Source organism: Gopherus evgoodei, chromosome 1 (genome assembly GCF_007399415.2).
Source record: "Gopherus evgoodei ecotype Sinaloan lineage chromosome 1, rGopEvg1_v1.p, whole genome shotgun sequence".
NCBI classification, from domain to species: domain Eukaryota; kingdom Metazoa; phylum Chordata; order Testudines; family Testudinidae; genus Gopherus; species Gopherus evgoodei.
The window spans coordinates 210,071,469-210,143,316 of NC_044322.1; the positions used below are offsets into that span (position 1 = coordinate 210,071,469).

The window sequence follows — 71,848 nt, forward strand, 5'->3', positions numbered from 1 at the left end:
GAGTGGCAGGAAATGGAAGTAGCAGTAGATATCCATACTCCTCCATGCTGCTGAAGTGCTCTCCACAACCATCCCTTTAGACTGGAGTGCAAGATCTCACAAAGGCCTATTGGAGAGACCAGAGTCACTCCAGATTTAGGGTGAGGCAGTGAGTTTATGATTTGGGTAAGGGTGAGACCATGGGTTAGTGGATCCCTCACCCTATTCTGACCAGCTTACTCTAAAAAGGCCCCTTGCCCCCACAAACACACTCTTCAAAACTCACTGATTTTTGTAACAAATCAAAAAACTGGAAAAGCCTGATATTAGTGGACATACAGTTTTTTGGCTTTTGCATTCTTCACCTAATAGGTTTTTTTCCCCCACAAAAATTAATACGGTTTTGACCAGAGTGCACATGGGGACAAAGGCGGAGGGAAGCAAAAGGCCTGAGCATTACAGAGTGAGGGCCTGGTTGAGTGTCCACATTGGCAACATAAGCTGCTAAGTGGAAGCTGCTGTTGCTAGCACAGGAAAAAGTGTCATGGAATAACAAACACCAAAACCTTGGTATCCTCATGTTCTTGGAGTTTTCTTGTGAAGATTAGGTGAAAATATACTGTAATAAATTCATGGCCTCTGACAGTTTGTGGTTTTCTTGATGTTGCACACTATGCAGAGAACATCCTTAACTTCGGGGCAACACTGGGGATACAACTCAGGTCCTCCAGCTACAAAAGTTGGATTTGTCTCACTACTTGAGCTAAGCAAATACTTAAACCCGATGCACTGGTAATTCTGTTGCCAGGGCTGTGGGATATGAAACTCTTGCCTGGTCATTACAGAATCCCAGCACGGTGCTTTTGGGCTAAGAGTTTCTCTGTGGTCTGCAGACAAAGCTGATTTTTTTTTTCTGGAAGCCTAGGTGCAGAGCTAGTCCAGCAGTTCAGAGTAACTCCTGCATAGACACCCCCGCAATCCAGGCACGCAGCCTTTGGCGCTAGCTGCCAGGCACTTCGCGTGCACAGCGCAACACTCCCAGCACCAATCCTCCTCCGGACGTTCAACGCCCCCAATGCGCGGAGCCGACTGCACCCGCCCTTCACTGCCCTTCGAAGCGCTCGCGCCTGCGCAAACACTCCCACTCCCCCTACCCTGCCCCGCCCACCTCTACTCTCGCTCCGCCCTTGTACCCCTCAAGCCCCGCCCCTTCCTTCAGCCGTAATGGTGCGTGGCCGTAGTCCATGAGCGGCCGCAGTGCGCATGCACAGCTAGTTCCTCACTCGTATGTTGCCTCTGCGTCACCAGTTTCTGCGTCACACCCCCCGCGCGCCAGAGCACGCATGCGCAGGGTGTCTCCTGGCATAGGGGCGCCGTGTCTGTTGCCCGGTCAGAGCCGCTGGCTGTTTCCCGCCCGGCGGGGATGCGCTGCCCGCGGTCCTGGGGCAGGGGCTGGCCGGGCCCGGCCCGGCATGGAGGTGGAGGAGGCCTTCGCGCTGGTGGGGCAGATGGGGCCCTACCAGGTGTATCTGTGCGCGCTGCTGGCCGTGCTGCTGCAGGTGGGGCCCGGTCGGGGCCTGGTGAGGGGCTCTGGGGGTGTGAGAGGAGGTGTTGGGGGGGCTGTGCTCTGGGGCGGGCGAGTGAGGGTGAGCGGGCCCTAGGGAGGGTCTGTGCCTGGGGTGGGCGAGTGAGAGGATGTTTGTGTGGGAGGGCGGGTGAGAAGATGGGGCGGGGGGGAAGGAGGCAGATCAAGGACTTGTGCATTGAGGTGCATGTTTTTACGTTTGCACATTTTTGTAATTCAGTGAAATTTGGAGAATTTAGTCTCTGATCTCTTTTTCTTTTTTCTCCCCTTAAAATGAACACGACTTCTGTAACAAACTCACTGCACTATTATGGTTACAATTTTATATACTCAAAATTGATGATTTCTTCCTTTGCTATAGCCGGGCTGTATTGCACAGCTGGAATATTCTGTATTACTAGTCATGTTTTTTAGTCTAACTTTAATATACAGTGATTTCACTTCTGTCTCTGTGTAGGTATGGACAACTCAGGTAGATTTTTATGGAAATTGCACAGCTCTGTCTGTGTATATATATCAGAGGGGTAGCCGTGTTAGTCTGGATCTGTAAAAGCAGCAAAGAGTCCTGTGGCACCTTATAGACTAACAGACGTTTTGGAGCATGAGCTTATAGTGTGGCCCAGTGACAGTGGTTATAGAAATTATAATCTGACTTTGAATGTTTAAAATTCTTTGCCACATCAATGTATGTCTTTATATCTATATTTAATGTCTTTTACATTATCTCTTAAAAAAATCTTTAAAATAGTTATCTTTAAATTCAGGTGTTATGAGATATCAGAGCTGAAAACATGATGTACCTGTACATAGGAAAAGCTGGACTCCAGTTTCTTTTTCTACTGATTTAAAAGATATTGAAACTTTAAGGTACCTTTGGCTGCAGAACTGACTGGATGTGTGGGTCAGTATCCCCCAGGTAGAGCAAGAGTCTGGATCAAATCTGCATTGAGAAGGAGGGATAGCAGGGGAATTGTCATTTCTGTGATATTTAAATTTTTTTAAGGCAGTTAGTGGAAAGGTACTAGTCCTGACTCAGAGGGAATAATGAGCGAAGTGCAAGGAAGTGGGTGAAAAGTACTTGATATATGCAGTTTATTTTATAGTTGAAGAGAGTTTGTTAAAATATATCTAATATGTACATACTAAGGGGGTTACGACTGTTTTTATTAACCCTCTTCTTTCTCTCACACATGCACGTTTTCAGAATATAAATTCCTTCAAGTCACAAGCCACTGCATGAGATAATTTTGGTATAAAGCTTCATCTTTTCCCTTCTTCACAGCCATTCCAAATTTTTTATACAACCAAATGAAACAAGCATCTGTTTTTTTAGAATCAACTCATAAGGTCAGCCTTAAATGCTAGAAGCTATTGATGCTTTTCAGGGAAAGGAAGATGGAGCATGCTTTGTTGTTGTTCAACATCTTCATTTTCCAAATCTCAGATACCTTTAGTCTTAAATCTACAGTGTTACCTTTTCTTCTGCCTCTGGGCGATTTATTCTGTGAAAGACTGTTTAGCACTGTAATACACAATTATTCCTCTTGGGAAATGTGAGCATCTTTCATCACCCCCTGGCCATTGAGTCCTACTGTAACAATGCTATTTTTTTAGATCTTGCTAAATTCATCTTTCTCCAAGGTGCAGATTTAATCTTTTTGTACTAGAAGGGTCAAAGTTTAGTGACTTACTTTGTTTGGCTGTACATATTTCACCTGGTATTTGCTGAGAACAACTATGCTTGTTGTGAATTGTTGGTAAGGCAATTGAAATGGCAGCAAAGCAGTGTTGAAGGTGTTCTTGTTTTCTCTCTATTTAAAGACAGTTGGACTGGATCTCTTGGCTACAGTAATCAAATGTATGAGACATTCAAATCTAATGTAAATTCATCAATACTTCATCATAAGGGCTGATTACAGTATTTTTAATTAATGAAATGCAACTACAGTAAAAAGTGCTGATGGGTGGAATGGTAGGAGTCATGGATGTAAAAGCATCCAGGATGAAACACTTTATAGAAATAATTATGGTTTTAGGGGTATTGTGTGGGTCATTTGCTGTTTGCCATTACAACTTTCTGAGCTTCCTTTGCATTTCAGAGGAGCTGCACAAAAGGGAGCTAATGGATAGGCCACCTTTCAAGACTCTGTGGTTCAAGGCAGGGCTTTGGAGCTGTGCTCCAGCTCCATGCAAAAACCTTCAGCTCCACTGCTCCGAAGTTGCTTCAGCTCCAGGCTTCACTCCAAAGCCCTGGTTCAAGGCTTTCCTAGGACCAGGGATTTATCATATGTGAAGGGCAGGCGCTGAGGGAGGAAAAGGGGCACAGAGAATGTTTATCAGTTTGATTTGTTTGGGTGACATGTACTGCCTGGAAATTGTTGCCTAAGACACATGCTTTTTGAGATTAACTAGGGGTGAACCTGAGGCTTCTGCGAGAAGGAGTTGCATGTGTTGCAGTTTGTCTGTCTGCATTATAAAGGTTTGCTGGTATAGCTATATTGACAAGTCTCCTAGTGTAGATGCAGCTTATAACAGCAAAAGAGTTCTTTTGCCAACATAATATATACCAGGTCCTCAAACAAAGTAAGAAGTTAACAAAAGGACTTTTTTGCTGATATAACTAAAGGTACAACTTACACGACGAAGTTAACTTAATGTAAGTCGACATCCAGCTGTCACAGTAGTTTAGTCGGTCATGCATGTCCTCACCATGCTCGTGTTGGTGGAATGCATCCTCACTAGCAGCGCTTGTATTGATGCACAGAGCAGTTGCACCATGGGTATCTATCCCACGGTGCAATTAGCCACAGGGGGCTTGGGGAAGGGTTTTTAGTGCCTCATGGGACCAAAACGTTATTGCAGTGGGTAATGGGAACATGGCTTTGGCCTCCCATGATGCAGTTTCGTCCCTCCCTCCCTACCCTGATATCAACGGCAAACAACTTTCTTGCGCCTTCTTTCGAAAGCCTGGTTAAGCCATGCTTATGCTGTAGCCCGAGAAGCATGGACCCTGCTCAGCTGTGCACTCTTATTGTGAGCATTGCAAACACCTTGCTCCTTATCCTGCATTATTTCCAGAGCCAAGACAGGAGCTGCTGTATGTAACATTGTGATGTCATTCAAGCAGCCTTGCTGCAAGCCATAGAACTAAACAGTTCGTGGTTGCTGCTGAAGAGTCATGCTGCAGCTGAACATGGTGGAGCGCTGTTTCTGGTAGGGAGAAATAAACACTGACAGGTGAGAGAAGAGAAGAAGCAATGGCCTTAAATTGCAGCAAGGGAGGTGTAGGTTGGATATTAGGAAAAACCTTCTAACTGTCAGGGTGGTTAAGCACTGGAATAAATTGCCTAGGGAGGTTTGTGGAATCTCCATCACTGGAGATTTTTAAAAAACAGGTTAGACAAACAACCTGTCAAGGATGGTCTAGATCAGTGGTTCTCAAACTAGGGCCGCCGCTTGTTCAGGGAAAGCCCCTGATGGGCCAGACTGGTTTGTTTACCTGCTGTGTCCACAGGTTCGCTGCTCCAGGCCAATGGGGGCTGCAGGAAGCAGTGTGGGCTGAGGGACGTGCTGGCTGCACTTCCTGCAGCCCGTATTGGCCTGGAGCAGTGAACCCCGGCTAGTGAGGGCCACGATCAGCCGAAGCTGCAGATGCAGGTAAACAAACCAGCCTGGCCTGCCAGGGGCTTTCCCTGAACAAGTGACAGCCCTAGTTTGAGAACCACTGGTCTAGATAATACCTAGCCCTGCCTTGAGTGCAGGGGACTGGACTAGATGACCTCTCAAGGTCCCTTCTAGTCCTATTCTGTGATTCCTGTGTAGTCCAGGCTGGAGTGCATTTGGGGCATTGGGTTGCCATGATCAGCTGGGCTGGCAAGCTCTCCATGCTGATCACACAGGAAATGGGAATTCAGAAGTTCCTGGAGCTTCAACCCTGCGTACCTGGCTGCTGTACAGCAGAGTAGAAAATGATCTCCAGAGCAGTCACAATGGAGCATTGTGGGACACCTCCTGGAAGCCACAATACTGCTTCTACACTGCCTCTCTGTCGACCCATCAACATCTAATTAAGTGCTATGCCTCATGTGGAGGTGGGGTAATTAACTTGCCTGTAATGTTGATTTAAGTCAACAGAAATGACCTGATAGTATAGATGCAGACATTATTAGGTAGCTTCCGTCAACCTAAGTTTGTATTGTAGACCTGACCTAAGTCTACACTGGGGCTTATGGGGCGTGGGGTGGGGGTGGAATGAAACCCTACCCAACATAGCTATGTTAGCAAAGGTTTAAATGTAGACCAGGCCTAAGAAAATACCTGACTTCATATAGGTTTTTTTTCCAAACTGGAAACTGACCAATAAGACAATGAAATCTGCTTCCACCCAGTAAAGGGGTCACAGTGCTTGAAAAATTTACCAGGTGCCATGCCAGCATGGAAGTTGGAGGCTTCCCAGGCCATCCAGGAGCAATATTTGGAGAAGCTCTTTCTCCTTCATCCCCAAGGTACTAAGAATGAGGATGAGTAGATAGAGGGTGCTGCTGCTGTACCCTATGGTGAGGGCCCCAATTCTAATAATTTGGTTTAAAAAAACAAACAAACCAAAAACCACAATTTAAAGGTGACCACGAGAGGACTTGTTAAAACAAACCAAAAATACTGTGCTTGTTTCTTTTTTACTACTTTATTATAAAAAAGGTGTAATTTTTTTTCTTAAAAGTTTTTTTTTTTTGCTGAGTGTTCACTTTTACAACAGTAATATTAGAAATGCCAACTCTAGTCTTTCTTGGTTTTACTGGAGGATATCCAGGTTGTCCTGGAGTTTGTTTATGATGAGAACAGACACCTTGGTATCGGGAGCAGAGGTAATGAAATTTTTGTTAGTTATTGGCTTAAATTCCAAAATATTAATTTGTTAACTTCAAAATTTTGTTAGCAAAATAGTTTTAAACAGTCTGATTAAAAATCCATTCCCCTCTGTAACGCTGCCTGAAGTGGCTCAAGAGTGAGAATATCAACCTCAGAGCAGACTGTTAGGAACCAGGGCACAAACCCAAAATTTGTTGTGAATTCTATAGTTAGATTTTACCAACCAGTTATCAAGTGTAAATGCCTCAGGTTTTGTAACAGCTTTACCATGGAGTCAGAGAGGCCCTTTGCATACTCTAATCTATGTTGCCACCCAGGTGAGCATACCTTTGTGATGGTCCCTTATACCAAAAATCACAGCAATATTGAGGTCACTCCCAGTCTTAAAGGACCTGTCACTTTACGTCATGTCAGTTGCACTTAGATCTGACACCAGAGACAATGCTTGTAGTCAGTCCTATAATAAATTATATAAAGATTTATTATGAAGGAAATGCATCTTGGCGTTATTTACAAGGTTTAAGCAGGTACGTGTAGATAAGATTGTAATTTATTTGTATAGGTTTCAAAAGCTAATAAAATCTTTTATAATCAGCAAACTCTGTGTGACTTTTAGGGCTAACCCTAAGCAAGTGGGTATCTCTTGCTTATGCCTAGACATACGTTGCCCTCCCCCCCCCCCAATTCAAATAGCATAGAGATAACTAATTCCTTTTATACGGGGTTTTAATCACCCTGCTGATATGTGCTCTCAGCTGCCAAGAGGAATCTTGCATGGCTCATCTTCACAGGCAGGGAAGGTGGATGGAGACAGCAGAAAAATAAATGTCTTTTTGTCCTCTTTAAGATCCTACAATAGTCCATCTGATGTCAGTGGACCTTTCCTGTTGGGAAAGACATAATGTCTTCTGTTGAAGATCAGCCTTTCACACTAATTAATGTCTCTTTGTGACTGTAAATCAGCAGACATGAGAGGCTCACAATGCAATGGCTCAAATATTACCTTACAATATGGGATACAGATGTTATAAATGAAACTTGCATACAGCAACTCCCAAGCATTCAATAAAGCCTAAATGCTGAACAGTCTTATAATTCTAATACCTATTTTAATAATACTAACACACAAGTGAGCCAGATTGATTCCAACTGTGCATTTGTCAGAGTTCAATTGAGACATTGGGACTTGGGCATGAGCTGGCACCTGATCTCCCAGGGTCACATCCTCTCAATTGGTCAGCTTGCACTTTTTTGGCTCTTATGGTGATGTCATTTCACAGGTTTGCTAGTCATCAGTTTTCTGAGCTAGACAGGATCTGAATTTCTAGTGTGCTTAACACTTAAAAACAACATCTTTGAGGCTTACCTCATCCATAATAAAGAAGAAAAGAAGGCTATGGCTATTTTCCCTTTTTATGGTCGCCTATTAAATAAATCAATGTTTTCTGTGGGGAAACAATAGCATCAATGTGTGGAGCAAATTCAAATGTTATAGGACCATAAGGCAGAATGTAAACTAAATGGCAGAGTTTTGACTTATTTTATTGTATAGGGAGAATACCAAATTGAAAATAAAAGGCCTGGTTCCCTACTACCTTGCACAATCATTTACCTATTGCAAAATTAATGTAAAACATTAGTGTTCTGATTGTGTAACATCACATCCCAAGCATTCATAATTAAAGTGAAGTCCCCCCCAAATCATGATAGAACATAAGAACGGCCGTACCGGGTCAGACCAAAGGCCCATCTAGCCCAGTATCTTGTCTACCGACAGTGGCCAATGCCAGGTGCCCCAGAGGGAGTGAACCTAACAGACAATAGTCAAGTGATCTTTCTCCCGACATCCATCTCCATCTTCTGACGAACAGAGGCTAGGGACACCGTTCTTTATCCATCCTGGCTAATAGCCATTTATGGACTTAAACACCATGAATTTATCTATTTCTCTTTAAAACACTGTTATAGTCCTAGCCTTCACAACCTCCTCAGGTAAGGAGTTCCACAAGTTGACTGTGCGCTGCGTGAAGAAGAACTTTATTTTATTTGTTTTAAACCTGCTGCCTATTAATTTCATTTGGTGACCTCTAGTTCTTGTATTATGGGAATAAGTAAATAACTTTTCCTTATCCACTTTCTCCGCATCACTCATGATTTTATATACCTCTATCATATCCCCCCTTAGTCTCCTCTTTTCCAAGCTGAAGAGTCCTAGCCTCTTTAATCTTTCTTCATATGGGACCCTCTGCAACCCTTTAATCATTTTAGTTGCCCTTTTCTCAACCTTTTCTAGTGCCAGTATAGACAAATAAAAGCCAAAGGGCAACTAAAATGATTAAGGGGTTGGAACGGGTCCCATATGAAGAAAGATTAAAGAGGCTAGGCTCTTCAGCTTGGAAAAGAGGAGACTAAGGGGGGATATGATAGAGGTATATAAAATCATGAGTGATGCGGAGAAAGTGGATAAGGAAAAGTTATTTACTTATTCCCATAATACAAGAACTAGGGGCCACCAAATGAAATTAATAGGCAGCAGGTTTAAAACAAATAAAAGGAAGTTCTTCTTCACACAGCGCAGTCAACCTGTGGAACTCCTTATCTGAGGAGATTGTGAAGGCTAGGGCTATAACAGTGTTTGAAAGGGAATTGGATAAATGCATGTGATCAAGTCCATAAATGGCTATTGGCCAGGATGCGTAAGGAATGGTGTCCCTAGCCTCTGTTTGTCTGAGGATGGAGATGGATGTCAGGAGAGAGATCACTTGATTATTGCCTGTTAGGTTCACTCCCTCTGGGATACCTGGCATTGGCCACTGCCGGTAGACAGGATACTGGGCTAAATGGACCTTTGGTCTGACCTGGTACAGCTGTTCTTATGTTCTGGATTTTTTTACCTGTAGTGTTGATCTGGGTCATATTTTCAAGCTTTTCTCTACAATTATGAGGGCCAGGAACTGTTTTTAAATGGAAGGTGAGAATCTCACTTAATTTCAGAAGCTAAAGCTTTGAGAAAACACTAAATGTCTCCAGGCTCATGACAAAATTGAGTTGGCAACATTGCTGTTGGCAACAAAGCTCTGAGGAGCTTTGGGTTAAATCAGTCTTATAACAGCGAGTCCAATAAGCTGTAATACAGAAATATGTTCTGTCTTGAATAGCAGCAAGATATGTCCCCAATAGTTCATGTACTTTTTAATTTAAAGGACCTATTCAAGGGACCTATTTTTAAAAATAGGCTTTTAAAAATTGTTCTCCGTGTATACTGTTATCCATACAAAGCTTGCAGCTGAAATCTTTCTGTACCAAAATATCTATCTATTTTTGGATTGATTGCTCTGTGAAGTAGATTCCTTTTAAAGGAAAAATGAGTATTGTGCTTCCGTTCCCCAAACAAATGCATCAAAATATTTTACTAATTTAAAGGTGCTGGCTGTTAACGTTGTAATAAATGTATTTTGGCTTATAAGAAACCTTGAATTCTCAAGTGTTATTTAGACCAGGATAGCATTATTTGGTGTTCGTTTAAATAAGATCACACAATCCAGCAGGCCTAGGAGATATATCTGGTAATGCCACAAACAACTTTTTAAAATCTTCCCTTATTTTTTCTGATTTCCTGTCGGGGGATTTCTATTTGTACAGAAATCTTAGAACAGTAGTTTTCAGCTTGGAGTCTGGACACCCTGAATTTGTTGACTGGTGGTCTGTGGATCTTCTGTCAATGGGGAAACAACTCAGGCTGTGTACACACTCCAGCTTACATCGGTATAAGTTATGTCTTTCAGGGGTGTGACTAGCCACCCCCCTGAGCAACGCAAGTTACACCAACCTACGCACCGGTGTGAACCGTGCTGTGTCAGCAGGAGGGCTTCTCTCACTGACATAGCTACCACCACTCGCGGGGCTGGACGAATTAAGTTGATGGGAGAACTCTGTCCCGTCAGCTTGGAGTGTATGCACTAGCAGCTCTACACTGGTGCAGCTGCCCCACTGCAAGCTCTGTAGCATAGCCATAGCCTCAGTCTTCAAGCAGCGATGTTCCTTGCTGTAGGCCAGACTAGGACACTCTGGATTTTCAGTGGGCTTTTTGACTAACTAAATAAAAAGCATCTGTCCGATCCCTGACTCATGTCTTTGTCAGGTTGCATGAGTGTGTGAGTGTGTGTATTAATAGAAATCAATTGATCAGGTTTGTAGAAGACTCCAGTGCTGGGAATGCAGCAAACAGAAGGACGCAATCAAACTGCAATGAGATCTGGAGAGATTTGATTGGTGATGGGGGGTGTCTGCTGTAGGCTGTGGGGGGGATATGTAGTTCAAATAGTAAAATGTGCCACCCAAGGGGACAAAGTGAACAGTACAGGCATAAAATCATGAGATGGAAAAGAATGTAATCTAGTTCCATTAAAATGCATTTTCATTTTGTTTTCTTGATACTCTTCTAAGTACTCTTTCATGTATTCAAGCCCTGTATTTGCCATAATTGTCACTGGGATCTTAAGGTTTCGGGGAACTGAGGTATCCACAAAGAGGGTTTCTCAGTAAGTGATCTGCGCTCTAAAAGCATGCGAACCACTCATCTGGAATCCTGATACTTGAATTTGTGATGTTAGATATTGGGGAGTAGTCAAAGCATCTTGTAGTCATAAGCGAATCTAAAAAGACAGGAAGGGCATTTTAATATTGACGAGAAATCTCTGTGGATTAAATGTTGCTTTTTTGGCGTGTGTTTAGCATCTTTGATTGTTGTCGTTTTGTTTCAGCTCTATGTAGCCACTGAAGCTATCCTCATCGCACTAGTAGGGGCGACACCTCCCTACCACTGGGACCTTGAAGAGCTCTCAGCCAATCAAAGCCATAGCAACCAGTCAACTAATGAAGAAAGAGCCTTTGGGGAATGGCTTCTGACAGCCAATGGGAGTGAAGTTCATAAGCATGTGCACTTCAGCAGCAGCTTCACATCAATAGCTTCTGAGGTAATAAATAATGAAATGGATTTCTCAGCCCACTATGAGATTAATACATCTCATGGAGGGAAAGTAGGAGAAGTAGAGGAGCTGGATGTGCAATTTTCTTGTCTTGGTTTCCAAACCAATGAGTGTTCTGATTAGCAAAGAAGTAGGTGCTGTAGTCCAACTGGAGAACAAGTTGTCTGTTCAAATGTATGCATGGAAACAACAAATCAGCCTTGTTCTGCTATATAGACCTTGCTCATTTGGGTCTCCTCCAAAACTTTAATAACTTTCCCATATGGGAGTTGTACATTACACTGTTGCATGTTTCTGTAAGTGGATTGGAACTGAGAAAAAGAGTCAGTGGCATTAGTGTTCAAAATTCTGCGTGATGGCTGTGGTGTTCTTACGTAATTTTTGTCATTCTCATAGTGAGGCTTAATTCATAAAGAGTGCTATGGTTAAATGTACCCCAAGCAGCCTGCATGCAGCATGAGAACCCGTGAGGAGGTTGCTCTGCAGCTTCTGAGGTATTCCAGGGTGAGGTTTAGGGTTTATAGGTTTAGAACTATAAGTTCTTGCAAGTAACCCTCCCATGATTCCCATGTAATTTGCCATATAAACTACTCCAGTCTGTACAGGGGTGGAGATTTAGACAGTTCTAGGCCTTAGATACACATTAACGCTAAATTAGCATATGTAGTTGCCCATTCTGAGTGCTTTTACTATAAATATAAGACCTGATTTTAGACCTGTGCAGTTTAGTCAACTTTTAGTCCTTATAAATGTATGGTCAATGTCCAGAGGTATTAATGTAGCTTGGAAATACATGTTTTAAAAAAACTCAGACTTCATTGGTTATGAGTAAGGCTACATTTTAGTCATGGGTATTTTTAATAAAAGTCATGTACAGATCATGGACAGTAAACAAAAATTCATGGCCAGTGACCTGTCCATGACTTGTACTATGTACCCCTGACTAAATCTTGGGTGCTGTGGGGAGTGGGAGATGCCACAGGTTCTTGCGGGGGAGGGAGGAGCGCAAGGCCCCATGGGTACTTTGGGGGTTGTGGCCCAGGACCCCACTAGTGTGGGGTTTGGGAGGGCTGGCAGATTCCCTACCTGGCTCTGCACAGCTCCCTGGAAGCGGCGACGTGTCCCTCAGCTCATAGGCAGAGGTGCAGCCAGGGGTCTCTGCGCGCTGTGGGACTGGCACCTGCATGCAGAGGCAGCGCACAGAGCTGCCTGGTCACCCCTCAGCCTAGGAGCCAAGGGAGGGATATGTCACCGCTTCTTGGGAGCCCCCACAAGGTAAGCACTGCCCGGAGCCCTCACCCCCCACCCCCGCACCTCAACCCCCTTCCCCAGCCCTGAGCCCAAACTCCTGCTGCTGCTGGGGGGGAGGGGCACGGTGGCCCGAGACTGCCCCAGCTGCAGCTGGCCCAGGTGCTGCCCAAGCTGCTCAGACGACCACGAGCCAGCCACATCAGCTGCTGCAGAAGTCATGGAATCCGTGACAGTCTCTCAGCCTTAGTTACGAGCATGTTAATACAAACTGCCAGTTTTAGCACACTCCCAACTGACTGTTTAGTGAGACTTTCTATGCTGCCCCATCCTGTAGTATAGAGCAAAAAGAATGAAGAGTAAAAAAGAATATAATCTTAACTCTAAATTTAAAATGTGATTGTGTATAATAACTTTAGTAAATAACTTAAGAAAATTTAAATTGGCTATAACATTTTAAAATATTCTGTAGACACAACTTTTTCTTCAAATGTAACACCTCTTCTTAAGGTTAAAAACAAGGGTGAAGAATTCAAGTACATTTGTATATGTGGCACCAACCAATGTCTTTCGGGACTTAGATTCTCTATAGAGTCTTTCACATGGCTTCATTCTGTAAATAAGAGATGTAAGCAAAGAACAAATAAAAAAATAATTAGGGAAGTAGCTACACAAAAAGTTTGTATCTGAACACACTCGTATTTTGGAAAGGTTCATAATTGAGTCTGAACTTTGCAGCACAGATTCATCTTTTTAAAAATTCTGCATCCGACTAAGATCAATTTAAACTACAGCATGTTTCGGGTCTGCTAGAGACGTAGTGTGTATTTGGCGGAAGAGCACCTCACGTGGTATTCTAAAGGTTTTAGCTTAGATTTTTCAAAAGTGATGCAATTTTGTTGTGTGCCTAACTTGCAGTCTCTTAAAGGAGCCTGATTTATAAAGATGAACAACCACACTGTGACAGTCATCCTTCTTTAGTCATGTCATAATGAGCATTGAAAATATCACTTCTGAAAATCTAGACCCTTGTTGACAAGTTCTGAATGATTGTGTTTCTCGTGAGACATTGGACACCATGCCATACTAGAAACTGGAGCTTTAAACTATTGGAATGGGGAGATTCTCAGCCTTCAATGTGGGATGCAGTACTTGTCCTATTGCATTGAAGGTTCTGTTGTAGTAGGCTTTAAAGTTATGTGGTAGCTAAAAGGTATTAGTTATAATTTTCCTTTTTGAGTTCTGTTTAATTGAACTCCTAATAACTGTGGTACCTGGCTTTATGGGTGGAAAGAATAGTCCTATTAAAATACTGTCAAATGTACAAAAACTTCCTAAAAAAAATTTCTGTAAAATATGTTTTAATAATTCATGGAGTGGTCTAAAGACATTACCTGCATTTATTTGGGATGATCAGCACAATTGTTGTCTTTACAACTCATGAGTAACTTTAGTGTGGCCGTCACAAATTCGTGCTGGAACAAATCGAATAACTCACAGACTAAGTATTATTTCGTGAACTGATGTGATGTAATGGGCCTTAGTCCTTTTTTCCCTGTATAAGTCTTGACTACATTAAAATGAAGTTCTTCTAACGATTTGGGTGAATTTAGAGAGCAAATTGCTGTCTGTTGTACCTGAGATATTCCCTGAACTGTGACTGATTCAGAAAGCATCAAGTATCACTCAGACACATGATTATCGGGCTTAATTAACATTTATATCAAGAATTACAGTATGATTCTTGTGATATTGCAGAAAAAAACCTGATTAGATAATTGAAAATTAATGTGTATATGTTATCGGAGCCCTGTTCTCTAGACATTTCTACATACTGTGGAAAAAACATTTTGAAAAATGCATCGCAATAATTAACTTTCAAAGCTAATTTTCTCAAGCATCTGGATTCCTTAAGGCCATGTTACTAACTATAACAGCATGCACATATCACCCATTAAATCATAATTCAGAATGACACATACAGTAAGACGAATCAAATTATTTTCATGGTGTTCCTGAAATATTCTGTAGGCTTTGCTTACATGTTTTTGCTGCTTTTGATGAGGCTGTTCATTACTGGCTTCAAACCAGTTTTTTAAGCTCTGCTAGAAAAACCATACATAACAATGTTTGGAGCATCTGGGTAGTAGAAGAGGGAAGAGAATTCAGAAGGTCAGTGCATGGATGTTTCAAGAGTGGGAAAAATGGCACAATTGTGTCACGGAAAGGATCTGGATGTTGTTATTGGGAAATGAACACAGTAACAATGAACAGGGAAAGGTAAGCAAGATAGTAGGTTGTAGTGGAGAGAACACAAGAAAACATAGCATCATTGAACAGTATGGAATGCTTACTAGGTTCATTCTGGAATTCCTCTGTGTTGGAGGTTATTGCCTTGTAGAGGCTGCAGTATTATAGACCTGCTACAAAAATGAAACTGGACCTGATTTATAGGGCTGGGTTTGTTCCTGGAATTGAAGAGACTTGGATGTTATCTAGTAGAAATGTTCATAATAACCAAATGAATTGTAAAGTTGACTGAGGTAATTTTTAAACTCTGATGAAGGATTCAGAAACTAGGGGACCTATGAGGTGAATATGGGCAGAACAGTTTCTTGCTAAGGTTAATAAAACTTCTCATCTTTACTTTAAAGGCATTGTACAGCTCTCCCCCAGTGTTTCCCTTCTTGGCTGTCAGTGTCAGCCTTGATGCCACATGTTTCCGTCTCCCAGTTCTTCTTTAATGCCTCTTTCCATGCTGCATCCTGTTCTTGGAATAAACTCCCAATGTTACCTAATGCTCTAGGTCCCCACCTTCTTATTCAAATCCTTTCTGGAGTCTCACTGCTTGTATTGCTAACCCCAAGAGCTCAATCATGAGTTAGCCTCCCCAAAAATCGTGAGATTTTTGTTTTTGTTACATGGTTTCTGAATGTTTAGGGTGCACCTGGGTCTTGTTTGGGGGTGGGGGGCATATGGACCTTGACTATGCCTTGACCAAGAAATTTCAACCTTCACAAAAAATAATTCACTGCTCCTTGCCTAGATTAACAGCTCTGGAGACTCATGTTATTCACAATACAGGTACAATAGAGACAATGCTAGGGTAAGTTTCCCTGTGAGCCCACCCCACATTGCCTGCTCTTCTGTTTTAAAAAAAAAAAAAAAAAGCCAGTGCTTACACAGGCAGAAAAGTAGAAACCAACCAAATGGATCTCACTTACAAGGTAGGTCATGATGAGAAGAGCTAGGGTCATCTTTGGACCCAAATTGTGACCCTTAACTCTGTGTATGTTGCCTACAATGGTCATGTACGTACAAGTACATAGATGAAAGGTACATAGGTACAAAAACAACAAAGCCAACAAAAAATAATGTTCCCTTGAGGAACCTAACCCTCTTCTCAGATGTGAAAGGCATTACTGTTTTGGAGGAGGGGAGGAATTGTACAGTGGGTCAAAGTCTTTAGAGTGTTTGCGGTGATATTTTGATGACTAAAGTGAAAGTTGTGCTGGAGTTTTGTTTTTAAAAGATTTTTTCCTCCCCGAGCTGTTCACTTCTTGGACTTTGACTAAAGCTTTTTTTCTTCTCTCTAGTGGTTTTTAATTGGGAACACATCATACAAAGTCAGTGTTGCCAGTTCATTTTTCTTCAGTGGTGTCTTTGTTGGAGTGATCTCTTTTGGCCAGCTCTCAGATCGCTTTGGGAGGAAAAAAGTCTATCTCACAGGTAACCCACTGCAGCCCAAACAAAATAACTGGAGAGAACTGTCATTGTCTTGTTGGTGCTGCAGTGTCTGTCTCAGAAGACACAGTAGCAGTTATCCAAGCTTTGTGGAAAGCCGAGGCATAGAGATGAATTTTGCATCTTCCACTACACACAAGGAGCCCAAGTTAGGGGCAAATAATCTATATTTGTGTGCTCAGATCAGCACTGAAATGCCTGAAGTGTTTTAAGCAACCACTTGTGATGTTGGGACCCCCAACATATGCTTAAACTTAAAAGTTGGGCCCACATTGTTTGCCATGATGTTTATGATCCCTGAATGTTCCACAAAATGAAACTAAAATTTCAGTGTCAGAAATTATTTATTAACCTCTCTCTTAATCGTCAAAGCTCCTAAAAGTTCTAGATGAGTTTGTCATCACTTCTTGAATCATGCATGCTGGATATTTGTGAACTTAGCAGAGTTTTAAAATCCATGGACCTTATGTACCATTTTCATACCATACATTTGTTCGGGGGATTTCATGTACAAGACATATATTAAAATTTAACTTTCTTTTTAAAAAGCATGACATTTTTAAGTCTTTAGTTTATTCAGTGCTGATAAAAAGTGTCTGCCCCAGAACACTGAAACCCTCTAGTCAGAGAACAGATACAGGGAAGATTACAGCAGTGCAAACTTCCTCCACACTGTTTTCTAACAACAAGGAGGAGTTATGACACAGAGAGAGAACTTCTAGGGGTCAGAAGAAAAATCTGTTCATGGCCTGTTTAGTCCTGGGCTTCTCTGTTGAAACTGCTAACAAGATATCCTTGTTACTGTCAAATGTGATGGTGGTTTTTCTGAAGAGAAAAACTGCTCTCTATGAACTGGTGTGGGGTACTAGTGCAGTAAATCCTGTGAAGACCACCACCTTTCTTAGGCAATCTCCTTTAAGAGATTGCCCCAGTGTGCTTACTACACTTCTGCCTCACCGTCTACATTAAGCAACAAACTCTTGTAGGTCTTGAATATGATTTGACTAGAACAGGTTTCACTGAATGTCAAGCAATGCTCATGCTAAATGTTGTTGTCTTTCTCATTCAGGTATTTTTCTGAAATTAAATCTTTTGCTTTGTCTTCCAGGTTTTGCCCTTGACATCCTGTTTGCCATTGCAAATGGCTTCTCCCCCTCATACGAGTTCTTTGCAGTCTCTCGCTTCTTGGTGGGGGTGATGAATGGAGGGATGTCTCTGGTGGCCTTTGTTCTACTGAATGAATGTGTGGGCACTGCCTATTGGGCATTAGCAGGTACAGCTTCAGTTGCAACATTTTTATAGAAAACGGTTAAGCTCTAGAGATCTCAGTTTGAGCACTTATGTCAAAAAATGCCAAATTTAAAATTGCAAACTCTGTTCCCTTGTGAATATGCATGATCATGCAGTCTCTGAGCCTTGCCACATTCAATGTACACCTTAGATGAACACAGTAAATGATTTCAGACCACTTCAGATATCTGCACAACTAAGACGCACGTTAGTTGAGGCACTCTCTCCTCTGCACACTACGCAGCTGAACAAGCCTCACACGTATGCATGACATTGCATTCCTTCACGTAGAGCTTTGGACCCAGGAATGCACTTCTCAAAGGGAGCTGTTTGACTGCCAAATTTCAATTCCTTCCTTTTCATGCAGTTTTGGTGCAGCAGGACTCAAAAAAGCCCACAAGATTGTTTTTTAATAAAGCAAACAAAAGATCTCTTCCACCTCCCCCCCCCCCCCCCGGTATTCTCCTTATACTCAAAAGTGACCGGACCACTTTTACTTAAACTACCGCCTTCCCCCCAAAAAATCATCCTGTGGTAAAAATCAGCCTAAAAACTTAAAATAGAAGAGAGGCAAGGTGGATGAGGTAATATCTTCTTTGACCAACATCTCTTGGTGGACGAGACAAGTTTTTGAGCTTCTCAGAGGTCTTCAGGTCTGGAAAAGGTAACAGAAATTGGCCCTACAAAAGATATTAACTCACTCATCCACTTTGTCTCTCTCAGATCCGGGGACCAACGTGGCTGCAACAACACTGCAAAGAACATATAATAGAAACATTTAGACACCTTTAACTGTCGTCGTTATTGCATGACAGCTTGCATGCTAACATAGTGCCTGCAAATTACACTGCTCCAAGGTCTGGAACTTGACACGTTTACTCTTTGCCTAATGCCAGGGAAGTGCTTGGCTGAGGGATCAGTGACCATTTTAAAACTTAATATCTCATGAACCGTGAAGATCATAAACTCATGTTTTATGTTGTTGGAAATGTCATCTTTCCAATAATTAGTAGTAGTTATTTTCGAGTGTGGGAGGTTGCAACAAGCCACGGGGGGGGTTATAAGATCTAATTGTTTTATAATGTTTTCAAATTGATGGGTGAAAAGTGCTGTAGGAAGGCCAAATAATTATTTTTTGTAGCATTTTTCTTTTGTCCTGTTGTTTACCTGTTTGTTAATCTTAACAGTTCTTCCCCGTTAAGGATCTGTTTTCTGTGATTTTAAGTCAAGTAGCCTTTTTGTGCATACTTCCTGCCTTCCTAGTAAAGTGCTGGTCTCTCTGAGCAGACATAATGGGGATGAGCAGTGTTGTGAAATGGTTTGTAACATTTTTTTCCCTGTATGTTTCCAATGTGTTAGGATCGATTGGTGGCCTGTTCTTTGCAGTGGGAATTGCCCAGTATGCTATGTTAGGGTACTTCATTCGCTCCTGGAGGACTCTGGCAGTTGTGGTTAACCTGGAGGGAACAATAGTCTTTCTCCTCTCTCTGTAAGTTGTTGTTTTTTAAATTGTTTCATTGGCCTTCATCAAAAGAGTAGGAATTGAGAAAGTAGGTCAAAGAGATATGCCATATTTTTATTACTCTGAATTTTATTCTTACTCTCTAGTATGATGATGAAGACAGCTTATTCTGCACTTTTCACATACCTGAATATGCCGGATTTACATATTTACTACAAGTTACTCCATATATGTAACTACATGATCACATGCTGTTTCTCAGTTTCAAGGGCAGTATTATAATGCATTAACACAAGGACAGTATTGAGGTTGTGCATACAATCTTAAAGGTGACTTGCAAAAGGGAAAAATTTAGTTTGGTGCCATCTTTTTTTATTACATAATGGGTAAAGAGGCCTAAAAGGTTTTTATTAAAAGCACTATTTTTTTCTGTTTATCTTTTATGTTTTGGATCTTGTAACTAGTTGTCCATTCGTCATAGCCTTCCAGCCAAGATATCACAAGCAAAAATTTAGCATTTGAAAGTGACATTTTAAATAAAAGAAACCTTTATTAGAGATTCAACACATTCAGCCCTTCAGTTGTGTCACAATAAAATTTCAGTGAGAACTTTGCTCTTCCCTTAATGAAGAGTCTTTAGTTCAGGGGTCGGCAACCTTTCAGAAGTGGTGTGCCGAGTCTTCATTTATTCACTCTAATTTTAGGTTTCATGTGCCGGTCATGCATTTTAATGTTTTTTAGAAGTTCTTTCTCTACAAGTCTATATATTATATAACTAAACTAGTGTTTTATTGTAAAATAAACAAGGTTTTCAAAATGTTTAAGAAGCTTAATTTAAAATTAAATTAAAATGTTGATCTTACGCCACCGACCCACTCAGCCCCCTGTTGGTCTGGGGTTCTGTTCACCTAGGCCAGCAGTGGGCTGAGTGAGGCCTGCGGCTGGGACCCCAGCTGGGACGGGTCTGGCAGCCAGAACTCCAGAGTGGCAGCGGGCTGTACGGGGCCAGCAGCCGGGACCCTAGACCGGCAGTGGGCTGAGCGGCTCAGCTCACTGCCACTCAGGGGTTCCATTCTCCGGCTTCTGCCAGCTGGGATCCTGGCTGCTGGACCCGCTCAGCCTGGTGCTGGTCTGGGGTCCCAGCCCTGCCCACATACAGTGGGTACCTACCTTCTCCCTGGTTCTGGTTCTGGCCCATTCTCTTCCTCTCTCTGCACTGAGCTGAGAGTGGGACTGGACTGAGCACAGGGCTAGGGGTGAAGGGTCTGACCAGGAGCTAGAATGAAGGAGGGAGCTCAGGGTTGGGGTAGGAGGTTTCGTTGTGGGGGCACTCACCTGGGCAGCTCCCATTTGGTGTGAGGGGTGCAGGTGGGAATGTGAGTGGTGGTGCAAAGGCTCCTGTTTGGTGCTCAGGGTGGGGATGGGGATGGGGATGTGTGCGGTGCATGGGATGTGGGGAGTGCAAGAGTCAGGGCAGAGGGCTGGGGGCATGTGAGAGGGGTGCAGGTGTCAGGGTAGGGGGGCTGGGTATGTGTGGGGGTGCCAGTCAGGGCTGGGGTCATGGGGGAGGTGACAGGACCCCCCAGAATTCCCAACTCATCCAACCCCTCTGCCCCCTGACTGCCCCCTCCAGAGACCCCCACCCCAACCACCCCCTGGGATCCCACCCACCCTGCTCCCTGTCCCTTGACTGCCCCAACCGCGCTCCCGCCGACCCCGGACCTGGCCCCCTTACCATGAGGCTCCCTGCTCATCCAGAGCCCTGCCGCCGCCGCCCCCCCGTGTGTGTAGCCGTGCCCTGCCCCTCAGAGCGCTGTGCGCGCTGCAGCAGGGCTCCGGATGAGCGGGGAGCGTCTTTCCCTCTCCACAGCGCCAAACGCTACCCCGCGGGAGCGCCTAGCCTCAGCCCCCAGAGTGCTGTATGCTTGGCGGCAGGGCTCTAGGGGAAGGCGAGGGGGAGCTGGGAGGTGGAGGCTTGCTGCGCTCGGGCCAGCACTCCGGCCCAGGACCACGGACCCCGCAGCTTGATGCATCGGCAGGATTTTTAATGGCACGCGGGGTCCCAGCAGGCAGCCACGTGCCATTAAAAATTGGCTCATGTGCTATCGGTTGCCGACCCCTGCTTTAGTTAAAAACACCCTAACCTTTCAGCTTGTCTTTCTGAAGCAAAATAAATTTAAAAAAAAGAATGCTTTAATCTCAGGACTTCAAAGCTCTGCTCAAGAGTACCTCTCTACAGTAAGTGCAATTTCTGTACCAAATCTCAGTCCTCCAGCTGTTTGACCCTAGAGCTGTTCAGAAAAGATTGCAAGGATGTTCTGTGTTAGGAAAGGAACATTTTCTGCTATCTAACTTTTTATGCAAAGGTGGCTGGATCACTTTTGCTCACATTAGATATGTGTTTTAAAAATCAACTTTGGGTAGAGATCACAACCTGGAAAGGTGAAAGTTTCAGGGAGTTATAAGCTACTGAAAGCAAGGGGCACAGGAGGATTTTTATAGGCAGGAATATCGGCTGTACGAATCAGATTCTGCCAATAGGGAGGGATAGAGCTGTTTGGCAGTGACTATTCTGATGCCAGCAGGAGAGAGTTTTGTGCAGTGTTGGGGAGAAGATAGGTATATCTTCAATTCTTACTTATCTCCTAGAGCTGGACGGGACCTTGAAAGGTCATTGAGTCCAGCCCCCTGCCTTCACTAGCAGGACCGAATACTGACTTTTGCCCCAGATCCGTAGGTGGCCCCCTCAAGGGCTGAACTCACAACCTTGGGTTTAGCAGGCCAGTGCTCAAACCATTGAGCTATCCTTCTGTGAGACAGCTAAATCAGTTTAGTTTTTCATAACCATCAGCTCCTTCTGTACTGTAACTGCTTAATCCATACGTCCTTAATTCTGTATTTCTCTAATGCAGATTCCTAACATTTGAGTGGAATTTTAATATACAAAGTAAAATTGTTGCATGTTACATACCCAGAAAATTGTGAAATAAAGGCGCTCTTATTCGCCCCACTTTTTATTAAATTTGTAGTTTACTGGCAACTATAGATGACTTCTAAACCTGTGGGTGAATTCTAAACCTAAGGTGAAATGTTTGGAAATACATGCTATTACATTGAAATGTCCTTCAGTTTTATTCCAAACAGGCAAATCCAATCATCTATAAGAGTAGTGCCCTAAAGCCTCAATGAAATCTCTGTTTCAGATTCATTCCTGAATCCCCTCGCTGGTTATACTCACAAGGTCGGCTGAGAGAAGCAGAAAGTGCCCTCTCTCTCATTGCAAAGAGGAACTGCAAGCAGAAATGCACTTTTTCACTAAAGCTTCCAGCTGACAGGAGTCACCGAGAGACCGGCAGTTTCTTGGACCTGTTCCGATACAAGATCCTGTTAGGGCGCACTTTGATCATGATGTTCATCTGGTACTTGCAGTTCTTTTTAAGTTCAGCTCTTTTTAAAGTATTTGAAAAACGTGTTGGGGATGTTGAGAGACAGCTTGTCATGCTTTCTGTCTCGTTATTACTAATGGCATTGTGCATGGAACAGAATCTTTGTTTGAGTTCCTTAACTCTTGGTGCTTATTCTTCACCTGATGTCATTTTAATAATCTAGGCCTGAGGTACTTCATCGTGACACTTTTATGATGCTTTTCATCCAAGAATCTTAAAAGTAGTTAAGAATTTTGTCTTTTCCTGCAGCCCTTCAAAATTGCTGAGATTGGTCATGTACTAGTTCTTTGGCCCAAGGTTGTGGGGTTTTTAGTCTGATTCCTTTTTAGTGCCCAAATTATTTGGTTCCTTTGGATAGTAAGGCAGTTTTATTGTAGTATTCAAGATACTGACCTGTTCAGAGAGCTGCTTTAAAAAAATTAATATCTAGTACTTTTCATAAAAGAATCTTAAAATTCCTTACAAAATCTCTGGTACTGCAAAGATTTACACTCTTAATGTTAAACATATGTATGCATCCTTTGCAGGATCTGGCTTAAAGTTGGGTAAGATCAGATTTTCAAATGGAAAAGCTGTGGTGTGGTGGATGTTACGACATAATGACATTTTCAGGAATAAAATTGAGGTCTCCAATTCTCAGTCCCGTGTACAAACCACTAGCTAACACTTTTTTTTCTGTTTTTAAAATCTTCCTTTTGTAATACTGCCATGACAGCAACCAGTTGTGGTGTCTGTCTTCTCTGTCTTAGAGGTTTATACTACTGCCCACCACCATGGTATCAGAGTACCTTCCATGTAATATTAAGTGGACTTCATGGAGTCTTTTGCACTACCCCCTTTTCAGGGTAGTAATTCTGATTGGAATAGGGTCTTGGTTTTGATTTCTTAGATTTCATTAGTCTTTTTTAGGTTGACTTTTTTGTTAAAGTAGATTTTTATTGGTTGGGGTTTCTTGGGGTTGGGTTTCTAACTTCAGGTGAGGAATAATCAGCAAAAGGAGACATCATCTTTATATTTAAGATGCTTTAATGCAATATTCTGTGATAAATAAGGGAAGAAAAGTAAAGTAAGTTATTAAATAGTTTTCTGAAACTTACATATAATAATACAGTGTCATCTGCTCTGTTAGAGATCTGGGGAGCCACTAGCTAATATAGTTTGTAAGGCCAATTTGTTCTGTAAGCAGAAAAGGGAAAAAAACTGATTTATGAATGTGATGATGGGTGCTTTAAAAATTCAGGTAGAACTGTTTCAAACATTATCAAACAGTATGTGTTTTAAGCATGGACAGTCTGATAAAATAGATTCCTAAGAATAAATTATTTCCCTTGCTTCCCCAGTAATGATAGGTGCACTTTCTGGTAGCATTTAATGTTCCTGCAATCCAGCAGTGTCTTGAATTAACTGCTGGTGAAATGATTCCCCTTTTGCCTGGCAGATACACTGCAGTGTACAGCTGACCACAGTGAGGATGGCATTGGCATCCAGAGAGTTCTGAAGGCAGCCCTATCTTGACTTCTACCAGCCAAATGACCTTTCCACGGTCATCCTACAGTTGCCTAGTGTGTAACTGAAGTTTTCTTTTGCAAGGCCCTCTGAAGTAGCCATGGCAGGAGGGGGTACATGGGGTCCCCTAGATTAACAGTGGGGACAGTGACTCAATATATAACAATGTCATTTGGAGGGAAAGATGTCCCTGCTTGTCTGTGAAGGTACAGGTATGATTTCTCAAAAACCCTGGCATGTATCTTGCCAGTACATCCCACATTGGTGTCCATGGACCTGCCTCAGTAGTCCAGCTGCATAACAATGCAAATTTGCAGTTGATATACTCATTTGCTCCTTGTGGAAGACAAATTATGGACATGTGAGTCCTATTGATAGCCCTGGAGCAGTTTGAAAAGCCCATTCTCTCAAAACAGGCTATTATTTCAGAAACGCTATTTATGCCAGCCATCTTTGAGTAAATGTGCCTGATTGCCTTACAAACTTACATAACCACAGCCCCCACAGTTGACTTGCCAACACCAAACTGGTTGACCACAGGCCCATAGGGGTCTGGAGTAAACAGTTGGCTATAATGACTTACTTTTGGACTGGTATGGCTTCTGTCATGTGTGTGTTCCGGTGCTGGAATATCTGTCCAAGCTGTTTACACAGGTCTAGGAACATGTGCTTCATGCGGAAGTTCTGGAGTCACTGCTGGTCATCCCAAGTCTGCATGGTGTTGAGATCCCACCAGGCTGTGCTTGTCATTCTGCTCCAGAAATGTTGCCTACATACAGGGAATCTGCGGCAGCAGGTGTAAGCTACATCAACAGGGTTGCGGGTGACATGGCTGTGCCCCTCTCTGAGAGCTGCCTTCTATAGGACAGATACTGCTGCTGAATTGTCCACTAGCATTTTATAGCTGCTCTGCCTGAATCCTGAAATAGCAGTGAAACCCCAAGCAGGCAAAGGCTTTCCACCGGTGCTGGGTCCATGGCCTGACTCATAGCAGGGAGGGCTCAGACTTGAAATGGCTCAGCTGAATGTGTTTGTGGGCCAAGAACACTTCTGATGGACTGACAAGTTGTCCCACACTACATCAGGAACCAAGCTCTAAAGTGGCTAAGTTTGCAAGAATGTCAGGTAACCTGAGATACACCCCCAGAAGACAATCTCTCACTCATGTCTGCATATCAGTGTGAATACACCGACACAGATATGAGGCATGCATAACAATGCAGAGTGGAGGTTCAAAGGCAAACTTGGAAAAAATGGGTTTGCAAGTGCACGTCAAGCAGACCCAGGTGTACAATGCAGTGTATGTACCCTAAAGGAATAATTAGTGTCACTGGCGGGCGGGGGAAATGAAATGAAACGTGGGATATTCCAGGGTACAGTCCAGACCAGTAGGGGGCTGTCACCCCTGCCCTGTGACATTGTGTAACTTACAAAGCCTTGCTGAAGTAGCTCCCACCTTGGCCACTCACAAACAGCCTTTCAGCATGAAAGCCACACCCTGAGTGTCTGTGTTTTAACTGCAGTCTGCCAGCCACACCTGGATTATGCTCTGGCTCTTGGCAGCCTGGGTTATGCTGCAGGATGATCCCAACGTCCCCCCAGTCCCACATTTCCCCCCAGAAGTTTGTCCTGTACTGCTCAGCCTCTTCTCTACAGTTCAAATATTTTAAGTTTGTTGTTCCTTAAGAAGCTAGCATATTATTCTTCTTCGAGTGCTTGCTCATATCCATTCCATTTAGGTGTGGGCGTGCTGCGTGCACGTTCGTCGGAAGATTTTTACCCTAGCAACCCCCGGTGGGTCGGCTGGGTCGCCCCCTGGAGTGGCGCTGCCATGGCGCCGGATATATACCCCTGCTGACCCAACCGCTCCTCAGTTCCTTCTTACCGTCTGTGTTGGTCGTTGGAACAGTGGAGCGCGGCTTAGCTGTCCTCCACTTCCCTAGCTACTCCTTGTTTCTTCGTTGTCTTGTTGTATGTAGTTATAGTTTGATAGTTCTTAGATAGTTAGTGTATATAGTTAAGCGGGGTTTGGGCATTAGCCCTTTCCCCGCACCTGATCCCGGGGCCCATGCTCGGTTCACTGGGGTTTAAATCGTGCTCGGCCTGTCATAAGCCGATGCCCTCAAGCGATCCCCATGACACGTGTCTCAAGTGCCTTGGGGAATCGCACAATGCAGATAAGTGCCGTATTTGCAAGGCATTTAAACCGAGGACAAAGAAAGACAGACTTTCGCTTAAAGACTCTCCTCATGGAGGCCACTTTGAACCCTCCGTCCTTGGCACCGAGCGCGGAGCATAGCAGCACTCCTCCGGCAGTGGACCGTCCCGGTACCGCGAAGACACCGTGGCACCGGCCTTCTCCGGCACAGGGACCTGCTCGGCACCGATCTCTCTCGCCGAAGCAGAAGAGGTTGAAGTCCCCCGCTGCCTCTGTCCCCTGAGCTCCACAGATGCAGCCTTGGTCGGACTGCCCGGCACTTGCACTTGCTGCGGCACCGACTACTGCAGTACCGTCAACTCCGGTCCCGTGAGGGCCGTCGAGTCCGGTCCCTGAGAGCTCCCCGCCGAGGCCTGTGGTTGAGCTTACGGTCCCCTCTATGCCAGAGACGTTCTCTGTGGCCAGGGACCTTATTGCCATGACGGAGTCTGTCCTGCCTCGTACCCGCACCGGCGGTGCTGGTGGTTTACACTCTAGAGGCAAGCCAGCTATAATGTAACTTCCTTCAGTTGGCCCAGCTGACCGGCACCGATCACGATCCAGGTCCCGGCGCTGTTCGCAATCTTATAGATGATCACGATCTTGACACCGCTCACAGTTCCAGCACACTCGCCTATCCGGTACTGGTCGTACTCACAGCACAGATAAACGTCTCGGCCTCCACGGTACTCTCGGTACCGCTCCAGCTCCCGGCACCACTCCCAGTACCGTGACTCTCGCAGCCGTTCACGTCATAGGTCTTCGAGATCCAGGTCGACCTCCTGGCACCGCGCCAGTCGCAGGTCCCGGTCTCGTTCTCGGCACCGGTATGATTCCAGGTACCGATCCTCTGTGCCAAGGAGATCACTGATGGTGAGACAGATGGACCCTTACCACGGCCTCTCAGCTCCTCTCTAGATGTCCTGGCACCCCTCCGTGTCTTCCCAGGTGGACAGTGCGTATGCCCAAGACAGGGACACAGATGTGCCCACCGCACTATTCCACGAGCCCCAGGCTCAGGATCACGGACCTCAACAGTGGGCATTTTGAACACCCTGGGCATATCATTGGGCATTTTGAACACCCTGGGCATATCATCAGGCCCAAGGTATACATCCAGGCCCATCGCGTTCTGCCACATCAGAACTCCGGATGCCGGAAGGCACTATTAGCCGCCCTCCTCCTTCTGTTTCGGAGGAAGTGTCGGTCCAGCCACAGGACCCCCAGATCCCTAGGGAGACAGAGGCTGTCCAGCATGAGGAGCCCTTGACTGACCCACTTGTCCTGCGTCTCTCCTCATCCTCCTCCCCTAACAAGGTGGTGGCCGGAATGTCGGCGGTAGGCCCTCCACCAATCGACCTGAGGGCCCACCAGGATCTCCTCTGGCGTGTTGCACAGAACATGAACTTGCCAGTCGAGGAGGTCCCGGAGGTAGAGGACCCAGTGGTGGACATCCTAACATCGGATGCCCCCACGAGAATGGCCCTCCCCTTTATATGGACGATGCAGGCCAATGCCAACACAATCTGGCAGTCTCCGGCCTCTGTTCCACCTGCTGCCCAGGGAGTGGAATGTAAATATATGGTGCCCTCCAGGGACTACGAATATTTGTACGTCCATCCCCCTTCTTGCTCCCTAGTTGTCCAGTCGGTCAACAAGAGGGAACGCCATGGCCAACAGGCCCCAGCCCCAAAATCAAAAGACGCAAGGCGCATGAACTTACTGGGGCGCAAAGTCTATTCCACAGGGGAGCTCCAACTTGCGTGGCTAATCAACAAGCCCTCCTTAGCTGCTATAATTATAATACCTGGGCAGCGGCGGACAAATTCAAGGAGTTGCTCCCGCAGGACTCCCAACAGGAATTTGCAGCCATCCTGGACGAGGGAAAAAAGGTGGCTAGAACGTCCCTCCAGGCTTCCCTGGATGCCACAGACTCAGCGGCCAGGACCCTAGCCTCTGGGGTGACTATGAGGCGTATCTCATGGCTGCAAGTCTCAGGCCTTCCTCCGGAGCTCCAACATACAATCCAGGACCTTCCCTTTGAGGGGCATGGCCTGTTTTCAGATAAGACAGACCCTAGGCTCCAAAGCCTAAAAGACAACAGGGTGATTATGCGCTCGCTGGGCATGTTTACGCCAGTGACTCAGCGCAGGCCGTTCTGCCCCCAGCCACACCGCTCTTACCCTTAGCCCAGACAGAGACAGGACTTTGCTAGAAGGCGGGGTAGAACCGGTTGCCGGAGGCAGTCAGGCAACCAAGGGGGCCAGAACCAAGGTCCCCCCAAACCTTCCACAGGGCCGAAACCCTCCTTTTGAAGGTGCACCCGGGGGCGTCATACCAGTGTCGTCAAACGATCCGTTCCCTCCTTTCTCCAACCACCTCTCCCTTTTCCTCCCTGCGTGGTCCTGGCTAACGTCAGATCGCTGGGTCTTATGCACGCTGGAATTTGGGTATTGCCTCCAATTTATTTTAAACCCCCCCTTCCACCGCGCTTCCTCGTCCCTCTTCAGGGACCCCTCTCACGAGCAGCTCCTCCTCCAGGAGGTGCAGACGCTCCTCGCCAAAGGAGCCATAGAGGAGGTACCGGAACACGAATGGGGCATGGGGTTTTACTCCCAATACTTCCTAATCCCCAAGGCAAAAGGGGGTCTTCGACCTATCCTGGACCTGCGGGAACTCAACAAATACATGATAAAGTTGAAGTTCCATATGGTATCCCTGGATCCTGGAGACTGGTATGCTGCCCTCGACATGAAAGATGCGTATTTTCACATAGCCATCTACCCACCTCACAGGAGGTTCCTCCGATTCGTAGTCAACCGCCAACATTTTCAGTTCGCGGTCCTACCGTTCGGCCTCTCTACGGCCCCAAGAGTATTCACGAAATGCATGGCTGTAGTCGCCACTCACCTGAGCCACCATCGGGTACGTGTTTTTCCATATCTAGATGACTGGCTCATCCGAGGAACCTCTGAGGCACAGGTGATCCATCATGTTGGCATTGTCAAGGACCTTTTCCTACATGTAGGCCTAATGATCAATGCAGAAAAATCCACTCTGATTCCCACTCAGAGGATAGACTTCATTGGTGCCACCCTGGACTCCAACCTCAGCAGGGCCTGCTTACCGCTGCCCTGGTTGCAGGCAATGGTGGTGATCATCCAGAGTCTGCAAGCCACCCCGTTGACTTCAGTTCACACTTGCCTCTGTCTCCTGAGTCACATGGCAGCCTGCACGTTTGTGACGAAATACACCAGACTGCGCCTCCGTCCCCTCCAGTCGTGGCTGAACTCAGTGTACCGACCAGGCAGGGATGCCACAGACATGATCGTCACTATTCCCCTGAGCATCCTAGGCTCCCTTGAATGGTGGCTGAACCCCTCCCTGGTGTGTGCAGGGCTGCCGTTCCATCCGCCCCAGCCCTCTATGTCCCTCATGACGGACACGTCATCTCTTGGCTGGGGTGCTCACCTCGGACATCTACGCACGCAAGGCCTGTGGTCATCTCAGGAACTGGCCTTGCACATCGATGTCTGGGAGCTAAGAGCAGTCCGCCTTGCTTGCCAGGAGTTCCAACAGCACTTGCAAAGCTGTTGTGTTTCCTTATTCACCGACAACACGACAGCCATGTACTATATAAACAAACAGGGCGGGACAAGGTCCTCGACCCTTTGCCACAAGGCCTTACGACTCTGGGACTTTTGCATAGCCCACTCTATAGACCTCATAGCGTCCTTTCTCCCGGGGGTTCGGAACACTCTGGCAGATCGCCTCAGCAGATCCTTCCTTTCCCACGAGTGGTCGCTTCGCCCAGACGTTATTCTTTCGATCTTCCGGAATTGGGGATTTCCCCGTGTAGACCCCTTCGCGTCCCGCGAGAACAGGAAATGCCAGATGTTCTGTTCCTTTCAAGGCCTCTCACAGGGTTCGATAGCGGACACTTTCCTCATACCGTGGACGACTCACTTGCTATACGCCTTTCCACCATTCCTGCTTGTCCACAGGGTCCTACTGAAAGTACGCAGCGACAGAGCTCGCTTGATCATGATCGCTCCAGCGTGGCCCAGGCAGCATTGGTACACCAGTTGGGGGCTGAGCTACAAAGGAAGGTTTGAAAGCTAGAAGTCTCTGGTAATTGGCTGAGCCTTAACCAGTGGGCGGGGCATTCACTCAGGCCAGGGCTTTATAAAGCTGTGCACAAGCGACCAGGGAGCTTTGCGAACAGGGGCTGCTAACAGGGAGTTTCGCAAGGGAGTTTGGAAGGGGAGTAGGAATGGAGCGGGGGTCCCTTGTCGGTCCTATCCGTGACCCATTAGTCCCTTGAAAACCTATAAACCAAACTACATCCAAAACCTTTCTCTTTAAAGCAGAGCAGAGCGGACAGGGAGCTGCAGACAGGGGAGTTTGAGAGGGAGTTTGACAGAGGGAGGCTTACGATGGTTAGGAAGACCCGCAACACCTGTGGCAGCACTGCTTCTGTTTCCTCCACCTGCGCCTGTAGCCAGACAGAGCACCAGAGCATGCATGCTTCTACCCAGATCCTGGTGTGGTTTTGCAAAGACTGTAACTTGCAATTTCCACTTCCTGATATCCAAGCTGGAGGGGGCATCCAATGTGAAAGGTGCCTACTGGTGGAATCTCTCAGGCAGCAGGTGGGAGAGCCACAGGAGGAGGTGGCTAGGTTGAGGAGCATCCGTATCCACGAGCAATTCCTGGACAGTGTCCATGTGGAGACAGCTGAGGTAGCTGTCCCAGTTCACAGGACTGCTGACACACCACTGTGGAGGAGGAGATGGCTTAGAGTGGACACTGGCAGCTGGTTACTTCTGGCAGCGGGCAGTGCTCTACCCCTGCTGCAAACCCTCCCGCCGTGGTAATAGGTAACCGTTATGCTCTTCTTGATACAAGAGAGAAGGAATCAGTAAAGGACGAAAAGCCTCGTACCCCTAAGGCTGGGAGGTCTGCTGCCACACTGAAAATAGGAAATGTAGGGTAGTGGTGGTCGGAGACTCTCTGCTGAGGGGGACAGAGGCGCCCATCTGTCGCCCTGACATTTCATCTCGGGAGGTATGCTGCCTGCCGGAGGCCCGTATCCGAAATGTTAGAGGCATTGTCGAGGATTATCCGGCCTTCTGACTACTACCCCATGCAACTCATCCACGTGGGCACAAATGATACTGCGAGGTGTGACGCTGAGCGGATCAAGAGTGACTACAGGGGTCTGGGAGTACGGGTGAAGGAGTTTGGAGCGCAGGTGGTATTCTCTTTGATTTTTCCTGTCAAAGGTAGGGGCCCAGGCAGTGACAGATGCATCATGAAGGTGAATGCCTGGCTGCGAAGATGGTGTCGCCAGGAGGGCTTTGGCTTCCTCGACCACGGGATGCTATTCGAGGAAGGACTGCTAGGCAGAGATGGCATTCACCTTTCGAGGAAGGGAAAGACCCTATTTGCACACAGACTGGCTAACCTAGTGAGGAGGGCTTTAAACTAGGTTCGACGGGGACAGGTGAGCAAAGCCCACAGGTAAGTGGGGAACATGAATACCTGGGAGATGGGTTGGAAACAAGAGGGAGCGTGAGCTATAATGGCAGAGAGAAAGGAGGGTCAGGGCAAAATTGAGAGACAAGATCAAACCAGTATCTTAGATGCCTATATACAAATGCGAGAAGTATGGGTAATAAGCAGGAAGAACTGGAAGTGCTAATAAATAAATACAACTATGACATTGTTGGCATCACTGAAACTTGGTGGGATAATACACGTGATTGGAATGTTGGTGTGGATGGGTATAGTTTGCTCAGGAGGGATAGACAGGGGAAAAAGGGAGGAGGTGTTGCCTTATATATTAAAAATGTACACACTTGGACTGAGGCGGAGATGGACATAGGAGACAAAAGTGTTGAGAGTCTCTGGGTTAGGATAAAAGGGGTAAAAAACAACGGTGGTGTCGTGCTAGGAGTCTACTACAGGCCACCTAACCAGGTGGATGAGGCTTTTTTTAAACAACTAACAAAATCATCCAAAGCCCAAGATTTGGTGGTGATGGGGGACTTCAACTATCCAGATATATGTTGGGAAAATAACACCGCGGGGCACAGACTATCCAATAAGTTCCTGGACTGCATTGCAGACAAATTTTTATTTCAGAAGGTTGAAAAAGCTAATGGGGGGAAGCTGTTCTAGACTTGATTTTTAACAAATAGGGAGGAACTCATTGAGAATTTGAAAGTAGAAGGAAGCTTGGGTGAAAGTGATCATGAACTCATAGAGTTTGCAATTCTAAGGAAGAGTAGAAGGGAGTACAGCAAAATAGAGACACTGGATTTCAGGAAGGCGGATTTTGGTAAGCTCAGAGAGCTGATTGGTAAGGTCCCATGAGAATCAAGACTGAGAAGAAAAACAACTGAGGAGAGTTGGCAGTTTTTCAAAGGGACACTATTAAGGGCCCAAAAGCAAGCTATTCCGATGGGTAGGAAAGATAGAAAATGTGGCAAAAGACCACCTTGGCTTAGCCACGAGATCTTGCATGACCTACAAAATAAAAAGGAGTCATATAAAAAATGGAAACTAGGTCAGATTACAAAGGATGAAAATAGGCAAATAACACAGGAATGCAGGGGCAAGATTAGAAAGGCAAAGGCACAAAATTAGCTCAAACTAGCTATGGGAATAAAGGGAAACAAGACAACTTTTTATCAATATGTTAGAAGCAAGAGGAAGACCAAGGACAGGGTAGGCCCACTGCTCAGTGAGGAGGGAGAAACAGTAACAGGAAACTTGGAAATGGCAGAGATGCTTGATGACTTCTTTGTTTCTGTCTTCACTGAGAAGTCTGAAGGAATGTCTAACATAGTGAATGCTTATGGAAAGAGGGTAGGTTTTAGAAGATAAAATTAAAGAAGAGCAAGTTAGATGCCTGCAAGTCACCAGGACCTGATGAAATGCATCCTAGAATACTCAAGGAGTTAATAGAGGAGGTATCTGAGCCTCTAGCTATTATCTTTGGAAAGTCATGGGAGACGGGAGAGATTCCAGAAGACTGGAAAAGGGCAAATATAGTGCCCATCTATAAAAAGGGAAATAAAAACAACCCAGGAAACTACAGACCAGTTAGTTTAACTTCTGTGCCAGGGAAGATAATGGAGCAAGTAATTAAAGAAATCATCTGCAAACACTTGGAAGGTGGTAAGGTGATAGGGAATAGCCAGCATGGATTTGTAAAGAACAAATCGTGTCAAACCAATCTGATAGCTTTCTTTGATAGGATAACGAGCCTTGTGGATAAGGGAGAAGCGGTGGATGTGGTATACCTAGACTTTAGTAAGGCATTTGATGCGGTCTCGCATGATATCCTTATCGATAAACTAGGCAAATACAGTTTAGATGGGGCTACTATAAGGTGGATGCATAACTGGCTGGATAACCGTACTCAGAGAGTAGTTATTAATGGCTCCCAATCCTGCTGGAAAGGTGTAACAAGTGGGGTTCCGCAGGGGTCTGTTTTGGGACCGGCTCTGTTCAATATCTTCATCAACGACTTAGTTGTTGGCATAGAAAGCACGCTTATTAAGTTTGCGGACCATACCAAACTGGGAGGGATTGCAACTGCTTTGGAAGATAGGGTCAAAATTCAAAATGATCTGGACAAATTGGAGAAATGGTCTGAGGTAAACCGGATAAAGTTCAATAAAGACAAATGCAAAGTGCTCCACTTAGGAAGGAACAATCAGTTTCACACATACAGAATGGGAAGAGACTGTCTAGGAAGGAGTATGGCAGAAAGAGATCTAGGAGTCATAGTAGACCACAAGCTTAATATGAGTCAACAGTGTGATACCGTTGCAAAAAAAGCAAACGTGATTCTGGGATGCATTAATAGGTGTGTTGTAAACAAGACACGAGAAGTCATTCTTGTGCTCTGCTCTGCGCTGGTTAGGCCTCAACTGGAGTATTGTGTCCAGTTCTGGGCAGCGCATTTCAAGAAAGATGTGGAGAAATTGGAGAGGGTCCAGAGAAGAGCAACAAGAATGATTAAAGGTCTTGAGAATATGAATTATGAAGGAAGGCTGAAAGAATTGGGTTTATTTAGTTTGGAAAAGAGAAGACTAAGAGGGGACATGATAGCAGTTTTCAGGTATCTAAAAGGGTATCATCAGGAGGAGAGAGAAAACTTGTTCACCTTAGCCTCTAAGGATAGAACAAGAAGCAATGGGCTTAAACTGCGGCAAGGGAGATTTAGATTGGACATTAGGAAAAAGTTCCTAACTGTCAGGGTAGTTAACCACTGGAATAAATTGCCCAGGGAAGTTGTGGAATCTCCATCTCTGGAGATATTTAAGAGTAGGTTAGATAAATGTCTATCAGGGATGGTCTAGACAGTATTTGGTCCTGCCATGAGGGCAGGAGACTGGACTCGATGACCTCTCGAGGTCCCTTCCAGTCCTAGAGTCTATGAATCTAACCATGTTGCTAGACCTGTCAATAGCGGACCCTATCCCACTACCTCTGCACCTGGACCTGATAACTCAGGACTACGGCAAACTGCGTCACCCAGACCTACAGGCCCTCCATCTCACGGCATGGCTCCTGAGTGGTTGACCCAGTCTGAGTTGCGTTGCTCTACCCCAGTGCAACAAGTACTCCTGGGTAGCAGAAAACCTTCCACTAGAGCAACGTATCTGGCCAAGTGGAAGCGTTTCACATGCTGGTGTGCAGAGCACAACGTCCTTCCCATTGAGATCCCCATTCCCACCATCTTGGACTACCTCTGGTCCCTTAAACAACAGGGCCTAGCAGTATCTTCTTTGAGGGTGCACTCGGCAGCCATCTCTACCTTCCACCCAGGGGAGGATGGCTGGTCCGTGTTTTCACATCCAATGATATCTCTATTCCTCAAGGGCTTGGAGCGCCTATACCCCCAGGTACGCTGCCCCACCCAATCTGGGACCTCAATCTGGTTCTTACCAGACTTACGTCGGCTCCGTTCGAGCCATTAGCAACTTGCTCCCTTCTCTACCTCTCCTGGAAAACCGCTTTCCTTGTAGCCATCACATCGGCTAGACAAGTTTCTGAGCTCCGGGCTCTCTTAGCGGACCCTCCATATACTGTCTTCCACACCCGGCCTTTCTCCCCAAAGTGGTATCAGCCTTCCATGTTAACCAGGAGATCTTCCTTCCAGTCTTCTTCCCGAAGCCACATTCATCGCACAGGGAGCAATAGCTGCACTCCCTTGACGTCCGTAGAGCGCTCGCTTTTTATATCGAGCAGACAAAGCCCTTCCGCAGAACCCCCCAACTCTTCGTCGCGGTAACAGAGCGTATGAAAGGCCTTCCCGTTTCCTCACAGAGTATTTCATCCTGGGTAACATCATGCATCCGGACCTGTTACGACTTGGCTCACGTTCCGTCGAGCCACCTCACTGCACACTCTACCAGGGCTCAAGCCTCATCTGCTGCTTTCCTGGCTCACGTGCCCATCCACGAGATATGTTGCGCAGCTACCTGGTCCTCGGTCCATACCTTTGCCTCTCACTATGCCCTGGTTCAGCAGTCCAGAGATGACGCAGCCTTTGGCTCCGCAGTGTTACACTCTGCGACATCTCACTCCAACCCCACCGCCTAGGTAAGGCTTGGGAATCACCTAACTGGAATGGATATGAACAAGCACTCGAAGAAGAAAAGACGGTTACTCACCTTTGTAACTGTTCTTCGAGATGTGTTGCTAATATCCATTCCAAACCCGCCCTCCTTCCCCACTGTCGGAGTAACCAGCAAGAAGGAACTGAGGAGCAGTCGGGTCGGCCGGGGTGTATATCCGGTACCATGGCGGTGCCACTCCAGGGGACGACCCAGCCGACCCACCAGGGGTTGCTAGGGTAAAAATCTTCCGACGAACGTGCACGCAGCACGCGCACACCTAACTGGAATGGATATGAGCAACACATCTCGAAGAACAACAGTTACAAAGGTGAGTAACCATCTTTTCCCTTTAAGTTGAATAGTCTGAATAACTATTTGAGATAAACACATTGGATTAAATAAAACAGTAAAACAAGTTTATTAACTACAAAGAGAGATAAGTGATTACAAGAAATGAGGCATAAACATCAGAACTAGTTACACGGAAAATAAAGAGAAAATGTTTACTGTCCGTGACTTTTACTAAAAATATCTGTGATTGTAAAGAATTAGTTCCAGGAATGGGTAAAAGTGGGAACCATATCTATACCTTTATCAAGTCATAATGTATTTGTTTCATATTCATAATGTGGTTGGATTTTAAAAGTTCTAGATCTTTTTTTTTTTTATACACAACATTCTTAATTTCATTCTTAAAGTAAAATGTCAGGGGCTTTATCTCTGCAGAAAGGAATAATTCCCCTCTGTCTAAAGCATTGCTCAGGCAACTGTATTTGAAGAGCTTTTTCCTTCCTTTGAAATAACTAGTAGTGACTGTGCTGGAGGAAGGAGATTGGAGTAGAGGCACTAGTTGCACCAATCTGGCCTAGAAAAATCTTAGTCTTTTTATACTTGGTTTTTCTTTCTCATCTTCTCTCTCCCCCCTCCCCACCCCCACCCCGCAGGTTTGTGTGCAGCTTGGTATACTATGGTCTGACTCTCAATGCAGGTGACTTAGGTGGAAGTATTTATGCCAACTTGGCTCTCTCTGGGCTGATAGAGATACCTGCCTACCCAATCTGTATCTACTTGATTAACCAAAAATGGTGAGTATTGAATAGAATGAAGCTCAATATCTAAATTTTTTCCAGAGGTAATTTTCTGGGCTCCAGTTTGCCCTTTGTTAATACTTCCTGTAACAGGACTAAATTGAGAATAAACTATCTCAACTTACTCTGTCCTCCTGGGGGAATGAATTACATTAAAAAAAAATTAATGAGAGAGAGAAATTAATCTTTGCTAACCATTTCCAATCAGTAAAGAATACTCTAGTTCTGGCACACAGATTAAACTGAATCTCTCAAGGAGAATTCTGTAGAGTCTAGCTCCTCTGACTCTAACAACACACAGGATGTCATTCTTCAGACTTTTGATCTTGTGACATCACAGTAAAGAATCCCATAATACTTTCTATGCCACTCTAAGATGAATTCTTTTGGAACTAGAGTGCTGTCTTGGGAGCAGCTCCTGCCTTGGGGTATTTGCATTGTGCCTTACAGGGCTGACCGCTAGGATTGCCAGTTTTGATTAGTCATATTCCTGGAGGTTTTATCACATGACCTCTTTAATTAAAGATTGCCAACCGTACTGAACATTGGGCCATCTAGCCTGTGTTTTGATCTGCAGTGCTCCATTCTTTCTCTCTTTCAGTAGAGGTCATCTCAGAACTTTGTTAATAGGTGGCTTTTCTCCCTCTTCTTTATGTGTTTGAGGAACAGCTCCTCCTGCATGTACCCACTTCCCTGTCCCCCCCCCCGCCCTCCCAATGTGAGACCAATTAAAAAGCTAGGAATAGTCAGCCCGTCTACTTGGAGATTTTCGTGATTTATCTTTTTTGGGGACCCCATTAGGTTTGGCCGAAAACGGACACTGGCAGCATTCCTGTTCCTGGGAGGACTGGCCTGTTTTATTATCATGTTTCTTCCGGAAAAGAAAGGTAAATGTCTTCCCCCCCCCACCCCCAAAGGAGTTTATAGTGGTATTGTGCATGTATATAACACCCTCTGACCCAGAATCTAAGGATTTCACAAACGTTAGGTTCATAACATTGATATGATGTAGGTAATGGTTATCTTCATTGTACAACTAGGGAAACTGAGGCATAAGGGGGAAATGGTTTTCTGAAGGTTTTGGGAAGAGTTAGGGAAAGAGTTTGGGATGGAACCCATTTCCAGGCTACCAGTCCTATACTGTTAATCACAATACCAACATATTGCTGCCTCTGCTTTATATGAGACATTTCTTAGGAATTGGGGAAATGTACCTTAGCCAAGGGTGGGCAAACTTTTTGGCCCGAGGGCCACATCTGGGTATAGAAATTATATGGCAGGCCATGAATGCTCACAAAATTGGGGTTGGGGTGTGGGAGAGGGTGAAGACTCTGGCTGGGGGTGTGGGCTCTGGGGTGGAGCCAGAGATGAGGCGTTTGGGATGCAGGAGGGGGCTCTGGTCTGGAACCAAGGTGTTCAGAGGGCAGAAGGGGGTCAGAGCTGAGGTGGGGTGGGGGATGAGGGCTCCGGCTGTGAGTGTAGGCTCTGGGGTGGGGCTGGGGATGATAGGTTTAGGATGCAGGAGGGGGCTCTGGGCTGGGACCGAGGGGTTCAGAATGCAGGAGGGGGCTATGGGGTGCAGACTTGGGTGGCGCTTACCTCAAGCATCTCGCAGAAGCAATGCCATGTCTCCTCTCTGGCTCCTGTGCAGAGGCCCGGCCCGGTGGCTCTGCTGCATGCTGTCCCATCCACAAGCGCTGCCCCTGCAGCACTCATTGGCCGCGGTTCTCTGCCTGCGGGGGCGGCGCTTGGGGTGGGGGTAGCATGTGTAGCAGAGCCCCCTGGCTGCCCCTGAACGTCGGAGCCAGAGAGGGCACATACCGCTGCTTCTGGGAGCTGCTTTAAGTAAGTACCACCCTGAGCCTGCTCCCCCGCTGGAGTGCAGATATTTTTTGTACATAACTCTACATTTGTGAGTTACACTTTCATGATAAAGAGATTACACGACAGTACTTGTCTGAAGTGAATTGAAAAATACTATTTCTTTTATCATTTTTACAGTGCAAATATTTATAATAAAAATAATAAAGTGAGCACTGTATACTTCGTTCTGTGTTGTAACAGAAATCAATATATTTGAAAATGTAGAAAAAATCCAAAAATTATTTAATAAATTTCAATTGGTATTCTGTTGTTCAACAGTGCGATTAATCGTGATTAATTTTTTTGAGTTAACTGCAATTAATCGACAGCCCTGAATTTTAATTTATTTCGGGAAACCATATAAAGGTCCGATGCTAGCTTGTTTTTCAACTGTTGTACACAGATATAGAAACAGAAAATATTAGTAAGAGAAAAGACTTCTTCCTTTCAAAGCAAGGCACATAAAATTAATGATACTTCATACTTGTACTTATATAGTACTAGTTATGAGAGGGCCTCAAAAGGCTTTAGACCATTGAACCTAGCAGGATTTTTTAAGGATTAAACATTTATATCAGGGGTCGGCAACCTTTCAGAAGTGCTGTGCCGAGGCTTCATTTATTCACTCCAATTTAAGGTTTCGCGTGCCGGTCATTTTAACATTTTTAGAAGGTCTCTTTCTATAAGTCTATATTATGTAACTAAACTACTATTGTATGTAAAGTAAACAAGGTTTTCAAAATGTTTAAGAAGCATCATTTAGAATTAAATTAAAATGTTGATCTTACACACCAGCCTGCTCAGCTCGCTGCCAGCCTGGGGTTCTGTTCACCTAGGCCAGCAGCGGGCTGAGCAGGGCCTGCGGCCGGGACCCCAGACCGGGGGGGGGAGGGTCAGGGCAGAGGGCTGGGGTGTGGGGGGGTGTAGGGCAGAAGGCTGGGTATGAGGGGGCTTTGGGGGTGCAGGGCAAAGGGCTCAGTGCGTGTTGGGGTGGGGAGGTGCAGGGCAGAGGCTAGACGGTGTGGGTGCAGGGGTCAGGGCAGAGAGCAGGGGGGTATGGGGGTGCAGGGCAGAATGCTGAGTATGTGTGGGGGGATCAGGGCAGAGGGCTGGGAGTATGAGGGGTGCAGGGCAGAATACTGAGTTGGGGGGGGGGTCAGGGCAGAGGGCTGGGGTGCTCTGCTCATGGGGGTGCTCCCTGCCCTGAGCGGCTCATGGCAGGGGGCTGGAAGGGATATGCTTTGTTCCACTCCCTTCCCCAAGGCCCCATCTCTACCTCTCACTGTCTCCTCTACAGAACTGTGTGCACTCTGCCATGCTTCCCCCTCCTCCTTTCTGGGGCCATCAGCTGATTGGCGCAGGGACGGAGAGGGGGCAGGGCATGAAAGCACCACACTGGGGGAGAAGCGGGGGAGAGAGAAGCTTGGCTGCCACAGAATCAAGCGTCTGCCTCCTGCCCCTGCAGGGGAGAGTGGTGGGCGGGGGGGCTGAGTGGGGCTGGGGGCCGGGACTATGGCAGGCCGCTGTGTGCCTCTCAAAATCGGCTCGCGTGCCATGTTTGGCACATGTGCCGTAGGTTGCCAACCCCTGATTTATATGGATTAACACCTACGGTTCACTAGACAGTGGTGAATATAATGGTTTGTTTTAAAGGGGTAGAACTCAAATTTCAGGATATATGTCAATCACTAACTGCCTGGGCTGAAATAGAAACAGGTTATTTTTTGTCATTATCCTTTATATAGGATTTTAACACTTTCCTCTGAAGCATCTGGTACTGGCCACTGTCAAACAGTATCCTGGGCTAGGTGGACCACTGGTCTGATCCTATATGGCAGTTCCCATCTTTTTTCCTAATGAGGCAATTTTAGATCACCAAAGTCTCACTGAAAGTCACCTAGATACTAAGGATACGTCTACACTACAGGATTATTCAGATTTTACATAAACCGGTTTTGTAAAACAGATTGTATAAAGTCGAGTGCACGCGGCCACACTAAGCACATTAATTCGGCGGTGTGCGTCCATGGTCCAAGGCTAGCGTCGATTTCTGGAGCGTTGCACTGTGGGTAGCTATTCCATAGCTATCCCATAGTTCTCAGTCTCCCTCGCCCCTTGGAATTCTGGGTTGAGACCCCAATGCATTATGGTGCAAAAATCATTGTCGCGGGTGGTTCTGGGTAAATGTCGTCACTCATTCCTTCCTCCGTGAAAGCAACGGCAGACAATCATTTCGTGCCCTTTTTCCCTGGATTGCCCTGGCAGACACCATAGCACAGCAACCATGGAGCCCGTTCAGCTTTTTTTCTTCTGTCGCCGTATGTGTACTGGATGCCGCTGACAGAGGCGATACTGCAGCGCTACACAGCAGCATTCATTTGCCTTTGCATGACAGCAGAGACGGTTATCAGTCGTTCTGTACCGTTTGCTGCGCCATTGTAAATTGGCAGTGAGATGACGGTTATCTGTTGTTCTGTACTGTCTGCTGCTGTCATGGGCGCCCCTGGCTGAGGTCGGCCGGGGGCGCTAAGACAAAAATGGGAATGACCCCCCGGGTCATTCCCTCCTTTATGGTATCTAAAAATAGTCAGTCCTGCCTAGAATATAGGGCAAGTGTACTAGAGAACCAGCGTATCAGAGAACCAGAGGGCACAGCCGCTCCATGTCAGATCCCGCAGAAATGATGAGGTGCATGGCATTCTAGGGGGTGTCTCTGCAGCAACCCCACCCGTTGCTTCCCTCCTCCCCAAACCTTTCTGGGCTGCCGTTGCAGTGTCCCCCATCCATTTGTGTGATGAAGTAATAAAGAATGCAGGAATAAGAAACACTGACTTGTTACTGAGATAAAATGGGGAGGCAGCCTCCAGCTGCTATGATAGTCCGGGCAGGATATTAAGCGGTGCAGGAGTGAGGAGCCTAGCATCCAGCTGCTATGATAGTCCAGGCAGTACAGAATCTTTTCATTACACATGAAAGGGAGGGGAGCTGATGGAGCTCAGCCCCCAGTTGCTATGATGAGGATGGTTACCAGCCGTTCTGTACTATCTACCAGGAATGACTAGGAATGATTCCTATTTTTACCCAGGTGCCCCCGGCCAGCCTCACCTGAGGCCAGCCAGGAGCACTCACGGGCTGATGATGATGGAGAGCAGTCATATTGTACCGTCTGCCACTGGGGAGGGGAGGGGAGCGGATACTGCTCTTCACTGCCGCAGCATCACGTCTACCAGCAGCATTCAGTAGACATAGGGTGACATTAAAAAAAAGTCAAGAAACGATTTTTTTCCCTTTTCTTTCACGGGGGGAGGAGGGGATACATTGACGAGCTATACCCTGAACCACCCCGGACAATGTGTTTGACCCTACAGGCATTGGGAGCTCAGCTAAGAATGCAAATACGTTTTGGAGACTGCTGGGGACTATGGGATAGCTGGAGTCCTCAGTACCCCCTCCCTTCGTCCATGAGCGTCCATTTGATTCTTTGGCTTTCCGTTACGCTTGTCACACAGCACTATGCTGTGAACTCTGTATCATAGCCTGGAGATTTTTTTCAAATGTTTTGTCATTTCGTCTTCTATAACAGAGCTCAGATAGAACAGATTTGTCTCCCCATACAGCGATCAGATCCAGTATCTCCCGTACGGTCCACACTGGAGCTCTTTTTGGATTTGGGACTGCATGGCCACCTGTGCTGATCAGAGCTCCATGCTGGGCAAACAGGAAATGAAATTCAAAAGTTCACGGGGCTTTTCCTGTTTACCTGGCCAGTGCATCCGAGTTCGGATTGCTGTCCAGAGCGGTCACAATGGTGCACTGCGGGATACCACCCGGAGGCCAATACCGTCGATTTGCGGCCACACTAACCCTAATCCGATATGGTAATACCGACTTTAGCGCTACTCCTCTCGTTGGGGAGGAGTACAGAAACCGATTTAAAGAGCCCTTTATATCGATATAAAGGGCCTCGTTGTGTGGACGGGTACGGCGTTAAATCGGTTTAACACTGCTAAAATTGGTTTAAACGCGTAGTGTAGACCAGGCCTAAGTCACTTAAGCACTCTTGAAAAATGTTCTGTTGTCCTTTCCACCAGCTTACCAATAGTACAAATGCTACTCTTCAGCATTTATGTTGCTGTTACCAACAGTACTCCCAGAAAACATTTAGAAATAGTCATAAAAATTTTCAAATCAGTCACCTTATCTTTTTACATCTAATGCCTATTATAACAATTTAAAAACAGAATAAGTAAAAAATTGAACTTCACTGTTTTTCATAATTTGGGCAATGAGACAAACTGACTTCTTTGCTTTTTCTGGATCTCATGCTGTGGTGCTGGGGACTGTAGTCATTTAAACAAGCTATTTCTACTGGATTTCTTAATTTAATGGAAATACCTGAACTGACATTAGATGTTAAATTATTTTCCCTCCTCCTCCCCCCTTCCAACCAAAAATTTGTAGGCCAGATTTGAAAGTCTCTTTTCAATGTAAAACTTAATTCTAAACTGCATTTCACAGGGTGTTCAAACGAAGAAGTTCTTCCTCTTTATACAATCTGACTGTACAGCTAAAGAAAATAGGTGCATTTTCCCTCCACATCTTACAAAATCAAGTGACTTTTTTGCCACTGCTGGCTGAAGGATGGATTTCTTGAATTCTCTTGAGCTTTGAGAGCTCTGCTGAAGCTGCATGTAATCAGTGTATGCACCTCTGAAAGATATGGTCAGCGTAACAAACTCTTCATCAGATTCCCTTTCATTCCATTTGTAACTGAAATGATTACTAAAGGACATTTCTGTATGCTATGGATCCTTACAAGGGTCACATTTTCTTTATCAGCCACAGGAGTGTTTGCAGTTGTGAACAGCCGTTCTTTGTCTTTACTGGGGAAACTGACAATCAGTGCAGCATTTAACATTGTTTATATCTACACATCAGAGCTTTATCCTACAGTGATCAGGTAATCTAAATTCACTTTGTGGTGGAGGTTTCTCTTGCCCATCTCTCTAATCCTTATTACTTCCACTTTTATTTTTGTCCTATTACCAGCACCTTCTCATAGAGACTTTCCTTTAATTAAAGGAAAACTTGTGTGATTAGTCATAGGGCCTTATGGCAGTAGCACCCGAAATCCTCTAGCTGCTATGTAAACATAAGACAGCTCCATTAAGTATTCATGCTAGTATAGCCAGTGATGTTGGGGCTTATACCTTCAGGAGGCTGCAATTGTTTAGAGCAACTTGGTCATTCACAAACATATTTGAGCAGCTCTGATGTTTGATCTACTAGGGAGTAGTGGAGCCACATACTCTTTGTAGGAGAGTGGACAGATGAATGTAGCATATAGATGCACTTTGTACTGGCGGTTCCCCCAGGTACAGCCGTTGGCAGCCAGCCAGCCAGCCAGTGTAGCTAGTACCAGCACACCGTGGTGTGATTTGGATTAGTGCTATTTATCCCCAATTTCAAGAAAGGTTAATGTGCACTAGTCCAAATCACAGCTTACAGTGGTTTTGTCTCTACTGTGGCAGCTACACTAATGCCTGAAATTCTGTTTGTGAACAGGGTCTCTGTTCTTCAGCACTGTGTACAGTTCCACTACTGGAATGCTTTTAGCAGCATTCCAATACCTCCCTTGCCAATAAACTTTGTCATAGGCATAGTACAATGACCAAGAATTTTCTTATTGCTGACATCTTTCTAAAAATACCTTAATTCATCTCCTGCAAATACCATTGATTAATACCTGTATTTTTCTTTAGGAATGTTGGAATGGGTTCCTGCTCCATGTTTTCCCGGGTTGGTGGGATTATTGCTCCCTTCATCCCTTCACTGGTTTGTCTGCACTTACATTTTTATTTCTGTCTTGCTTAGCTCTGATGTATCAGGTGTTTGCAGGGATGGGGGAAATAGGATAAACTGTGCATGATTCAAGATCTGTAAAATATAATCAACATGGAGGAGATGTTAATATAGTATCATGCTTCTCCATACATGGTGAAGGACAGCAGGATGTAGCCCTTGTGTAGGCAAAACTCCCACCATTTGTTTCAGTCTGTGTTTTATCCGTGTAAGGATTTCATGAACTGGCCTATACACTTCAACAGCCTGACCACTTTCAGATGCTCAGATACTATGGTGGTGAGCCTCTCCTAAAACCCTGGCAGGCAAAGTTAAAACCTAAGCTGGTGTCTAGGATTTACCATATCAGATGAGATTGTTGTACTCTCTTTAGTAGTTGTTATTCCCACTCTGTCTGTGGCTGATGCTAGAGATGAATCCCTTCACATAAATTTCCTCAACAAACGTGTAGTTCTGGAAATGGATAGGGGAAAGGGAAGGAATGATGTGATCAATTTATTCCTTGAAATGTGAAGTTTGCGGTTTAACATTAATATCTTAATGGACAAGAGAGAGGCAGCCTCAACTGGCTTCACTCTCACTAGATACATGCAAATTAAAATTCATAGCTAAGTATCATGTCTCTAGACGTGGATATTCATGTAGAGAGACCTGAGATACTTAAAATCACTGAGCCTGACTCTCGCAGTAGGCCCTGAACAGAATGAGAAATCAGGGTCTGGGGAAATACATATATTATGTGTGGTACTCCATATAAAAATAAATGGCCAGATTTTCTCATGGCAGAAAGGAACTGGAAACTGCCAACTCTGTCCAAGTGAAAATTCCCTTTGTGGGGTGGAGCTTTCTTGCTTCTGCATCCCCTCCCACCTGACTCAGGCAAAGGGGTCTATCAGGAAGGCATGGCACATTGAGGGTATTCTGACTATCTGGCCTTTGGAAGTCCATTGATAGCTGGTGTAGACTAGCAGCCCCTAGCCTACTCCAGGATAGGCTCAGACCAGTGCAGATCTGCCTGAGGAGGTGTCATAGGCTCCCTCACATGGGTGGTTGTGATCAGGTGAGGATATGGGGAGCACTCCATCCTGTTGTGTCCGACAGAAACTTGGCACTGTAGAGAATCTGTAGAGAATCTGAACAAACTATCTTAAATTTGAGACTTCATCAGACTTAAACACGTGTCAGCTTTCTGTAAATATGGGAACAAATGTTGAATTGGGGGAAAAACTTGCTTGTTTTGGGAGTTCCCCCCAGCACATTTGTAAATAAGGTTTGTCTTTTTGTTGGGGGAGAAAGTTATGAGATTGTTTTATCACCAATATATACGTTGTGCCTTTATGCCTGGTTATAGTCTAATGTTGTTGTGTTTAATTTTTCCTATCTTGATTTAGAATTTTTTCACAATTGAAAGTGAGTGAAAGACATAAAACAAACAAACAAAAAAAATCAATTAACAGTTGCATTAAATTTTCAAAATGAACTTGCCTGGCTTCTCAATTTGCCTGAAACTGTACATTCAAGTTTCTGGAGTTCCATTTTAGGCAACTCACAGTTTTGCTTCTCCAAACTTGGTTTTGCATTCGCCATCTACTCAATTTGTGCGCACAGATCAGCGTTTGTTTAAAAATTTCATAGCCAAGAGCTTGAATGCATGAATTTAGGAGGCACTTGTTTAAAATTCCTTCCAAAACCTGCGGATCCAGAGGTATCGATAACATTGGTTCCAAGCATATCTGAAATCTTCTGTTCCAGTCTTTATGTATCATTAAGGCTAAATTTTAGTCAAATATTTTTAGTAAGTCATGGACAGGTCACGGGCAGTAAACAAAAATTCACGGCCCGTGACCTATCCATGACTTTTACTATATACCCCTAACTAAAACTTGAGCGGGGGTGCTGTGAGTGCTCGGTGGTGATGTGGGGCTGTGCTGCAGGTGCTCAGGTGGGGGGCTGCACTGCGGGTGCTCAGGGAGTGGCCCTGGCCCTGGCCCTTCCACTGGTGCGGAGGGTGGGGGTGGGGGGGGAGAGGGGGGTGTGCATGCCAATGCGTGGACGAGCTGGGGGGACCATTTGTAAACCCCTTTGTAATAGATGCATAAACAGTATTCCTAACTTCAGATACCAAAATGATAATGCATACAAATATTATAATCATATTCAGTAAATCATAATCTTTTCAATATCTCACATGACCTATCTTGCATAAAATACATCATGGTTATGCCATAATTATATCATCATACTATCCGTATGAAGAATATGGGGTGTAGCGTCACAATACCTACCTCACAGGGTGGCTGAAAATTAAATGCTTGAATATATAAAATGCCATATATTGGTCCCGCTTTCCTTAACCATCTCTGCTCTTAATTTCCAGAAATCTGTGCAGTGGTCTCTTCCATACATCGTGTTTGGAGTGACTGGCCTGTTGTCGGGGCTCCTGAGTTTGTTATTACCAGAAACACTAAACAGCCCTTTGCTAGAGACGATATCGGACCTGCAGGTGTGCTCATACTGGAGACTGGGGGATGAAGCTATGTCATTGCAAGCACTAGGTGGCTCCCGGGTACATCACTTTTCTTAATACTTCTCTATCTTTTGTAGTGCATTGATTACAGCTGTCAACTTTAGGAGTGCCAAACTAGATGGTGCTTAGTCTGTGGATGACAGGCCCCAAGGGGACAAACGGGATAGTTCAGTGATCTTACCATCATATTTGAAATACTTTCTGCAAGTGCGGGCTCAGATCCTAGCTAGGTCAACTCATCCCTTCAAGCTATACTTGGTGAGAAAGTTACAACTTTTTCTTTTAGGGTGACGGACCCTAACACAGTAATCTCTGCCTCTGTCACCTCTAGGCTGGATTGCTGCAGCATGGGTCGTGTAAGGCTGATCTGTAAGACCTTTGAAAAAGGCACAGGATGCAGCAGCTTGTTTGTGAGGGAGGGTTGTGCCTGTATTATGTAATCTGTGCACGTATCCACTTTGTTTTTGGATGCAATTTAAGATATTGGTTCTAACATATAAAGCCTTAAATTGGTTAGAACCTGGTTAACTCTGATGTCTGCCTCATGCCTGACATAGTAGCTGAGATTAGTTGAGGTGCATGATCTAACCGCTCTCAGGCTTAATAATGAGGAGACTTGGAGGCAGGTATTTTCAGTGAGGTTTACTTTACGGCTGAGTTTGCTTCCCTCTGTTTGTTCATCAGATTTTGTTGACCTTTCAGTCATGTCTTGAGGTGTGAGAGTTCTTCCATCTATTTTTTCTCCTGGGGAGGGAGAAATAAATGAGAGTGGAAAGAGTGATTAAGTTTGGGGAGGGATATTAGGGTTTTGAACACTGGTCCAAAACCTATAAGTATTGTAGGGTTTATAAAGATTATAGATTGACTTGGAGCGCTAGAAGGGTACGTCTTGTCACATTAAACAAAATGAAAAAATATCCACAGTCTTTAGGAACACACTTCCCCTGATATACATCTGAGATGAATCTGGATAAAACAAAAGGAGCCAGTTTCATGTCTGTAGTGGTGCTGTCTACTTCAGTGAAGTTACACCCAGGATGTCCTCTGATGCATTATACATTTTTTTAAGACAATCACAGATAAAACATATGAAAAATTTAAAGCTGTTAAACATTAACCCTGTCTGATAAAGGCGATAGAAAGGCCTAGTGGAGCTACCAGAGGACTTATAACAAGTATTAGGATTTCTGGATGGCTAATTCAGAGTTTCTCTTGTGGAATCAAGTGTCATTTCTGACCACCTTCAACACAGCATACATTGTCTCTCCAAAGTGGAGTATGTCCCTCTAACTGCACTCAGGAATATGACATTCACCTTGGACAATGTCCAGTTACAGCCCAGCTATTCGGGAATGATTTTGGGAATGCAAAAAGCAGTGTAGCATGATTTCCTTAATATCCCTTCATTGACAGCTGTTATTACTCAAACTGTTCAGAATTCCTCTGAATTTCTCCCTTTGCCGTTAACACATTGTTCTGCTGGATACCCACTGATGCCTCGTGTACATTTAAGTTTTGCCAACATAGCTATGTCATAGAATCATAGATTTTATTAGTGGAGTGATTTTTTTTTTGACTTAACTGTGTTAGCAAAAGCCCTAGTGTTGCATCATCAACATAGCGTTATACCCCAGTTATACTATCAAAGCCATTTTGCTGGAATAGCTTTTTTTCACCCTCCTGGTATAGATGCAGTTTATACCAACTCTTTTGCTGGTAGAAACTGCATCTATACTAGGAGGATTTGCTGGTACAACTATGTTGGCAAACTCCTTAATTATAGACAAGGACGGGTGTAGCCGCCTTATATGATCCGTAAGAGCTGAAATATTTGGATAATCTCCGAAGATTTGTGGAGAAAATCTGACTGTCTCCAATGTTATTAGTCTGGGTTGGGCAAAGTAAGAAGACTTGTGTGATTCTATGCCAATACTTGTTAATGTTTCCCCTCTTCTCTGGGAGCAGTTGCTTTGTGGGCTTATAGGTCTGTAAGTTACATACACTGAATGTGATAATTCTCCATGCTAAGGAAGGACCCATAAATCATTGTGATATTATAAAACTGTAATGCACGGGTTGGTGGCTGCCTTCTATCCCAGAGGGCTTTGTTGTAGGGGTGCTTTGTTTATTGGGTTTGAAAGCACTTTAGAACCTATGAAAGTCAGATATTGCAAGCTGAACAGGATTGGGATGGGTCAGTTGCTTTCCCTGGATGGCTCATCCAAGTAAAGGATATTTTAGGAAGTGGTATTTGTGATTTTTCTCATAAACAATCTAGGGAAATGCAACCTAGATGGAGCTACTTTAAGGTGGGTGCATAACTGGTTGGAAAACTGTTCCCAGGGAGTAATTATCAGTGGTTCACAGTCAGGCTGGAAGGGCATAATGAGTACACGCACAGCCCTCTGCCCTGACCCCTGCACCCCCTCTACCCACCCAGCCCCCTGCCCTGACGCTTGCACCGCCCCATGACCCCAGCCCTGACTCCAGCCCCCCCCATGCCCAGACTCCTGCACCCCCTCACATGCCCCTTGCCCTCTGCCCTGACTCCTGCACCCTCCTCTCATGCCCCCAGCCCCCTGCCCTGACTCTTGCACTCCCCACATCTGCACCCCCACCCTGAACACCAAATGGGAGCTCCTGCACCCCCCCCCCCACACACACACTCCCACCTGCATCCCTTGCACCAAATGGGAGCTGCCCAGGTAAGCAATCCACACCCAAACCTTCTGCCCCAACTCTGAGCCCCCTCCCTCATTCTAGCTCCTGGCCAGACCCTTCACCCCCAGCCCTGTGCTCAGTGCACTCCCACCCTCAGCGCAGTGCAGAGAGAGAGGAAGAGAATGGGCTCAAATGGAGGCGAATATAGGTACCTACTCTGTGGGCAGGGCCAGGACCCCAGACTGGCAGCGAGCTCAGCCCACTGTCTGTCTGGGGTCCCAGCTGCCAGCCCCGCTCAGCCCACTGCCGGCCCCTTGCCAGCCGGGGTCCCGGCCACTGGTCCTACTCGGCCTGCTGCCAGCCTAGGTGAACGGAACCCCGGGCCAGCAGCGGGCTGAGTGGGCCGGCGGCGTTAGTTCAGCATTTTAATTTAATTTTAAATGAAGCTTCTTAAACATTTTGAAAACCGTGTTTACTTTACATACGACAATAGTTTAGTTATATAATATAGTCAGAGAGACCTTCTAAAAAACGTTAAAATGTATTACTGGCACGCGAAACCTTAAATTGGAGTGAATAAATGAAGACTCGGCACACCACTTCTGAAAGGTTGCTGACCCCTGTGTTAGAGGGTGCTTATTGCTGGAAGTGCTCTGTCTGAAAGAATGTTGTTCATCCAAACAAAATTTAAAATGTGTGTATTTTCACACTAGCACCACTCTTAAGCTTTTTGGGAGGGGAAACAATTCCCCTCTTATATGTAATTAGTGCAAGTAAGGAAAATTCCTTTGCTTGGAGGATGAGAATGATCTTGCGGCCAAGTATAGCGCTGGGAGTAAGGAGATCTAGCTTCAGCTCTCATTTAGCAAATTATCTCTGCAGTTCCCTTCTCTGCCCCTAGATAGTCACCTGACTTGGATCGCAAGCCACAAACTTTTCAAGTAGTGAAAATAGCTTGCAGATATGTATGTTGCACACCCTTGTATTGTAGAATGCAAGAGTACAGAGTAGCCTTTTGTCGCACCGTTCCTCCCTTTCGAACAGTTTCAGCAACTGCAGAGCCTCTTTCCCTTTGTGTCAGGCACAATCATTTTTTTGCTGTTTTGTTTTTTCTATAAACTTTCTGGGCCCATGAGCCTCTTTTCACCTGTGTTTAGGCTTTTTATATTGTTGGCCAGTTTGAGCTTTGTTTGTTTATCTCCATGACAGGTAATCCTGGCAACTGGCCTTATTATTTTATTTTTTTAAGGTGAAGCTTGTAGGAAGATGTCCACTCATGATAAATAAGGAAGACGCATTTGCCCCCAAACTCTGCTGCCTGAGCCTCTGCTTCTAGTACATCACAGAGGGACAGGGATACTACTACTGCTTTCTTAACTCAGAAAGCTTTGTGGATGGCTTGATCTGGCATTTTTAGTCAGTTCATTTGTCCTGCATCCAACCTCCTTAGTCTGCTAAAGGGAGCACAGGAGTTCATGCTGGATAAAAGCCCATCGTTTTCTAAGAGGGTTCCAAGAAGTCTGAATCTAAAATCCTCAGATTCAAGAGGAACTGACCTTGGGCAGGTCATTTAACTTCGCTATACTTCAGTTTCCCCTATGTAAAATGGGCAAAATCCTCCCTACCTCTCAGTAGGGTTGTAATGCTTCCTATCTGTAAAGAGAACTTTGAGATGCTCTGAAGGTGCTGTAAAAGTACATTTTTTCAATGTTAACTGTTGAATGTGTTAACAATTTTTTCATTTTTTTTCCTAGTCTGCAGACAAAGATAGCTCTGCAGGGAGTGAAAGTGAAGATGAAGAATTCTATGATGCTGATGAAGAGACCCAAATGATCAAGTAACAAGAGGAAGCTTTCCTTTTTATGCCTTTTTTTTTTAATTTGTCCAGCCAGGTGCACCTGTAAGAATAAAACTGGAACTGTCTGCGGGTGAATTTTAACAGGGCAAGTGCCTCTGCCTTTCCAGCATTGGGAGATGAATTAGAGTACTATTCAGATGCATTACAATGGTTTGACTGATGAGCACTGCTGATTTTTTTTCTTACTCGTGAGAACCATTCAAATGTTTGTGGCTCAAAATTATGATTGCAGGCTAGGTTTGAGGCCAAAGATGGTGGGGAGGTATTTGATGTATTTCTGAAACTTGAACTTGAGAACTGATCCAGCTTGCAGACAGACTTCCGCTGCATGTGTTCACATTTTCCCTTCAAGGTGGGCTCATGTTGATTTTGAAGCAGCTGAAATCCATGAACTTGAAAGGTTTCAGCTGGGTTTCTTCAGATGGATGAAATCTAAAGAGTTAAACTGGACACAGAAGGTGCTACAGGCCAGTATGATGGGAACAAATTCCCAAAATCCTCTCAAGTTACCTACAGCACACTGGGAAGAATGAACTATGGATTCTCTACCAGTTCTTCATCCGCTCACTGGAGTGGAATTTCACACCTCAAGTGGTTAGGGAACACCAACAAAAGATAGCTGTACTCAGTGATGTTGTAGGGTGGATGGCTAGAGGAACCATCAGTTGGAGGGACTAGCTAATAGGAAAGGGCAGATGGTCTTAAATAAAACAGAAATCCCCATTATTGCTGATCTCTTCTCCCCCATCTGGCTCCTCTGCCTTGCCCCTCTCAAAACAACGTCCCTTTTTTCATTTTATTTTGGTTCTTTCTCACACAGGTTTGTCATGACAGTCTATAAATCTCAGGATGGCTCTGTATTTCTGTTGCATATTCTGTTTGATTTTGTTCTTCTCATCTTTTCTCACTTTGCCATGTAAACTGAGGGACTTGTTTTTCCATGGTATATAGTGAGTGTCTTATAGGAGGTAATTTTACTTTGCTGGGTTTTGCATTATTGTGGCTATCCACGATTGTGGCTATGGAGAAAAATGAGATATTCAGTGGTACAGAGTACTGAAATTGCCTGTGTAGGCTGCTGCTAGTGTCTTGGGGATCATTGCAAGAGGATTCAAGTATTTATTTTATTTTTCTATATATAGATAAAGTTCTTTGGAAGTTTCTTGAGCCCACATTCAATTGATTACTTGACCTTGCTGAGGGAGAACTGTATTCTTTTGTTTACACTAAACTTTTTTTAAAGTATACTGAAATAGAAGGATATTGAGTGTTGAAGTTTTGCCAGCTAATAGATGTGGCCTTTAGGTACAGATTCAATATTCCTAGTTAGTGTCGACTTTATCCTCCTAGTTCTGACAGTTGACTTCTATATAATTTTTTGATATTATGGGATCAAATTTCATATTAAAAGTGTAAAGGTACCTGGTTATTCTATTGGAAAATAATACAGGGATCAAATGATTGGGGAGAAAGGTGTTTATTGAACATATTCCAGAGTCAGAGCAAAAAACTCAGTTATTCCGGAAGGAGGCAGAAGATCAGATCTGAAACTTAGAGCAGGCTCTCTAAACTTTGTACAGTCAAGAGCTGCATAGGCAACTTTCTAGGAGCCTAAGAGTTGTAGCTGTGTTACTTAGGTGGAATGTCATCAGGGCTGGCTCCAAGCACCAGTGAAGGAAGCAGGTGCTTGGGGCGGCCAATACAAAGGGGCAGCACTCCATCCGGTATCGGGGCAGCACCTCTGGGAATTCAGCGGCGGGTCCCTCAGTCCCTCTCTTCCTCTTTGAGCTGCTGCTGAAGAGGAAGAGAGGGAGTGAAGGGTCCACTGCTGAAGAATGAAGCGGTACAATTGAGCTGCTGCCGATTGGCTTTTTCTCTTTTTTTTTTTTTTTTTTTTTTTGCCGCTTAGGGCAGCAGAGAAGCTGGAGCCGGCCCTGAATGACATGCTGCCATCCTCGTCTTCAGTGCAGAGAGGAAGCCCACAAAGACTATATGTTCCCTAGCATGCAGTACTCCGTCTTGTTCTGAACAGCTTGATACAGTGCTGTGAAAATGACGGCGAGCTGTAGTGTGGCTCAGTAGTCTCTGCAGGCAGCACTTCAATCTGGAAGGTAAAGAGGACTGCTGACTGCACTGTAGACATCAGCGGAACATATTTGACCATGCTTTGGTCTCTCTTGGCTCTTGCACAGCTCTTGTGGATGTGATAGCAAAATTAATAGAACTTTTAAAAACAAATCTGGATGTTTTCAACCTTATTTATGCAGACTGAATGGCGTTCTTGGAGTTATAATTAAGTTTGTGTTTTGCGCTTTTTTTTTTCTAGTTTGACATTTGACACTTTAAAATATGGGGATTATAAGGAACATGAGGGGGGAGTTTTTTTTCTTTTCATTAGGTTCTTGGTGATTTTTTTTTCCTCAAAGGTGCTAAATGTGCAATAGCTCTTACCGAAGTTAATGCTGCAGTACCTAGGAACTGTATTGATGCTGTCACAAACCCTAGATTTCTTAAGGGATCAATCTCCACAGTGGAATCACTGCCTCTTTCTGGCTTTGAGCAGTGGAAATAGGAACTCCCTTGTGAGACTGACTAGCGCTCTTGGCCTTGTTGGGTATTTGGTTTTATCTACATTCTGGATTGCTAAAAGGATGTAGGATCATGGTCAAAATTTGTGACGGTCCCTAATTTACGGTCAAATTTGCCTCCATTTCATACAAGCACTCTTGTACATATACTCACAAAACCAAGGATGAGGAAACTTTTATGTGAAATAAATTAATTGCACTTTTTTTGGAGACCCTTATACCCACAGAGGCTGCATTCCTTTGCAAGTATGGACAGCATACACTCTATCTAGGCAGACCAGTATTGCTAAGCAGAACTCTTCAGATTGACAATCCATGCTCTTCTGAACTATGCAGCTCGTGCCTGTTTTAATTAGAGGCCCAAGTCACAATATTTATATGGCTGCCCTACCTTCAAGTATAATCTAATGGTTCAATGCTGGCCTGATTCTAATTCTTCCCATGTATGGGCAGCACATATTGGACATCTGCCCAGGGAAACTGTCTAGTATACACCAGTTCAAAAAGAAAAGTATCACTGTTAGTGACACTAAAATAGCACTGATGATCTGACAGATTTAATCCTTGCAATTCTTGATTGAAGTTTGACAAAATAAGCATGAGGAGAGCTTTTATTCCATTGTTGCTAAGTTAACTTTACATAAATGATCTGCACCGTTCAGAGTTCTTGGTCCTGTGTAGACATAAGAATAAATCCAGGTTGGTAGCTCTTACCTATATTTCCTTGTTTTGTAGAAGTTGTTTTTCAGCCATCTCTCTTTATGGGGCTCTACTGGAGAGAACTGAGACTTTCCCACAGCAGAGATCAGGCCAGCACTGCTTCCAGTGAGACCCATCTGCTTACCATTTCCCAAGTCTGTTGTCAGGGTGTGGCAGGGGATGTGCTCTAACTTCTAGACCATGTTGACTTGGTCAACATTTTTCTGTCTTGAATTTTCTTATGGAGGCTATGGCATTAGCTTCTCAGTTTATTTTAAAACTGTACTTGATTCATGCCAGTATTTCAATATTATGGGCCCAATTCTGGCTGGCAGCACATACGCCAAAAAATCTGTGGGCAACACCAGGATTGTATGATGGAAGTTAACATGTACATGCACACCTCCGGGTGGACCAGCTAAGTCTTTATGCACAGCTCTTCTTACGTTAATTCTTTCTAGTGCAGGACTATGCATGTAAATGTCTCAGTACTCTATTAATTCATTGTAGGGTATTAAAAAGTGGAGGAAAGGTTTTTAGGTGGAAAAATCTCTAATTATAGAAATCATATGGAAAGGGCTTATTTGATGTTGTGGTTCATTCACCTCTAGCTTTCAGTGCAGCATTCTTCATGACAATATAGTTGCCAGTGCCTACTCTGATCTGCTGTAACCCTCAAATAACCCATGTGATAGGGCTATTCTAGTCTAATAGATGTGTTTAAAAGTTACCTTGAAAGTCAGCCTAAATTTACTTCAGTTTCATCTCCTCTCTCCTTCTGATAGCTTCTTGAATCATCCTAAAATAGCTTTGATTGCAAACCTAGTGAAAAATATTAAGAAAATATAATTAGCGAATTGATTTTTGTTTACCTTTTTGATTCATTTGAAGTGTCCCTAGTGCTAGAGCTCTTTTAAGTGTAGTCCAAATCAGTTTGGACGGGTGCTATACATAAGTAATTCTATGGAATTGGTCTAAGCAGTTGCCAGATTTCTAAGCTGGAATGAAACAATGTCTAAAACTAGTTGTGTGTGTTCATTTGGCATTCTTCCACGTGACCGGCTAAGACTAGTATTTACAAGCATCTCTCCATGGATCTTTAGGACAGAAAAAGGGAAAACTACCTTTGTTTGTTCATGCCTTAGTGCTCTTTGCACTTTAATGACTATTGTTTCTGAAACCCTTCTCACTGCTTGCAGAGACAGTAATTAGCCAAAGAGATTAATATTAAAAAACAGTATGGAATTTGCATAATTTGAAACAATTGCCTGTCTCATATATCATACACAAGTCTGCGGGGTCTTATTTTAATTGTAAATATCAAAGCTCACTCTTGAAGATCAGGATAAACAAGATAAGACCACTTGCTAGAATATGTAAATTCACTCATCAGACTTTTAAGAAATGATAATTGAAGGCCACGTGGAGTTTATAGAATGAAGAAGGTGATAGAATTGGTATATTTGATTGAGGGCAGTGCTAAATATTAAATGTCTAGAAGAGAGTTCAGTTTTCTTTTGGAACACAGTTTAAAAAGCCTCCTCAAATGCTGGCTGGTAGCATGTATACCAGCAAAAATGCAAACAACTGAGGGAATGCACAGCAGGAGTTGGCTGCTTCCTGTCTTCAAAAGATGGTAAAGAGATTCTATATCTCCAGAAATGGAATGGGGCAAAGCCATGAGGTGGCATAATTCACCCTTTTATAACAGACTGTCTGGACCAATTACTGTTCCCTTTTTATATCTGCCCCATAGTTCAAATGGTACATAAGTCTCTAAAACAAAACATTACTGCTTCATAGCCAGCTTTGTTACTGCTCGCATTGTTCATAGTCAATCAGGAGCCAGATAAAGTATGACAATAATAATAATCAGTAATTCTGATACTAATTGGGATGGATTGTATTTACAGAAATACTGAACGGCTGTATTTGAACAGTACGGTATCCATGAAGCCTTCTAAATTCATGAAGTGTTGCTCAGATTTTGGCCTTCATTGGTTTTAAATAATCAATAAAAGTTGAAAGGCTGCTAAGTATTTAGCTGGGAAGAAGCCAACATCTGTGTATAATCTGAAAAGAGTAGAACTTTATGGAAACATTTGATATTGTCTACACAGATATTAAAAATAGAATACCTTAGGGAAATGCTGCTAATCTATTTTCTTCACCTAGAATTTCAGGTGAGTCTCTAAATGGTCCATCTTTAATTCCAAGGAAAAGTGAAGTCAAAACCTTTTTTTCATGTTATTTCTGAAGATTGATTGAGATGCAGTCATTGTGCAGGTATAATTTTTGCTTTATGAAGAAAATTTTTGTTGCACTGCATGCTTAATGGTAGCAGCTTTTCCTTCCTTGAGTTAGTAATGTTGGATTTTTTTAAGCTACCTCTTTCAATTAATCTTTATTTGGTACTGAATATTACATTCAAGAGATTTTAGGAAACTGTGGGGAAAAAATACTTTCCATTGTCTTGTTTGTATGCTGCTGGTGATCCACTGATTAACTTGAAAGGGGGAAGGACTTATGGCTTTAATGTTTTTTACAGTGAATTTTGAATAGTGAATGTAAGTACAGAGGTTATTTTGAGGTGGGGTGGAGGGTAGTTTTAGAAGGGTTGAACAACCCTGCCTGTCATTGGTGGTGATCTGCTCTTCTGAAAACCAGGCCTTTACTGTTCTGAAACCCCTTTGTTGGGTAGAAGATTGTACTCTGGCACTGTCTTGTTTCTCCTTGCTCTTAGCCTTTCGCAAGCAGTTAATCGCATAGGACAAGAAAATGAAATTCCTGAATAGATGATCAAATTCTGCCCTCAGTTACCTTTACACAACCCCACTGATTTCAAATTCTGGCAGAATTTGGACATTACCCTGACAGAGGAGCAGCTAACTGGATGAACTTTGTTTTTTCAACATCATATGACCAAGTTCAGTGCCAGTATAACTCCCATTGACTTTGTGAAGTTGTATCTGCTTACACAAGAATGGAATTTGATACTACATTCAGAAGATCTTGTCAGGCTGTGGGTTAAGCAAAAAGATATCTGGTGATGAGAGGGGTGGGTTTTTGCTTGGGCCATGTACCTAGGCAGAAGGTTTTAGATGTTTGTTTTATGCAGTGTGTGGGTATATATATATTTTTTAATCCTTGATTTGGACTTCTTGAGCACTGCATTAAAGGTCTTTCAGCATAAATATGTGGATTTATTGAATTTTGAAGTTGTCCTTCTATGATTATCCTTTGATTGCCATTTCTAGTTCACAGCTATACGGTTAAAGCCTGGGGGTTGTGGGTGGGTTTTTTTGTTTGTTTTTAACACCAAGAAGTCACCATTTGTTCAAGCCTAAAAACATTAGTTTCCCTGGGGTATGTCTCTTTTAGTGGTGGCATTCACTTACACAGTGTGACTAAGTGCTGGGTCCGTCTCCTTTTAAGATGTTTGGGTCCATCTCTTTTTAAGATGCGTTTGCCACAGATGACTAAACTGTTGTAACAAATGTAAAAATATTCAGAACAACTAATGCAGATTGTTATATTTAATGCAGATTGTTTGACCGGTGGCTGCTATAATTCACTGGAGCTCTGCAAGGTAAAACTAGCAAGTTGGTTCAAGTTTGGAACCTTTTGCAATGTGAGATTTTTAAAAAAGGACTCCATTAAAATTTTACAGATTTACACTTCCAAAATGGGGATGGGAAGTCTCGGTAATAACACTATTTAGCCAGCAATCAATATGGGATATGGTCTACATTCTGGGAGATGTTAGTTATTTCTGGGTGACCTTTTGAACATTTTTAAGACATTAATCTTTAAGATTTCATAGATATTTGTCTGCCGTGGCACAGTAACTTTTAGGTGATTTGTAAAAACTCTGAAACCACCTCTGACTCATACAGTTCATATAAATGTCTTTGTGGCTTATTTTGTGCCTTTTCTTTCCCTAATGCAAGCTCTCTCAATAAACACAAGCTGTTCCGGAACATTGCAAGTCTGTTTCATTGTACTGATTTTACTTGCCTGATGCCCTTTTTGGTTTTTGAAGGGTGAAAAGTGATCTCTTAATAGAACAGATATTTATAACTGACTGTTCAGGAGGAAATTGACAAGGTGGAAAGCAGGTCATTTTGGAATGGCAATGCCACAAAACGCCTGGGAAGCTGGGACTGTCAGTACTAATCAATATATTCCACTATATCTATCACAAATCATTTCTAACAAAAACAAACTGGAGCAAGTGGAATGTGAGAATCAATTTAATACCAGCCTCAATTGTTGCTTGATGTTGAAAGACTGGAAACGCACTTGGGGATTTAGCACAGTAACATGTTAATGCTGCAGTTTTTCATATTTATATTATGGCAGTATCCACAGACACTGGTTGGGACTTGGGGTCCTGTTGTGTTGGGTGCTGCACAAACACACTAAAATACTGTCTCTGCCCTAAACAGTTCAGTCTAAAATGACACCATTTTATGAAATGCTGTGGCAGCTACTGGCAATATTTTAACACTTGTTTTCGTTAGCTGAGAAAAAAGTAATGAATAGCTGAAGTGCACTTCCTGTATCATGTCAAGAGAGTCTTTTCCTATACCTGAAAAAATATGGCTTAGGGAGATTGGGGATCATGCTCTTCAAGTATTGAGCAAGAGGTTTTTCCCTGTGATATATCTACTACTCCATAGTAATAGAAAGTTGTTTAAAAATGTAAGGTTCTTTGGATATGTCTGTAAGTAAAGCATCTTTTGATTTGATTTAATTTTTTAACTTCCCCTTAAATAGCTCCTTTTTTTACAAAGATATGAAATCACTTGAGAGGTTAATATTTTTGATTTATACAAACTAAATAGAAAGGAGCATGTGTCCAGTACTAAGCTATGTACATAAGTCTGTGAGGTATGCTGCCATTTCCCTTTCTGCAAAGTGAGGCTAAGTGAAAGTGACCAGCACGATTCGTGGTTTGTATTCCCATCTTTGGCATTGGCATCGGCATTGATAAGGATGGGAAGAAGTCAGTCTGCTCTCATGTTGCTTCATTGTTTAAAATAGTCATCTGTCTTTGCGTTCACCTCCTCTGTATTCTTACAGTATAAAAGAAATCTCTCAAAACAAAGTACTTCTAAAGCTGAAGATGGTCTTCCTCTTCAACTGTTTGTAAAAATTCACTTAAAGATGACTGAAGTATCCATAACAACCAAATGACCAATTAATTTGGTACCTTGGTTTAGAATTACTAATCAAAACTGATCTTTTGTTTCCCATTCCTGTAGATATTACATTTGTCTCCTCTATCATAATGGTTTAATATTTTATTTTAATTTTCAGTGTAGTGTTGATGAAAGATGTAGACTTGAAAGCTACTTAAGGTCTCTTGTCTACAGAATCAGTGCAGCTAACACCAGTATAAACTTCCACATCCTTTACCACTAATTGCCTCAATTATGCCCTGGAGGGAACAGCTGAGTTGAGAGAGTAGGCGCTTGTGTACACTTAAACTGTTGTGCTGCTGCAGTGCTTCAATGCAGATGCTGCGCTGACAGGAGGGGTTCTCCTGTCGGTGTAAGTAATCCACCTCTCTGAGAGACAGTAGCTGTATCAACAAAATAACTCTTCCATCAACCTACTGCTGTCTACACAGGGATTTAGGTTGTCTTAACAGTGCTGCTCAGAGGTAGTTGAACTGACCTAATCTTCTAGTGTAGACCAGGCTTCTGTCTGTCTTTTTTGATGGTGGGGATTTGTCCCAGTTAGTTATCTGTGGCAAGCCATTGGTTTATCTGCACTCATACAAACCCTTACTGAGGACAAAGCCGCGACTTTCACTGATGCATTCCTTTCTTGCTTGGAACGGAGTAAGATGCCTTGCGATGAATGGCAGTTTTAACATCAATAGCTATAACTAGGACAAATTTCCACTGTGGACAAGTGCCATTTAACTACTGACCCTCATGCCTTTCAATCACCCAGGCCCAAATGAGAGATGCAATTTTATGAAAGACACAAAATGAAGGGGACAAACTATTCATGTGGAAAACTTGAAGGTATTGTGGTATTTATTCCTTACTGTGAATAACTATCTACCACCTCAGCTGCTTCATTCTCCATTTCTGATGTAAATCGTCAGTAATAAAGGTGAGGTCACCACCTCTGTGTGGAAGGTATGAGATGTTGGCACTATCATCAGTGTCATTCCTTGAAATTGGGGACACTTTGAGAGTTATACTGGACCCTCTGTGAAGACGGCCAAGAGTGGTGCTAACTGTGGCGACAGTAACACGTTTCCCCATGGACTGCCAAACAGCCATCAAACCGTAACAACTTTTAGTTACATCTAACCGGGACCAGATTCAAACTGGTAAGGTGAAGGTGAAAAATCTCTCCTATTGCAGCCTCCTAGTTGGTTTTTTTTTTTTTTAAAGTTGATTTCTGAAGTAGAATGAACTATGCTGTTCCCAGAATTGTCAGTTTGCATCTCTTTTGGTGGTTGGAGATGAGACAGTGGTGGCCAAATTGTCTTTGAATTTCTGAAGGAAACTGCTACAGTCTTGACCTGCTGCTGTGAAGAACATCACTGAGTAACTCCTGAACTCTCTTTTGGGGGGGAAAACAACCTAGTACAGAAGTGACAGCAGCGCTCTCCTAGGTCATGTACATAATTCACCAAATTAAAAAAAGCACAGACTGTGTGTTTGTATCCATATTTCTCTGACAGCTGACAAAGCTCAGGTGGTTGAGCTTCGTCCTCACCATGAAGTGGAGGGGATAGATGTGGGGAAGTCTTGGAACTTCACTGTGGGCACCCCTCTCCCACTCTGTCCTAGTGTAGTGGCATTGTACGGGTTGTGTGATTATGTTGGGGGGAGGGTGTCTCTTGTGCAGTTTCCTCTTGTCCTAATGCACAGTACTGCTCTCCCATTGCACACTCAATTCCTTTGCCAGCTGCTCATGCGTGGTATGTTGTGTGGATGCCATTCTGATTGATTCAAGAGAAGGCTGAGTGACTGCTCCATGCAGAATGTGTGGCATAATGGGATTGCCTGAGACCAGGCAAGTTTAAGAGACTGGATAAACATTAAAAATACTGCTTGCTTTTATCTAGAGTGACCTTTTTGTTGAGGTGGTAGCTAGCCATGGACCAAATCCCTGAGAATGTAGGGCTGGATTGCTTTCATCTGGTTCATTTCGGGATGTCCTTTGAATCACTCACAGATCATATCTGTTCAGCATAAGCAGCACCACAGTTCAAGACCCTTAAACTTTCCACTGGCAGAATTAACAGAAGTTCCATTCATCTGCTCAACCAGTGTGAGGTGGGGAGCAGCACTAGCATCCCTACCAAGCTGTTCCAGCCGTGGGTCTGGTATAGAAATGAGCAGCATGTTGATGCTTGAAGAAAGGAGCATGAGTCTTGGCAGCAGATTAAGCCATTCGGTGCAGGGCACTTCGGTTGCTGCTGACCTGTCACTTGCTCTCTGGCCCCACATCTCTGCTCAAACTCATCCCATCCCTTAGCACTGGGGTTTGTGGGGATTCCCCCAATCTGCTCCTTCCTCCAAAATGGGCTCCTGGATGATGGAACTATCTGTCACCTCCCACATAAGCAAAAAAGTCGCAGCCTACTAGCAGCGACTTTCCCTGTGTTCTCCCTTGGCTTTTACCGTACACTTTAGCAGAGCAGCCCTCCAGAATTAAGTGAAGGCAATATTTAAACACTAAGGAAGAAGCAGCCAAATTCTGCTTCCAGTTACACTGGTGTAGGTGGGAGCAAAACTTGGGTCAGTGTCTCTAAAATGTAAGACTCTTAATTTAATGTGCTCAGTATGGCAGCTCTCCATACAATAGTATCCCTTTATCATCCTTATTTTGATGGCCACTTTGAGCTGCAACTTGTCCCCCTTATACTTAAGTTCTAATGTATTCTTGAGGCAACATCCTTCCCTAGCTGTGAGGATAGTTTCAACTTCTGGTTTGCATTACTATAAACTTCTGTTCATGTAGCAAACACATGTTTTTTTTTCTTCTATTTGTAAACCTTCTGCAAGACACATCACAGGGTATGTAGCTGGGCCAAAAATATACCTGCAGTGTTCACCATGTAATTCACTCCCTGGCTGAGAGTTGTTGCTTAAAACAGTATCGAGTGATGTTTGTTTACCAGAGCCCTTTTCCCCTTGTGTACAGCTTTCGTTCTATTTCCCTGGCATTCACTTGGGAGTGTCTGATTAACACTTACTTACATTTTTACAGTTCTTAGATCCTGAAGTGCAGTAAGTAGGGCTGAATCTCAGATTTCTATTCCTGAGGCTTACCCTTTCTGAAACTTTAATTCCCTAATCTATGCAATGGAACCAATACAGTTATCTATATCACAGGTTATGACACTGACTGTTTGTAACGCTATCTTGACCTAAATTATTTGTTGTCCGTTGCTACCAGCATTCCTGAGTATCTCCTTGTCTTCAATGTACTTATCCTCACAACAGGCCTGTGAGGTAGGTAAGACTTAATATTCCCATTTTACAGCTAGTCAGCTGAGTCACAGAGAGAATGTGACTTGCCCAGGGTCATACAGGAAGTCTGTGGAAGATCAGGGAATTAAACCTTAAGTCTCCCAAGTCCCTGGCTAGTACCCTAACCACTGGCCTATCCTGCTCTGTTGGATGGAGAAGTATTGCAGAAAGGCACAGTATTAGGAAGTGAATTTAATGCTTTAATCCTAGTATTTTACAGAAATTGGTAGCATGAGCTGTTGGGGTGACTTGGCCCTTCCCTTGAGCAGTGTGAATGTGGGGGCTAAGTTTGATCAGTTCTCGGGGTCTGGATAGTTTAAAATTGGAGTTTGGCCCTTGCCCTCTTCCGTCATTTGAAATGTGTCTAAATTTCCACTCCTTATCCCACCCAGATTCTCTGCACAGATGGGAGGAGCCCTGCCTTTCCTTGACATTAAATTGGCAGGCATATTAATATTGTCATCTTAACTTGTTTGGGGGATACAGAAAGATGAAGTCTCTCGTTCCTCTCCACGTCTTCCAGCCAAATGACACAAGTCTATTTCTGCAAATGTCTAATGCTTTTTAAATTTAAAAGTTTGTGCTCCAGTTTCTCCTGCTCTTTCTATTTCTCAGGAGCTCTGCAGTGAATTCTCCATTTTAACCAGCTCTGGCCCTACATATCTACCCTTGCTCCACTGCAACCTTGAGGCCAGTACAATGCAAACGATTGAACTGTTCCCTGGGGCTTTTTGGCTGTGACAGCACAAAGCAGTCAATAGAGAGAAGAGCCAAGCACCTTGTTATTGGGAGCAGCTTGAACTTGAATTGTCTATTGACAGAGGTTGAGGAAAACTGTTTGTTTACAAAACAAATGTAGTCATCATCCATTGATGCCAGCAGATTCTTCTAAGAGACTGCTTAACTAAAATTATTACTAAATATGTGCCAACTACAGTGACCAGGATCCTGTTAGTGCACCATCAACTATTGCAGCTGTATTTGTGAGCTGGGATTTGTAGCCATCCTGAGCACAGGAATTCTTTCAAAAATTTGTAGAAACTTCTGACTAGGTCGTCTCCCAGCCAAGCTAGGCTGCTGGGTCAATCTAACTTTATATACCATGCTCATTAGTATAGTACATAAGTTACAAATGGAACAAAGTGGAGCAAGAGGTTCAGCACTTATTTCTAGTAAAGTCTCTCATTAACTTTGTTAATCCTCTGCTGGAGTGTATAGGTGGGCATTTGTCCCGTTTGCTGTCTGTCTTCCTCCCCCTCTTCCCCACCCCCCCGTGCAGGGGCGATGCTGGGCTGGAGGGGGCGGGAGGAAGGGTTCCAGTGGGGGAAGGGGCAGGGGTGCAGCAGGGTTTCAGCGGCCGAGGGAGGGCCCGGCAGGGTTTGAGTGACCAGAGACAGTTGGGGAGCACCTTGGGTGAGCCCCGGGGCCCAGCCCCGTGAGGGGGAGGCCTTGAACCAGCCCCATGCAGTATCCCATTTTCCTTTTGGAAAATGTGGTCACCCTGATTGTTCCTCTATGTCCACCTTTTTCCACCATGATCCTAACTGCTGTCTGACCTTCGAGCCCCTGCATAACGTAGCCCTTACCTGCTTCATCTTTCCTTTGCTTCTTCCCTTCTCTGTTCAAAATGTGCAGCTAACTGGCCCCTGCTGTGTCCTTCCTTCTATTCTAGTCTGGGCCTTCTTCCAAGTCACTTCTAATGTATACCTGGAACATGCTCCTGAATCCATCTGATACCTCCAAGTTCAAGGCTAAGTCTACCCTACAAACCTCTATTGGTATAATTACGTCACTCAAGTGTGAAAAATCCATGTCCCTGAGTGATGCAATTATACTGACCTAAGCCCCCCCGTAGACAGTGCTCTGTCGATAGGAGGGCATCTCCCATTGACACAGCTATTGCTTCTCTTTGAGGTGGATTAACTACGCCAATGGGAAAAGCTCTTCCGTTGGTGTAATATTATCTTCACTGAAGCACTACTGCGCCACAGCTCCACCGCTGCAGCATTTTAAGTGTCGACCTGCCCCAAGTCCTCTTCTCAAAGCACTGTTAAATCGTGGCAGGAAATCTATACGAAATCATGAATTCTAAGCCCCTTCAGTCACAGGGTTGGGTTTGTTTCCCATACCCTGTTCAGGGTTATCTACTAAGCATCTCCATGCCATTCACAAATTTAGCATCCCTGTAATGCCTACCCCCAGCTCTACTGAATTCTCATCCATCAAGCTGGGCCCCAGCCAGGAGTAGCAGTTGCTCTCCCTATCTATAGGAAGCTGTTGTGGTGCTTAGTATGTAGACAGTCTCTTTGCCTCCGTTCTCACTGTTTCCCCCAACTAGTTCAGAGCAGGAAAGGAGCAGTTAGAAGGAACAAATGCCATCAGCAGGAACAGGTGATCAGCATGCAGGGACAGAAGGTCAGAGACCTTGGTATTACTCAATGAGTTCCCAGGCACCGGCCCCCCAGTAAAACCCCAGATTCTCAGCTGGCATCCAGTATCCCTCACCCAGCATCCTGTACCCCAGACAAATCCCAGTTATCTGCTTGATTATCTCTCAAGAACTCTCCAGACACTCCAGCATCTACATTCCTAGCCTGGTAATCTCAAGCACCCTTCACTACCTAGCTAGTTAGCACCCGTAGACACTCACCCACCTATCCCAGCCATCACTTTCAAAGTTAGTGCAGCTCCATGACTTACCCCGTCACAGCTGGAGGTAGGATATATTGACTAAACTGAAATCTCTAGATATGCAAACTCACTCATTACATAATTTGCGTGAAAAGTTAGCAATGGAGTTCCATGAAACTTGGCAGGCATGTCTGTTCATATCTATACATTGTCAAGTTAGGTTGCAAGCTATTCAGGGAAGCAGCCTTATTGGTAAATTGCCTATGCACTAGATGATTAATAATCCACTATAATAAAGTTTACCATAAAAAGCCTCGCTTAGTTGCAGAAAATCCAATGCCTCTCAATGCATGTGAACCTAGACAAATATCTTTGTGCCTGCCTGAAGCAGTGGGAGTGGGGCTGCACATCATGTAGGGGAGGGGAGTGCTGCCGCCAAGTGTCAGGAGGAGGAGTACAGGGGCTGCAACCAGTCCCGGAGGCGGCCCATGTCAGCTGTGTGCAGAAGTGCATAAAGTGCAAGGAGTCATTTGTGTTGGAGATGGCTTTTGCAAGGACTGTTTTAGAGAGTATTTTGTTCACAAGTTCCATGCGATTCTTGGGAAGAAACGTGCCATTTACCGAGGAGAGAAGGTTCTTCTTGCGTTACTGAGTGGACCTGCTTCCAGCTCAATGCTTCAACAAGTCCAAGAGGGGCTGAGTCGGGAGAGAGCCAAGAAACTGCACTTCATGCTGGGCATCATCTACGTTGACGGTAACCCAGCAACCTGCCCTGCTCCCAACCCATTCTGTGCACGTGGTTTTGGGTCAGCCTACAACCAGGACTCTCTGGAATCTGCTGACGCTGTCAGCATTAAGAAAGTTTGGTTTTGGACAGTGAAGAAAAAAAGACCTATGATCCAATTACTGTGCGAAGCTGATATTAACTAGCACACATCAAGCCCCAGTTAACATCTGCCACATATCTCTGCTCTTGCTATTATTCCTTTGGGGCAATAGCCTTTGACATAGCCTACAAAAGGAAATCATGACAAAATCCTGCTTGAAGCAATTGCATGTGCAGTTTTTCCATTACACTGAAATGTGTAGGGTGCAAACATGCCACATCACAATCAGTTAGAGACCATCAGCTGGGCTTCTTGCTTGTGTCTGCTTAACCCTCTTGCTTGTCCTTGAATGTTTGCAATAGTCAGGAGGAGAGATGAGCTGCCAATGGTAATTCCCTCATGATTAAGAGCAGAACACTCCATTTAACTCTTCTTCTGTATTCTGTTGCAGTCATTTAAAAGATCACCTAGTTTTTTCTTAAACACATGGCAGAAACATTAATAGCCAGCAGAAATGGTTACAAGCAGATTGGGTATAAAACTACTATCCTGGGCTACCTGAGATTGTGTTCCAGTAAGGGCTGATAAGTTTGTTCTGGACAACATTTTGATAGGATACTTTGTATTGCCAACCGCAAGTGTTCAAAAATCATGAGATGGTGAAAAAGAAATGGGAGTAGGGGGTGTCAATTTGCTTTCTAGTTTTTTGAGCTTTTAGAATTCATGTTTTCAAGTTTGTCTCTGCAACTAAGGGTACGTCTACACAGCAATGTAAGCCTAAAGTTGGTGGGACTCAAGTCATCTGATTGAGGAACCCTGGGCTTGAGTGTCTACATTGCATTTTAACCCTAGATTACGAATTTTCTGACCTGTGCTTGAACTTATGGCTCAGGCGTCTACACTGCTGTGCACAGATCCGAGTCAAAGTAAACATATCCCAAAGTGCCTAGCGCCTCCCACATGGCGACACTCTAGCCTTAGGAATGGGGCTCACTGTGGGAAAACTCTACTGCTCACCCTGTTTCCTAACTGTGGCAGGACTATTGATGCCCATAAGGAGCACACGAGTACATAAACTGCGTGATCCGCTCCGTTGGTGGCTGTCTCAGAAGAACGACAGCAGTTTTGAGAGGGCCTTATACTGAACTACCATCTCATCTGAGAATTGGGCTCCCCACCTCTAGGCTGAGTCCCATGGCAGGACAATGCCCCTGGGAACCTGCTCTGAGGATAACTAGGACATCAGTCTCCAGAGCTGTCAAATGATTGCCATGAAACTTTGCAATTCTGAATTTTTAAACTGGACTGTTCAATGAAGGTGGTTTTGGTTGGGTTTTTTTTGTTTTGTTTTTGTCTATTTGTTTTTAAGTTTGACATGAAATGAAGGTATCACAGAGAAAACACACACACTCAGCCTGGCTGGTGTCAGCTGCAGAGGGTGACATGCATCACCCAGGGCTTGGGGTGTAGTGTGCTCCAACACCCCTGGGATCCCTTATCCCTGCCCGTGCCACACCTCAGGAAGCAGGGATATGGGATCCTACCCTGGGAGGCTGTGGGGAAGTTTTGGGGCTGCCTGTCACTCAGTGCCCTCACAGTGCAGGATGCGCGGGTGCCTCTGCACATGCAGCCACGGGGAGGAGGGGGGGGCTGACAGCAAGGGGCAGCGAGCAAAGCGGGACCAAGCAGCTGCCCTGCAGGGAGGGGAAGCAGCAGAGCTTCCAGTTCAGCACGGCTGGGGGAGGGATGCTCCTGCCTGTCAGCTTTTGCTCCCTGCTCCAGGCAAGCTCTGCACACAGGGTTAAAGTACAGCCAGGTTTTTTGGGACATACACTCTTTTTTTTTTTTTTCGGTCCTCTGATTTCTGTCTGGGCAGATTTTTGAAATATGAACAAATGTCCGTCACCCTTCCTTGCTCGTCCTTTTTCCAACATCAGTTCTGGTAGAACTGCAATTCCCGGTGTGCCTTAACAACAGTGTGCCACCCTTACTTCTGTACTGCTGCTGCTGGGGGGCTGTTGCCTTCAGAGCGGAGTACTGGAGCGTGGTGACTGCTGGCTCTGAAGGCAGCACCACTGCCGGGAGTAGCGCAGAAGGAAGGGTGGCATTGTACTGACTGTTGATTCGCTAAATGGGATCCTGCCTGTACAGTACAACTTCAGGCACACCTCTTGCAAAGACTTTCACAACTACTTGATGAGCCATCAACCACAGCTGAGAAAGATACGCTCTACAGAGAAATATGCATGGACACAAGAAGAAGTGCAGTAGGAAAGGGCTGACCGCATGTGAAAAGGTACATTTAAATTTGATTGACATTTATTTTTGGGGCCATTACACTTGTTATTTATAAATGTTAAGTATTAAAAGTGGAAAGGAACTGTACAGTAGTAGAAATTGTGTCCCATCCCCATCCCATCCGCCCCAGCTACCTCTCCTCCTGGCAGTGTCCTCTATATGGGAACTTGAAATATGGTAACCCTACCCAGCAGTGAGGAGGAGCTGGGGCGAGAGCTGCCACTGCCGCCAGAGGAGCAGGGACAGGCAGCATGCTCAGCCAGGCAGCAACGGCACTTCCAGCCACTGTGCTTGCTGCCTATAGTGCTGCTCCTCTGCTTCTGGAAACTCTGGGATACATTTGGAGGATTTCCTGGACCTGAGTCAAGCTGGGTCTGCATCCACACAGGAAAGCAACAGGGCTCAGACCCTATGTCCCAGCTTAACACAGGCTCAGACCCTACAGCTCTGCATGGTCCTAGGACCCTGGGTCTGAGCCCTAAGTTAGTACAATGGATGTGTGGATGCAATTGGGGGTTAGGCTTGACCCTGGGCTTACATTGCTGTAGCCATATCCTATGAGGCTTTTATAAAAAAAAGAAAACTGAGGTTCTCATATAATCACTTGATTTCAACACCTGGGGCTATAAGACACACACCAAATATGAGCACTGGCAACGCCTCGTAACCTGCAAGCAAAAGCCAAGTTACTGTAGGAGGAAGCCTTGGCGGCTGGTGAGGAGGCTGCCTTCCCTCTACATGGGGACTGGGCCTATGGGGAAGTAATACTAAGCACTACCAAAATGCACTTCTAGTGTGAAAAGTAACTGTAAAAACAGCCTTGTGGGCCTTCCGCCACAGTGCTGGGGCTGGGCTTTTACACACATCGGGCCTGGCCATATGCTCTGGACCGAGCCTGTGCAGCTGAAGCAAGTTTGCCCTCCCCCAAAAGTTCAAAAATGATGAGCTGCCCCCACCCCAGATCGTAACATTTTGAAAGCCTGTATAGTATTTTGGCCTGTCTTTGACAGTTAGATTTCCCCCTGCCCCCGCTCAATAGAAGATATTACCTCACCCACCTGGTCTCTCTAACACCCCGGGGGTGGCAGTTACGCTGTTGCCAGCTCCCCCGCCTGTATGGAGTGAGGAGGTTCTGGCCCTGCTGCAGGAGCTCTCACAGCTGCTGATGGAGCAGAGCTGCCACCATCTCCCCAAACCCCAACAGACTAATTCAATGGTTCTCAATTTTTTATTTTTTTTGCAGACCACTTGAAAATTGTTGAGGGTCTCACTGGACCACTTAATGATCTTTCTGAATGTTGTTTGTACCATTAGCTAACTATTGTAAAGTGCATTGGATAGAAGCACTATGTAAAAAAAATAATTAATACTTTTGGATCTATAAATAAAAGGACACAACTCATTTTAATATCAGTAGTCTTATCTTTCTAATGTGGTGGATGTGCCCTCTGTCCCCTGCTGCAGTAGCCCCCAAACTGGGGCTGGGAAGTAGGCCGTCTCTCCCTGGCAGGCACAGCCCTGGAGCTGGGGAAAGTCCCCTCTTTCTCTGCCTACCACAACCCTGCATGTCCCAAACTCCCCTCACTCCCTCTTCTCACTCCTGCCCCCTCCCACCTACCCTCTATTCCCCCCCAAGCCACCACCTCACCTTACATGTGTGTCTTCTCCAGGGTTCAGGCACCTAATTAGTGGAGCCACGCCTGCACAGCTCCACTGATTAGATGGGGGGCCCTTCAGTCTTTCATGTGCGGCCACCTAGGCGCGCACTTTAAAGGAACTATCCACTGACCATCTGAATGGAGCTCGTGGACCACTGGTGGTCCATGGACCGCAGTTTGAGAACCTCTGGTCTAATTAATTAGTTCTGGATCGCCCCAACAGCCCCACTATTAATTTCACACACCCAGCCCCACATCTGCCTACTCCTCCAGCCCTCATATCTACTCTTTTTCTGAAGCTCCAAGGGCTCTTCACCCCCTCTCTCAAGGAGGTGCAGGCAGCTGGAGTGGAGTTCTCTCCCTTCCCAAGCCTGGTGTTGGGAGGAAGCATGGTTAGAGCACTGACCTGCTGTGGGAGGTTCAGGTTCAATCCCCAGTTCTGCCACAGCCTTCCTGTGTGTGAGCCTGAGTGGGTCACTAAACCTCTTTGTGCTTCAGTTCCCCATCTGTGACATGGGGATGATGGCTCTGCCTAGTTCAGAGGGGTAGGGAGAGGATGAATACATCACATGCAGTGCTCAAATACTAGGGTGTTGAGAGCCAAGTAAGTACCGTAGCTAGGGTTACCACCTTTGAAATGCAAAAAACCTGGCAGCTGCCCAGCCCCAAGGCAAGCCCACTGCAACCCCAACCACAAGGCAACTCTGCAAACCTCCTCCCTTTTCAGCGCACATGGTGCATTCAGAGGTGGATTAAGCTTTTGTGGGGCCCTGGGCGAGAGCAAGTTGGGGCCCCTCTCTTCTGCCTGTAGTCTCCCCCATCCCCCCCA

General features: G+C 44.7%; 1 protein-coding gene across 3 annotated transcripts; it reads left to right on the forward strand.

Moving 5' to 3' along the window:
- Positions 1-1,328: 1,328 nt before the first annotated feature.
- On the forward strand, positions 1,329-53,633 carry SLC22A15 (solute carrier family 22 member 15). 3 transcript variants are annotated; one of them, XM_030533793.1, is made up of 12 exons: positions 1,329-1,538; positions 11,197-11,409; positions 16,266-16,398; positions 17,522-17,686; positions 19,063-19,192; positions 22,369-22,584; positions 36,897-37,037; positions 37,842-37,927; positions 43,743-43,863; positions 44,666-44,738; positions 47,143-47,331; positions 51,708-53,633. In XM_030533793.1, the coding sequence occupies exons 1-12, from the start codon at positions 1,452-1,454 to the stop codon at positions 51,792-51,794; spliced, it is 1,641 nt and encodes a 546-aa protein (XP_030389653.1). In that variant the 5' UTR covers positions 1,329-1,451; the 3' UTR covers positions 51,795-53,633. The 3 variants fall into 3 exon arrangements, with proteins under 3 accessions (XP_030389653.1, XP_030389671.1, XP_030389662.1); XM_030533811.1 differs by lacking the exons at positions 43,743-43,863; positions 44,666-44,738 and having other exon boundaries at positions 47,143-47,268; XM_030533802.1 differs by lacking the exons at positions 43,743-43,863; positions 44,666-44,738 and having other exon boundaries at positions 1,330-1,538; positions 51,708-51,788.
- The last annotated feature ends 18,215 nt before the right edge of the window (positions 53,634-71,848 follow it).

What these genes read in the sequence shown, in the direction of transcription:
- SLC22A15 (XM_030533793.1), top strand. Translation starts at nt 1,452, where the DNA reads ATGGAGGTGGAGGAGGCCTTCGCGCTGGTGGGGCAGATGGGGCCCTAC. An exon ending in GAAAAAAGTCTATCTCACAG is followed by an intron (nt 16,399 to 17,521) that starts GTAACCCACTGC and finishes TTTGTCTTCCAG; the next exon opens with GTTTTGCCCTTGACATCCTG. An exon ending in TTGATCATGATGTTCATCTG is followed by an intron (nt 22,585 to 36,896) that starts GTACTTGCAGTT and finishes CCCACCCCGCAG; the next exon opens with GTTTGTGTGCAGCTTGGTAT.